This window comes from Podarcis raffonei, chromosome 6, assembly GCF_027172205.1.
Source record: "Podarcis raffonei isolate rPodRaf1 chromosome 6, rPodRaf1.pri, whole genome shotgun sequence".
Classification (NCBI taxonomy): Eukaryota; Metazoa; Chordata; class Lepidosauria; order Squamata; family Lacertidae; genus Podarcis; species Podarcis raffonei.
In genome coordinates this window covers 15,328,361-15,400,449 of record NC_070607.1, presented here as the reverse complement: position 1 = coordinate 15,400,449, position 72,089 = coordinate 15,328,361, and the positions used below count along the sequence as shown (strand labels likewise).

The window sequence follows — 72,089 nt, the reverse complement described above, 5'->3', positions numbered from 1 at the left end:
ACCTCTCTCTCTGCCTTTGAGAGGCCAGGGAACTTGGAGAAGGGCATCTTAGGATGGTAAGGAACTGTCTTAAGAAAAAACACACCTATCTAATCTGTACCAACAGAGATGGGGATTCATTATGAGAGCCATATGGAACTTCCAACTTCAGATTCATTATACCTTTAAGTCTTAGGAAACAGATACATTAGAGAACTTCTTCCCATAGGCACCTGGTTGGTCACTTTGGGAAACAGAATGTTGAGCTAGTTAGACTTTTATTCTGACCTAGCTTGGCTCTTCCTTCATTAAATTCTTCTGCTCTTGGTATGCAGTCCTTTCAAATACCACAGACAAATGGATGACTGATTTCGTGCATTATACACTTGCATATTTCACATTCGAACAGAATTGCTCAGGAGCCTGAATTTCAAAGTAAAAGGTCCAATTCAGAGCAAGCCTCGAGAATATTTGTGCATTGTGGAAAAATCCAAGCTGGTGTATCTCCAAAGTGATCTCACATCTGCTCAAACCAGGCATAACTACTGAATGAATGAGAGAATGAATGAAAATAATGTCTGTGATAGGACGGGTCAAAGCAGGCCACTTTCTAAGCATTGGTAGTTCTTCCCCTTGCCAATAATTTGCAATTAGGCAAATGCAAGGTAAACACAATTCTAAATATAGCTTGTGTGTTCTGTATCCAAATCCTTCTATTTGGATATAGCTTGACCTCCATATTCAGAGCATTTTTTTCGCCCACCACTCCTGCTTTACATAAACCTGTTGACAAACATACAAGAAGCATATGTCAAAACAATTCAATAACCTTGCAGGCTGAAAATACGTCTTTGGGAGAAGGACAGTTTATTGATTGTGACAAGCCAACCTTGAAAGTATCAAAGGCAGAAAGACTGAAGGAGCATTCTAAACAGCTGGCAGATGTGGGTGTCTGAACGGACAAAGAAGAACCTTCCTAGTTGTAAGCCAAGGAAGCACTTGGATCCAGGTTGATTTATAACCCGATGCATTGCCAAATTAAAGATTACAGCAAGAATTATATGAATGATTGCACCATTGCAGTAGCACAAACTCTGATGCTATGCCAACATTGCATGGGTGCTACTTTGGTGCATACTGTATATAATCTCTCTCTCTCTCTCTCTTCTTAAATACATATCCATTTTTTCCTCCATCATGGACCCCGAAGGGGATGTATATGTGGTTCCCAAGTAGTCAGCTATTCAGGCACCCAGGCTTGCTTAATTTCAGCATGGTGATGACCACTTGTACCTTCAGATCATGCTCTGATCTAGGTACAATTTCACAAACAAATGATAGGACAAAATAAGTGGCAATCCATGTCAATTCCAACTTAAAGTAGTGTCTGCATTAGGTCACAGGATCAACTGGAAGCTGCTGCTTGCATGGCAGCCGGATACCAGGTATGCAGGAATTCCATTTGGGAAAACTTCTGCCTTCACAAAGGAATTTGCATGATTGGTGGCGAGCTTCCGACCTGAATCTCAAGATGAAAATGTTCATGCTTTAGTCCTGGGGTTTCCCATGTGGCATTCATGGGCACCATGGTGCCCTAAGACATTCTCCCTTGGTGCCCAATTATTTACTTTTTTTTAAATTTGTTGGTTCAGATGAGGGGGTTGACAACTTCTTTTTGTCTTTATCTTTGTTTTGGAATATGTGTAGCAGTTTCGCCGGTTTGGAATTTTGGGGGGAGGGGGCTGTGTGTCTGAGAAACTCCTTTTTTCTATACAGTCATACCTCATGTTATGTTTGCTTCATGTTATGTTCTTTCAGGTTGCGTCCCGCGGCGACCCGGAAGTACCAGAAAGGGTTACTTCCAGGTTTCGCCACTCGCGCATACGCAGAAGCGCTAAATTGCGCTTCATGCATGCACACAAGCACCAAATCTAGAATTCTTCTACCTAATGAACAAGTTGTCAGGGCCAGGCCTGCCATTAGGCACAGTGAGGCACCTGCTTCCAGCAGCAGCTGCTGGGGTGTGTTGGGCAGTGGCTTCAGTCCTTCTGATTATTCCTTTTGAGTCCCACTAAGCCTTGCCTTACCTTTTGGAGATCAGAGCTCTGCATGTCAATTTGCCAGATCTGTGTTGCCTGGGCTACCCTGCTTCCCTTAATTGTGGTGAAGAATGCCATCCCAAATGCCAACCCAGTGGAACTGAGGTGAGCATCTTATTGTCTTTTGCCTCAGTCAGCAAAATGTTTTGGGTCTGCCTTGGTAGCTCCCCCTACCCCAACTTTATAGCTGGAGCTTGTGACAATTTATCTGAACTTGATGCACCTTTGGGACCATATATGTGTTGGGGGAGATGATCAGTAGCACAGCACACACACACCCCTCATAATTTTGGAACAGTATCAGAAAAGAATATTTTTCAGTTATTTCAATTTTCATTTCCTTTTTTGGGGTGACCCTGTTCTGAATTAAGAGAGCGGGGACTTCCGCAATGCTACTTTTACTGGCTGAGGGAGGTGTACTAGGAGAAGGTTTGAAAATCTCTACCTTAAAGCAACTCATTTTCATTGATAATCTCTTTGCAAACCACATGAGCCATTTGGGTAATTTGCTAATTCCAGCACAGAGTGTATACATTATGTGGTTCAAATGTTAATGGTGAATATTCATTAGGAGTTCTCCCTCCCCCTTCCGTTGCTGCAGAATTTTCAGCCCAGCAATAGGCACTTTTTGATTGTAAATGAGATTCTCTCTCCTTTGTCTAGCCTAACCCCTAAAATGAACAAGTGAGGCTGGCTGACTTAGCTCAGTGAACTGGTGCCCTCAGTGCGTCAGAAATTTTACGCCGCAAGAATTTTCAATGGCCCTTCAGACACTATAGCGCATCATCTTGAAAAGTACATAAAGATGACATCCCACCAATTGCTAACCTTTGGTCTTGTAATTAACAGTTATTGTGTTGGCAGCTTCAGACATGGGAAAAGTAATTTGTACAGAATGTCTGGTAATTGCCTCGGATCTTAGGAATCCAATTTGTATACAGTTATTTATTTCTTATGGTTCCAGCCCACTCTTTCCTTGAGGAGTTCTGAGTGCAACATTAGCTTCTCAGAAAGAACACTCTTGATTAAAAATAAATAAACAAAAGACTTTTCAGGCAGTTATTCAGTAACTGTGCTGGAGGTGTGGGTCTGCACTCATTTCTACCACACACCTCATGACAAAAGTGACGTGGACGCTGAGCAGAGGACTAGTTGTCAAACTCTTTCCTTTTCAAAAATGGACGTGTTGCCCCAGGGTGGTACACAATGACTCCTGTTCTTGTTGGACACAAAGTTCTGTTTTCCCAAATCCCTGCTCTGATATTATCTGGCAGATTGCCATCAAGCCAACCGACTACCACTAAAAGCCAGAGGATGCCAGTGATTTTCCCCCAGCCAGAACTTGCCAGAACTCAGTTCTGGCACTTCTCAAGTGGACGCCCCTGCCCCTTGGGAGGCATCCATGGTGGGCTCCAGTACCTCTTTTTTCAAAAAAAAATAGCACTGGTTAAGGCATTTTCATGAGGCACGATTCATGGAGAATGGAGGGGAACAGATTGTTCCTTTCATTTGATACTTCTGAGGGACCATTTTACATAAAAGCTGGGCTAAAACAAACAAGATGAATTTTAACAGGAAGAAATGTAAAGTATTGCACTTGGGCAAAAAAAAAAATGAGAGGCACAAATACAAGATGGGTGACACCTGGCTTGAGAGCAGTACACGTGAAAAGGATCTAGGAGTCTTGGTTGACCACAAACTTGACATGAGCCAACAGTGTGACGCGGCAGCTAAAAAAGCCAATGCAATTCTGGGCTGCATCAATAGGAGTATAGCATCTAGATCAAGGGAAGTAATAGTGCCACTGTATTCTGCTCTGGTCAGACCTCACCTGGAGTACTGTGTCCAGTTCTGGGCACCACAGTTCAAGAAGGACACTGACAAACTGGAACGTGTCCAGAGGACGGCAACCAAAATGGTCAAAGGCCTGGAAACGATGCCTTATGAGGAACGGCTAAGGGAGCTGGGCATGTTTAGCCTGGAGAAAAGGAGGTTAAGGGGTGATATGATAGCCATGTTCAAATATATAAAAGGATGTCACATAGAGGAGGGAGAAAGGTTGTTTTCTGCTGCTCCAGAGAAGCGGACACGGAGCAATGGATCCAAACTACAAGAAAGAAGATTCCACCTAAACATTAGGAAGAACTTCCTGACAGTAAGAGCTGTTCGACAGTGGAATTTGCTGCCAAGGAGTGTGGTGGAGTCTCCTTCTTTGGAGGTCTTTAAGCAGAGGCTTGACAACCATATGTCAGGAGTGCTCTGATGGTGTTTCTTGCTTGGCAGGGGGTTGGACTCGATGGCCCTTGTGGTCTCTTCCAACTCTATGATTCTATGATTCTATGATTCTAGGATCTTTGCTGTTCTTTTAAAGATGTGAGGAGCTGACATGGGTTCTCAAGAGGAACCTTATAAACGGGCCAATGGGTCTTTGCCCCCCAATAAAATATTTGATGGGGCCGCCCCCCCGAGTTGATTGGCACTGCCATTCAAATGGTGTGCATGTGCCATATCATGTGATCAGTTATGTGGGGTGCATCTTACGTGGGTCCTCCCAATATTTTATTCAAGTTGGCATTGCTCATGGCAGATAATTTCCCATTCACCTTGTACCAGTGGCAATTGTTTCCTTTTATTTATATATATATATATATATATATATATATATATATATATATATATATATAAATAAAAATGTTCTGGGTGGAGAGGGATGGTTTAGAATGGCTAGTTTATATCACTCCTGTTTCATTCCCTGAAGCTGGTTGGTTTATTTAAGTCAATAGCTTTTACTGCCACTCTCTAACATTGCATGAATCTGGATTTTATTTTTTAAATGCAGTACAAGAATTAAGATTTGCATGAGAATGTACCTCCAAGGTTTGAGCAATGCACTGCATTGTGTTGCGACATGCCAACGTGGTTCAGAAAGATGTAACTCCAGAGAGTCCTTTGAGGAAAGTAGCCACACAAACCGCTTCTACATTAGGCAAATCCACTATCGATATCAAAGCAGCTGTGCCTCTGGAGTAGCTAGGAAGCAGTCCATCTGTAGAAGGGCTGACTTAAAGAATTTGAATGCTTATTCTTGGGCTTGCTTAAAAGGACGAGGCTATCAATTGCTGCTAGTCGTACTGGCTATATCAAAGGCAGCATGACTCTGAATGCCAGTTTGTGGGGAACGATAGCAGGAGAGGGCTATTGCCCTCATGTGCTGCCTATGGGCTTCCCTTAGGGATGCGGGTGGAGCTGTGGTCTAAACCACTGAGCCTCTTGGGCTTGCTGATCAGAAGGTCGGTGGTTCGAATCCCCATGATGGGGTGGGCTCCCATTGCTCTGTCCCTGCTCCTGCCAACCTATCAGTTCAAAAGCATGCAAGTGCGAGTAGATAAATAGGTACCGCTGTGGCAGGAAGGTAAACAGCATTTCCATGCACTCTGGTTTCTGTCATGGCGTTCTGTTGCACCAGAAATGGTTTAGTCATGCTGGCCACATGACCCAGAAAGCTTTCTGTGGACAAACACCGGCTCCCTCGCCGTGAAAGCAAGATGAGTGCCACACCTCATAGTCGCCTTTGACTGGACTTAACTGTCCAGGGGTCCTTTATCTTTTATATGGGCTTCCCAAGGCATCTGATTACAGGGTTTGCACTGTGATTCTCCCACTATTTTCATGGATTTTACCAAATGATGAAATTTGGTAGTGTTCTGGCATACAGTGCTTATTTTCTGTTTTAATGGGTGAAGCAGGTATGCGCAAGAAGGGAGGCGACATGTCAACTCTTGTGTCACACCATGCCCACTGTGTGAATGAAATTTAATGGGACATCAGAGACTTTTGCCAGTCAGAACTTGCCTGAACTCAGGTCCGGCACCTCTCAGGTGGGCACAATTGCCATTCTAAGAGAACAAGAGAGGTGTTCATGGTGTTCATGGTGAGTTCCGGCACCTGTTTTTCTAGAAAAACAGCACTGTGTGAATTGCTAGCATTATAACCAGGAAAACTAATGCAATAATCCCTGCACCTGAATGACCTCTTACTTTCTAAGCTTATCAGGTTGAAGCATGCCGTCTTCTGCAGTAATGTGGTCACTTTAATAGCAAGAGAAGCCTTACTTTTGAACAGTAGTGATATCATCAAAGAGAGGTGGGTGATAATTTAAGTGATTTCTAAGCCACCTTTGAAAACACCCAACAGGTCTTCTAGATATAGCGATTTTACACAATTATTTAAGAAAAACAGTGCTTTCATGTTTTACAATAACATCCCATTCAGCAATAAACCCATTAAACATGACTTGTGTGCTGCTTCTTAATATATTTTAATCTTATTCATGATTTCTAATACTGTGTCTCTACTTAGGTTAATCTAGGTATACCCAATCAAGTGAAACAATAAATATAATTATGGATTCAAAATTAAAATGAGTGGGAATTAATTATATTCATGTATTCCTACCCGCCACCATATGACAAGCAATTAACAACACATTACCATACACCGTGAGCTTGAGGAAGGCAAAAAGGAGTAGCACAGAGTTCAGCATGCATATTCAAGGCAGGGATGTGACTTGGGTTTTTCCTCTTCCCAAAGTCAGAAGCAGTAGGAAGAACTTTGACAACCAGACCCAAATCTCTGGATCACGATGGTGGTTTGCCAGAAAAGGAACTCTTTGGCCTGTTTACTAGGATTGGTGCTACCAAGGGTAGCTGGCTAGAAGAATGTACTGCAGCTTGACAATGTTTTCTTTATCTGAGTTTATTTCAGCCAGGAAGGAACACCCAAGGAAGGGCGCAAAGCAAGGCCAGTGAGAGAAGTGGCCTGGGGGGATAGCATGTGTGGCCTGGGCACAGTCATGAGAGTCAGATAGAGCGTCTTTGGTGGCTGTATTCATCTCCTTGGCCTGAAGTTCCCTACCCCTAAATTCCACTCAATATTGATCCAGAGCAGATTCCAATGTATAGCAGAGTAACAGCTTAAACACATTGCAGGATTTCCCCAAAATAGATCAGAGGCAATTAATATTTCATTCAGCAGAGCTATGTTGTTGTTGTTTACTCGTTTAGTCGTGTCCGACTCTTCGTGACCCCATGGACCAGAGCATGCCAGGCACTCCTGTCTTCCACTGCCTCTTGCAGTTTGGTCAGACTCATGTTTGTAGCTTCGAGAACACTGTCCAACCATCTCATCCTCTGTCATCCCCTTCTCCTTGTGCCCTCAATCTTTCCCAACATCAGGGTCTTTTCCAGGGAGTCTTCTCTTGTCATGAGGTGGCCAAAGTACTGGAGCCTCAGCTTCACGATCTGTCCTTCCAGTGAGCACTCAGGGCTAATTTCCTTAAGAATGGATGCGTTTGATCTTCTTGCAGTCCATGGGACTCTCAAGCGTCTCCTCCAGCATCATAATTCAAAAGTATCAATTCTTTGGCGATCAGCCTTCTTTATGGTCCAGCTCTCAGCAGAGCTATACTGAAGGCAAATAATGGTCACAAATCCAATACATTCAGGATTGGCACCGTCCATAAGAAATCCAGTTGCAGTAGACTTAACTTAAACTTACAGTAACTTATAATAAGTCTAAACCTTAACACTAAGCATACTATGTACAGAACACCACACCAGAAGGAAAAGAGATAGAAAGAGAAAGAGAAACCCAGGCTCCTTCTGGCCTTACTTTTATAGTCAGCATGACCTTGACAGAAAGAGATAACAGAGCCAGTTTAAACCAGCTGTTCTCAGCTTCTCTGAAGGAATAACCCAAACATCATGAACCTTCTGCTTGCTTCTTTCACATAGAGAAGCTTCCAGAAGCCTCTTGAATTAAGTAGAATAGCAAAGATCTCTACACATCAGATCAATACTTTCTGCACTAAGAAATGCAAACTGACAATCTTGAGAGCCTTGTGTGATCCCTCAACAAACACACAAGTGTTTCATTTTGGCCTTTAGTGCACTTGAAGGTTCCATTGTCACAAGTTGATCAAACTCATGCTCACAGACGTCCAAGTGTCGCTTTTCCAGGAACAGCCCCAGATTTATAGAAGCAACCCTAGTTTTTGATTTGATCTTGGAATGTCCCACTTTTCCTTAGGTAAAGGTGAGCCCTGACCATTAGGTCCAGTCGTGACCGACTCTGGGGTTGCGGCGCTCATCTCGCTTTATTGGCCGAGAGAGCCAGCGTACAGCTTCCGGGTCATGTGGCCAGCATGACTAAGCTGCTTCTGGTGAACCAGAGCAGCGCACGGAAACGCCGTTTACCTTCCTGCCGGAGTAGTACCTACTTATCTACTTGCACTTTGATGTGCTTTCAAACTGCTAGGTTGGCAGGAACAGGGACCGAGCAATGGGAGCTCACCCCGTTGCGGTGATTTGAACCACCGACCTTGTGATTGGCAAGTCCTAGGCTCTGTGGTTTAACCGCCCACGTCCCCACTTTTCCTTAGGATGCCCCTATTTTCATTGGAGAAATGGTGAAGGATATGGTAGGACATCCCTATTTTCATCGGAGAAATGTTGGAGAGTCTGTGCTCAACAGTTTGGCTATGAAGGGGTGGTTGGATGGTATACTTTAATCAGTAAATACTGGGCACAGGGAATGGATGTGAAACCCGCCCCCCGCCTCCATCTCTACTCCCGCTGATCCACAACTTTTATTCACCACTCAAGCGTGACTCATACTGGTGAGCTGGCAAGGGAGAAAACTTCAAAGCAGTGAGCATGGCAAGGTAAGGTGGACAGGGGAGCAGATTTCATTTTTACCCTTCCCCACACACTCCATTTAATAATAAAAAAGTAGCCCACTCCACTTTATAGTGAAACACTTAACTGCATGATTAGCAGATATGAACATCTGGCTTGCCTACCTCTTTTATCTCTCTGTTCTACCATGAAGTGCTTACTTGATTTCATGAATTTATTTAGAAAATGTATCAGTCTCCTTTCTGGCAATGGGTTCACTCAGGATTGTATTACGAAATGATAAAAATAGAAAACCAGCAAAGAAAAAACCAATTGTGTATTTAAATTAGTGTTCTTCTAAATATATATATATATCCATAATGCTTTTCAGCAGTCTGAATTCAGAGTGGCTCATCATTATCATTATCCTATTTTAAATTACAAACCTAACCGAAAAATACTAGGCCAAAACGGGAGGAAGAAATTAGGGAACTGACACTTGTCTATGTGCTTAAGACCAAGACGCAGACAATGAACAGTTTTATTTCTCTACTTATTTAGAATAAGGATGGCACTGGGACTGATTGGCAAACAAACGGAAATACTGTGAACTGAAGGCTAAACAGAAGACAAGCTGGACAAATCCTTCAGTTGGTCTGAATCGATTTAGTTTCAGTTTGATTCAGAGCTGTTTTGATTCAATTAGGATTTGGTCTGAATTGGCCCAATTTGGTTTGGGATTTGGCCAAATCAGTTGCTCAGCCCCGCTGACATGTACTAAATAAATACATTAATGGGCCATCAATAGTTACCCCTAACACCTTGAACCAATCCCAGAAGCATGAAGGTATCCATTGCAAAGAAACCCCCAGTGATTCAGAGACTCCATTCTCCGCCTCTCAACTTAAAGCAATGCAGTAATCAATAATGATTAGATACTGAATGAACAAACACCAGTTGTCACATGGGGTAGATTTAGAGAGATCATTGCCACAAGCTTAGGATTTCTCTTAGTCAGAAACTGAATGAACTTTTCGGTTGCTTTTTTGACAGCATCCACTACTCCATATCGTAATTGTAAGAGATGGATCATTTTTCTGACTTTTGTGTGACAGTATTCATGCATCTAACTATTAATAACACGTCTGTGCTGGCTTTGTTTAGTAATGTTGTGCTTGTTTCCTGTCCCCCATTATCTTTCCCGTGGTTTACTTCTTTAAATCTTGTTTTCTCTCACTAGCAGTCATACATTTTACATGATAGATCTCACAACACTCATGGAGGAATTCAGTCAGCAGCATAGCTTCCACAGTCCAAAAAATTATTCTAACTTCACCTTTACATCATATCTCTCACCTGAGTTTCTCTTAACTCTAGTTATTCATTCAGCAGTTTTTGCAAGCAAGAGCCAGATGGTTACAAATAGTTGGCCTTCCATGTTTTGATATTGGGGCATATTGTTTTTGTAAAAATGAAAAAAGGTCCTGCCACAAATCATGCTTTTCAATACATTGATTTCAACAGGATGAAGTATATTTAATTTGGAGGCTATGGCCCTTTAGTGAAAATAATTGTGATTCTAATGTCTTTGAAATAACTGTAGTTCTAATGCATGTTTAATTGCACTAAGCATACAAAAAGAAGAGGATGGGAAGAAGGCAAAAAATAGAGATTTTAAAAAAAACCCAGTCCATATATCTACTGTATTTGCAATTGTTTTTACATATGCAATTGTTATGTGTGTGCATAATATAGTTTTGTAAAATTGCTTTGAGATGCTTCATAGTAAGCAATTCAATATTAAGAATATGGATATGAATATGAACTATCGGAAAATCAAATTTGACTCTTAATATTTTTTACCTGAAGTGTTGGTGGCGGGAACATTGTTTTTCTTTTGTTTCTTTGTGAAATAATTTTTGGATAGCTGAAGTAAAAAGAGAAGAAGCCCCTAATTACACTAGTCATGCTGGCCACATGACTCGGAAGCTGTACGCCGGCTCCCTCGGCCAATAAAGCGAGATGAGCGCCGCAACCCCAGAGTTGGTCACGACTGGACCTAATGGTCAGGGCTCACCTTTAGTAAAGTGAGTGGTGCTGTGGTCTAAACCACTGAGCCTAGGGCTTGCCAATCGGAAGGTCGGCGGTTTGAATCCCTGTGGCGGGGTGAGCTCCTGTTGCTCAGTCCCAGCTCCTGCCAACCTAGCAGTTTGAAAGCACGTCAAAGTGCAAGTAGATAAATACGTACTGCTCCAGCAGGAAGGTAAACGGCGTTTCCGTGAGCTGCTCTAGTTTCACCAGAAGTGGCTTAGTCATGCTGGCCACATGACCCGGAAAAACTGTCTGTGGAAAAATGTTGGTTCTCTCGGCCAGTAAAGCAAGATAAGTGCCGCAACCCCAGAGTCATTCGTGACTGGACTTAACTGTCCTTTACCTTTAGTAAAATAAAGGGTTTGAGTGACTATAGTATCGATCTGGAGCCCCTACGCCAGAGGCGTAGTTGTAAACACACACTCTTAGATTTGACTTTCAGCCAACCACCTTTTCATGCTGATCTGGTGAAAATTATTAGCAAATTGCTACCTGTTCATAACACTTTATCTGCAACAGCAGAAGACATCAATTTAGATTGCTTACCTGCGTTAGCCAGTATGGGCTATTTCACTTTTGGAGTGGAAAGCGACAGCTGCTAGAAGCATTGCTACTAATGAAGGTGTGGTGAGCACCCATGTGTTCGTTTCTTTGTTTTGCAAATGTTTAGTTTCAGATGGGTTAAGACAGTTGGATTTAGGCACTGTAAAATGTAAATGAATATAATGAGATAAAATACGTTTGAAAATCTCTGGGACTTGCTAATACAAGAGGCCATCACTATGTCAAGAAACCACAGACTAAACCTAACTTCCTTATGTATTATTATTAGAATCACAGTGTTGTGGAGCTGGGAGGGACCCTGGGGTCATCTAGTCCAACCCGTTGCAATGCAGGAATCTCAACTAAAGCATCCATGACAGATGGCCACCCAACCTCTGCTTATAATCCTCCAAGGAAGGAGAGTCCGCCCCCTTCCAAGGGAGTCCATTCCACTGTTGAACAGCTCTTACTGGCAGAAAGTTATTCTTATTGTTTCTTATTGTTATTTAAAGGTACCCCTGCCCGTACGGGCCAGTCTTGACAGACTCTAGGGTTGTGCGCTCATCTCACTCTAGAGACCGGGAGCCAGCGCTGTCCGCAGACACATCTGGGTCATGTGGCCAGCATGACGAAGCTGCTCTGGCGAACCAGCACCAGAGCAGCACACGGAAACGCCGTTTACCTTCCCGCTAGAAAGCGGTACCTATTTATCTACTTGCACTTAAGGGTGCTTTCGAACTGCTAGGTGGACAGGAGCTGGGACCGAACGACGGGAGCTCACCCCGCTGCAGGGATTCGAACCGCCAACCATGCGATCGGCAAGTCCTAGGCGCTGAGGTTTTACCCACAGCGCCACCCGCGTCCTGTTATTTACTGTATTTTATTTACTGTATTTTATTTACTGTATTTATTGTTATTTACTGTATTTTAAAACTACTCTTCAGCTGAAGTTCTCAGGGCAAAATACAAAGAACACAGTAAAATACAAAACATGGCTCTGCCACACTTCTGATTGTTCCACCACTTGTTCCCTGGGAAAACCCGCTCTTTATTGCTGTATTGGAGCAAATGTTGTTGTGTTTTCTGTGGATTGATGTTTGATCTGATTCAGCAGTAAAGAGCAGCTGTAGAGATAAGAAAAGAAGAGTCGTTCCGCTGTCTGGAGAGGTCACTTCCTGATTTGCATGGATAAGTCATTTTCAATAGAGCCCAGTGGCGGAATCATGCGGCTGAACTGAACTGGGTGCTGAAATTTTTTGCCCCATAACAATTTTGTGTGCGGGGCAACCACCCCTGTGCTCCCTTGTCATGCCACTGGTTATGTCTCAGGCCTCATGGAAAAACTCATGGAAAGGGGAGTTAAGGGGAGTGAGAGAGATGCTACCATGTAAATGTGGTTCTTTTCCAAATCCTATGCTATTTGTGCAATATCTTGGACTATCTCATTATGGATCAGGGTTTTTTTTTTTTTGTATTTATTGCTAGCAACATCTCCAAGTATTTCTGGTACATGATACCACCCTTTTCACATACTGGATGCAGACAACCAGTATCTATCTAGGTTTTAATCCAGCATGGAGATGAATGCCTCCTTAAACTGAAAGTTAAAACAGAATCTACTGTCATCATCAGCAGTCAAATGCACCTTGGGGTGGTTTACTCACAGCCAAAGAAGTGAATTGTCTTGCTGTTTTCATATTGAGTGGAGTTTGATGTTTCTGTCTGGAGAGAGTTTGAGTGATTGGGTGGCCTCTAGTTAAAGAGAGATTAGATAATAGAACACTCTATTTAAAGGAAGAGTGGAACTGCCTCTTTTATTCAATGAACTTTATTGTTCTGTATCTGAACACCTATGCACTGGCTAAAATTTACAGTAGCCCACCAGAAGGCTATTTCAGACCCTCCAGGTTTCCATATTTTCCAGGGACAGTCCTGGATTTACAGAAGCCATCTTGGTTTCTGATTTGATCCTAGATTGTCCCACTTCTCCCTTAGGATGTCCCTGTTTGCCTCAGAGAAATGTTGAAGGGTATTGAGTTATCTGATCTCTGGGTCATCTGAAGGCAGCTCTGTATAAGGTAGGATTTCTTTTGATGTTAATTTTTTTAAATGATTTTATATATGTTGGAAGCAACCAAGAGTGACTGGGGCAACTCAGTCGGATGGGTGAGGTATAAATTGTAAAATTATTGTTGTTATTGAATAGGATGTCCTTATTTTCATTGGAGAAATGTTGGAGGGTATGTTATTTCAGTTTGAAATATTAGGATTTTGTGAACATTAGGATTTTGTAGGTGGCTATCCATGATTGCATCTGGAAAGGTGGGAGACGCTGAAGTAGCTATGCTGTGCCAAAATAATGGAGGTGGAAAGGCAAACCAGATACAGCCATAACTCGAGTTGAATGTGCTTCAGCTTGAGCACTTTTGGGTTGTGCTCCGCGGGAACCCGGAAGTAACGGAGCACGTTACTTCTGGGTTTCGCCACTCGCACATGCGCAGATGCTGAAAATGTCATCACGCGCATGCGCGGAAGCGGCAAAACGTGACCCACGCATGTGCAGAAGCGCAGTCGCATCTTACGTTCCATTCAGGATGTGAACGGTGCTCTGGAACGGATCCCGTTCACATCCCAAGGTACCACTGTATGCTGCTCTTTTTGGCAATAGCTGTGCCTTTATTGAAATATTGAGTTTGGCCCAGGGTGTTACCATATTCAGGGCAGGGGTGCCAACTCACCCTCTGGATTGTGGGTGCCCACCGCCACAATGCAACATCACACACCTGCACGTAGTGCGTGTGATGTCACAAGCACTACTTGTAGGTGTGTGTCTGTGTGACGTCACACAACCACATTGCGGTGGCTGGTGGCAGTGGCTCCTCTTCCTCCTCCACTCAAGGCACCCCTTTCTGTGGGGAGGGACTCAGAGGCAGAGAGACACTGCCTCTGTGTCTGAGACACCCCCCCCTCATTTTTTTGCCTCATTTGCTGGCTGCGGTGGGCAGAGCTGAGCTGCTTTTCTCTTTGAGGCAGAAACCGCTGTCCCTGCCAGCTTTTCTCATTGACTTTGTGGGTCCCCAAGTACTCATGGCCCCCTGGAGTTGGCTCCTATGGTTCAGGGTACAGAATACTTGTTATGTACTGAGCTTGGATCCCAGAACAATAGGCAGGTAGGATTCTAGAAGGCAGCAAGCTGATTGGTCTGCAAGAGCCGCCCAATCAAGCTCCAGGAGGAAGTGAATCAGCAACCTGATTGGCCTGCAGGAACAGTCCAATCAGGCTCCAGGAGGAGAATTGAATCAGCCAATCACATGGGACCCATTGTGTAAATAATGTATATATAGCCAGAGGTTTTGGGGGAAAGCACTCACTCACTGTTTACCATGAGCTGAAAGAAAGAGCATGAAATCAACACTCAACTCTGAGTATATTTCAATACCCATGCGCTGTAAAAAAACACACCCCAAAACTGAGAATATAACACCCCCCTGGCTTCTCAGCAAATTTTATTTTGTGTGTGGATGTAATAGTACTGTGAGTCTTCTGGGCACTGCAACCATTTTATAAGCTGAATCGATAATGTACACAAATTATCATTCCTGTGAATGGTTTCTTTTCACTTCAATTGCTTTTATAAAGGGGGGGGGGAATGCAATTTCTGTGCAGTACTGTTGATTATACCACTCATGCTTATTATTAAATCCTGTCATTGCTGAATTATTGAATAAAAACCCATGTTTAATATTTTAAGAATTGCCTTGCGCTACAAGATATCCCTACCAGACTCCCTGCAGCAAAAGGCTGAGTAATTGACACATGTTGACTCTGGGACTGGAGGCATGACTTGAATGGTAAATATTTGAAGATGGGGAGCTCTCCCTCCCTGCTGCCAATTCTCTGTAGACAGCATATTCAGCAAACAGCTTAATTTGAAAACTAGAATGACAGCTTTCTCATGGTCTCGGTGCTTAATTCTCCCTTTCAGTTTTAGCATTTCCCCTTTATTTTCCAACAGCGCAGCATAACTATATCATCAGGCCTCTGATCAACAATAGACCATCCACTTGATTCAGTTACATCGAATGAATGGAAAGTCATTTCCTGCCATTCTGGTAACATACATTTCTTTTAATACTCCTAGTTACTGACGAGTTCCTTTTTAAAAACACACTCACTCGCGCACAAATGAGAAAAGGAATGAGATGAGAACTAGTTGCCTTCAAGGACATATCAGCTGCTGGAATATTTTCTGTTTAAAAAGGAAGAGAAATAGATGGCCATATTTGGTTATGTATATGGAAAGAAGGGATGAGAATCGCTCAGTGTATTAAGGTGGGACAACCTATCAATTTCTGTTTCTGATCTTAAATGGTCTGCCCAATTTCTGAATCGGTTTGTACATTTTGTAAAATTCTGCACAAAAATTCATATGTGTTTCAATTGCTTTTGTGTGTCTGCAGTCTTGCATAATAGACACATTTTTGAATGCAGTTGCTGCAATATGATGTATGTGCATATTATTTTAACCAAGATGTGCATTTTTGTGCTCACTTTCCTCTAATATATGCTTTTTTGGTTGGAATATTGCATCATAGGATTCAGGGGCGTGTGAATTTTGAAGAATAACTGTGTTTGGTGTGTGTATTGGTTTGGGAAGTGTGAATTAAGGTACGTTTGAATTAAATTATAACATCTCCCCCCCAAAAAATCTGTTGGATCCAGTAATTGTTATTTTGAGATGCTGTATTTTAATTAAATGTTTAGGGGTCACAAATATATTGAAAATTAGAGCACAAAGATTTAAGCTTGCTGGGAATACAAATATAGCTGATACGACAACTCACGTGAAAGCAGCCTACTTTCATCATGACTGACTCTGCCAAAGTTATCCTTATATTGCTCTGGAAATGTCTTCTGAGGGAAAATAAAACAAAACATTTTTTGTGCAATATAAGCCAAGGAGTCTCTATCCTCCCTCCAGATTTATTTACCTTCCCAAAAGTACAATCTATACATTCTTCAACTCAGAAGAAAATACTGCTGTCTTCAATAGGACTTACCCCAACTCTCTAGCAGCGCAGCCAAAATGTGGCCGCTCCCTTTACCCATTCCTTACGTAGCTAGTCAATCAAATCCACTCCACTTCCCAGTGGGGAGAAGTTGCAGTGGATCACGTGGCAATCCACTCCCCTCTGGGATGGGGGACAAAGTCCCACGTCACCCAGAGGTTCCCAGCCATGTCATTCGCCAGTCAGCCTATCCGCTGGCTGGGGGTGCGCGTTGAGGGGCCAGGTAGGATTTTTTTCACTTGGCAAATTGGCATGGGCCATTTGGTTTCCACCTACCACATAGCAATCGTCACAACTTTGTAAGGTTTGGCGGTTAGGCATTGGTTGATCTTATGATGGGGGAGGGGAGGTGTGGCCATCACCTGCCCCTCCATGCTTAAGGGTATTCTGTTAAAGGAATCCAGGGCTGTGGATCTTGTCCAAAGCCCAGGGCGGGGCTAGGGCCATACCATGATCCCGTTGGGAACCCAGGGGGAGCACTAGTTGGTTTGCATCAATGGGGCTCCCACTATCGGTTGTTGACCCTTACTGGACACCCTGCGTGACGGGCAGGAGTCAGATATAGTCGGGTCAATTCCAATGCCTAAGCTAATGCCGCTCACATTCTGTAACCAATACAGTTGTGGCCTAAATTTGCCCAATAACATTAACCTAATATCTGTGTCCTTGTGTCTTATTCATCAATGAGGAGGTGGTCTCAGGCTCTCAACACCCAATCAATCAATCTCCTTTATTGGCATAGAAATGTAGCTAGTCAAAGAACTTAGAGTAGAAAATGACTCTGCATTTGTCCCATGTGGGCCAATTCATTGGGACATATGCTAATGTCCAGGCTGTGTATAAAACCCAATCAATCAATCCTTTCAATAGGCTACTACCTCAGTGATAGACTGACGAGCATCTCTTGCTTTATATGAGAAGTTGTCCCCCCAAAGTAGTGATTTTTTTCCTTCCAGAAGAGTGAAAGCTAGAAATTCAGTTGTGTGGAAGAAAGGATCTCCAGGACAGCTGCTTACAGACACAGGGTCATCATGGCTGTAGCTTTTGTATTGTTGTGCTCATCACATGTCTTTGGACATTGAGGAATTCTAGGGGTACAGTGATTACCTAGATTTGGTTCCCTTTTGAAGAAGGTCACTGGAGGTTTATTGGTGCTTGGAAATACTGCATTTATTTACAAATACACAAGTTGAGTGTAGGTGGACATGTAGCTTAAACACTCCAACAGACAGCCTAAGTCTACTGTTCTCACATCAGATTTCCAGCGATACAGTGAGCATCTTAAGTTGCTTGCAAAGCCTGAACTCAGTCTCTTCCTCCGAGTTAAGCTGCAGTCTCACACACAAACATCTGGATTATCTCAACCTTAGCTGGAAAGAAAGTCTTCCCTTTTCTCTGTTTTTCACATTTTCAGAACCATCCCCAAATGATCCTGTATCGAGAAGCAATTGTGTAAATATTTAGTCCCATGGCAACATTTCACTTATGCTGAAACATCCTCTTCTCTGCATTAAAAAAATAAGGTTGAGCATGAATATTTTTACATCTAGCACATCTCAAAAATATTTGGTGCCTCTCCAAATAAATGAGGGCCATCTGGCACCTCTCAGGCAGGTCTGTTTTGCCCCTATAAAAATGCGTTTACATTGTAAGAAATAGAGATTTCCTTACTTTAATTTGACATCTCTTGTTGCATGTGAGATGCAAATATACATATTTGTATCTAAACCATTATGCTGCGTGCATGCGCTCTAAAATCTTGAGGCCCTTATTATGAAATTGTGCTCTGTGTATTAGTAGCATCTGACTTCAGAGTGAACCCAAGTCAGTTACAAAGCTGCTCCCCATTCATGCATTGGTTGAAGCTAAGCACTGAAGACTTCACAATGTGATCATCAGCAGGTTAACTTGGACACCATTCCACAGGAATGGTGAAGTTCCACTCATGTAAGCCATTTGAGGCGATGTCCCTCTGCTCCCGCCAAGATGTTCTCAAACAGATGGAAGTCCAAGGGAGAATATTTATTTAAAGCCAGATGGCAAAATCTGGCTGGGCATCTTTGAACTCATTGAAGGTAAAAGATCGCGATCGCCTTCTAAGAGCAGAACAGCCATGAGGTCTGCCATGGAGTAAGTCTAAGTAAAGGTTGGATCTCAGGAAGCGAGGGTAACAGTCTTGCTCCATCAGGGCATAGATTTTGGTCTGCGCAGCATCAAATGTGTTGCGTGTCGGGTGACTCATGCTCTGACTGGTGCATGTTTTGGTGTTAAAGTCAAGGTTGACCTAGAAAGAAAGAAAAAAGAAAGGGGAAAAAACACATCACATGGCAAAGCAAATATTATTGATGGCGTTTCTCAAGCTTCTCTCTTAATGAGTACATGGCTTAGCCTACAAGTTCACATTCAAGTCCTATGCATACAGGAATCATGTACAAGCTGACGTGATTTTCCACACATGACCAAGGAACAGATGTTGTTGAACTCCAACTCCCATAGTCTGTGACCGCTGGTGTTGCTGGCTGGGGCTGATGGGAATTTAACAACATTTGAAGGGCCACAGGTTCTCTATCCCTGCAACAGATGCTTGACTACACATAGGCTTGTGAAATTGTTTCTTTTGGATCAAGGATACACATGTTCTAGACCCTTTTAGACCATGAAGTTCATTAGGCGACTAAGGGAAAAATCTTGTACTCTGCTTCAAGACCTTAAGATTGTATGGAAGTGGGGAGGGAAGAAAAAATAATGGTAACAAGTGAGTCACATGGTTTTGTGGCATTTTATCCGTAATGTAGGGGGATTCACCATATCTGCACTGTTGCATAAAGTTATTTATCCACTCTGGTTTTTAAAGTGTGCTGAGAAGATAAATTCTAATATTTGCAATTTTGTTTTAAATGGCAAAGTGTCTTTGAACTACAGAGGAAGTCAGCTATCTGATTTATGTGAGATTTGGGGGGAAGTTGTGTGTCGCTACTGCTGGGGGAAAAACCTCAGTTTCTGCTGAGTTTCAGCCTTAACAGTAGGCTTCTACGCCATAGTTTAATTTTTAAAGCACTCTTATACAATTTAACGGGACACGGGTGGTGCTGTGGGTTAAACCACAGAGCCTAGGACTTGCCAATCAGAAGGTTGGCGGTTCGAATCCCCATGGCGGGGTGAGCTCCTGTTGCTCAGTCCCAGCTCCTGCCAACCTAGCAGTTTGAAAGCACGTCAAGTGCAAGTAGAGAAATAGGTACCGCTCCAGCGGGAAGGTAAATGGTGTTTCCGTGCACTGCTCTGGTTCGCCAGAAGCGGCTTAGTCATGCTGGCCCCATGACCCAGAAGCTATATGCCGGCTCCCTTGGCCAATAAAGCGAGATGAGCGCCGCAACCCCAGAGTCGGTCACGACTGGACCTAATGGTCAGGGGTCCCTTTACCCTTTATACAATTTAACAGTCATGCCCCCACTGCCAAAGAGTTTTGGGAACTGTTTGACAGGGGTGCTGAGAGTATCTGGAGACACCTCACAGAGCTACAGTGCTTAGTACCCTTCACAAACAATTCACAGGATTCTTTGGGGGTGAGGATGTGATCTAAAAACCAGTTAGATCCCGTTGCAACAGCATGGTAAAAGCACATCTTAAGGAGTTTGGGACATTCTAAAGGCAGTCACACGTTCATGTTTTATTAATGAAAATGATAAAAATTATATTGAAAGAAGCAAAAAATAAAAATAAAGGCAGTCACACAACCCCATCAACATGCAGGTGACATTTTCTTGACCGTAGTCACAGGCTGTTCGAGTCCCACTAAGGTCAGGTCATCACATTGTTGTAAGGAGAGCACACAAACCACAGACAGATGTTTATCAAATCTTCAAAGAAACATGATTTATACTTCTGTAGAGAAGCTCTGCTGGATCCAATGAAAGGCCCATCTATTCCAGCTTCCTGCTTCCCCCCCATAGCCCAAAGGATACCTCCTAGAAACCCACAAGCAGGACATGTGTGTTGTAGCCTTCCTCCATTGTTGTTACTCCAGCAGCTGCTATTCAGGTCAGGACCATCCCACAAACTGAGATTTCAGGGCTCAAACCTGATACCTAGGGATGGCCCCCTGGTGATGTCACTGTGGGCAGATCCTGGCGATGTCATGGTGTGATTCTTCCTCTGTGCTCCCTCCTGCCACTGAACCCTGGAGACGGAGGTTAATTGGGAGAGGGGAAGAGGGAAAATACCCCCCCAACACCTATGCAATAATTATACTACCTTTGGAACTGGATGCGGCATATATGACTAGTCGCCACTGATATCTTTTCCCCCCCATGAACTTGGGCTATAAAATTAGGGGAAGCGACATTGGCTCCCATGAGCTGCATGAGGCTACAAATTTGAGGTGCAGTTAAAAGGAAGCACAGTCTGTCTCAAACTGAGATGCACAGGGGCAGGGGCACTATTTTTATTTTCTCCCACAGAAACTGAATGCCTAGCACTGACTCCTACCAGGAAAAAGCATTTGCTCCTGGTACCAGTATGCTGTTTCCCAGCCAAAGAGCCTGAAGCGGATTTCAGTAATAAGCAAAACATACTGCTACATGTGGGGATAATGCTGCCACTGGGCTTGGGATCATATCTTAACAGTGTACCCAACAGGCTGTCCTGTTAGCAACACAGATCACATGAGTTGGGGGAGCATTGCAATATGTCTCAGTGCAAAATATTTGTCCAAGTCCAAGTTTTATTGGACTTCTAACAAGCCAAGGGCTTGAGCAGGAAAAAAATGTGTAAATTATTTCATTCTACCAGGGCCGTCTTAAGCATATCCAGTGCCGTGGTGCAAAGATCCCTCTGGCGCCCACCTGGCAACTCCAAAACAAGGGAGGGGTGGTGGAAAATGTCCTCTGCCTCCCCCACTGCCCCGATCCCCGGTGTGGTGGCAGTGATCAAGCAGGAAAACGTGCTGGCGGACATGCTGTTTGCCGTTGGGGCACCCAAGAAGGCAGCTCAGGAAGGCTGCACACCGACTTTTGCCAGGAAGCAAGAGGAGCACAACAATAATAATATTATAATTTATTATTTGTACCCCGCCCTTCTGGCTGGGTTTCCCCAGCCACTCTGGGCAGCTTCCAACAAAGACCCAAAAATACACTAAAATGTCACACATTAAAAACTTCCCTGAACAGGGCTGCCTTCAGATGTCTTCTGAATGTCAGGTAGTTGTTTATCTCTTTGACATCTGATGGGAGGGCATTCCACAGGGCGGGTGCCACTACCGAGAAGGCACTCTGCCTGGTTCCCTGTAGCTTTGCTTCTCGCAATGAGGGAACCGCCAGAAGGCCCTTGGCGCTGGACCTCAGTTTCCGGGCAGAACGATGGGGGTGGAGACGCTCCTTCAGGTATACTGGGCCGAGGCCGTTTAGGGCTTTAAAGGTCAACACCAACACTTTGAATTGTGCTCGGAAACGTACTGGGAGCCAATGTAGGTCTTTCAAGACTGGTGTTATGTGGTCTTAGCGGCCGCCCCCAGTCACCAGTCTGCTGCATTCTGGATTAGTTGTAGTTTCTGGGTCACCTTCAAAGGTAGCCCCACGTAGAGCGCATTGCAGTAGTCCAGGTGGGAGATAACTAGAACATGCACCACTCTGGCAAGACAGTCTGTGGGCAGGTAGGGTCTCAGCCTGCATACCAGGTGGAGCTGGTAGATAGCTGCCCTGGACACAGAATTGACCTGTGCCTCCATGGACAGCTGTGAGTCCAAAATGACTCCCAGGCTGCGTACCTGGTCCTTCAGGGGCACAGTTACCCCATTCAGGATCAGAGAGTCCTCCACACCAGCCTGTCCCCCAAGAACAGTATTTCTTTCTTGTCAGGATTCAACCTGAAACTCGGAGCAGGGCCATCTTTTGCAGATGCAGAGGTTTGGGAGGGAAACTGCACGTCCGCCAGCCATATAGTTGGTGGAGCACAGCTGGCAGGCATGCAGGGAAAGGGGAGGCTGCCGGCAAAGCCGCGCAGCTCCCCCACTCACTAGGACGCCCCTGAGGGACCGGCGCCCTGGCGCAACGCACCACTAAGACCAATGGGAGAGACGGCTCTGCATTCTACTGTAGACTGTCAAAAGCGTATTGGAAACAAGATGTCGTACATCACTTCTGGAAGATGACCAGGCTTGGGTTTCAGTGAGCCTTCATGAGAAGAAGATGTCAATGGGGTTGAAGATCTCTTTTCCCCAATCCAGCTGGGCCAAGAGACTTCCTGCTTTATTGTACCAGTCATGGTAGTACACATGGATGGAGGTTATCTCCTATAATAAGATATGCTAATATGCAGGTCTTCCCTACTTGACATGATGGGCACTTGGCTAGTAAGATACAATTAAGAACCTGGACTGAAACATCAACTGTGTGCATATTTGTTTACATGTGATATGTCACTAATACACCATCATTAGTACCGCCTTTTGGAATAAATCTGTAATCAATCTTTTTAGACTATGATTATTACTTCAATGCTGTGTTTAAGCTGGTGATTTGTTTTATTCATTTGGCTTATTATCTGAAATCTTGGCAATGTAATAGGAATGCTTTGTATGTAATACTAATTACATCTATAATTATGGGTTTAGCAGACAGATGAAAAGTAATTCTAATGTATTAGCATCAAATATAGGCAGATACATTATGGGCACATAAACTAATATTTGTACTTCAAATTGATGTTGTTGTGGTAGCATGTGCTATAATTTTCCCGACATGTTTTCAAACTGTGGCCTCAATGCAGACAAGGTTAAGCGCTGTTCAGCACAAGGCCATGTATTTTTACTCAGAAATAGGTTCTACTGTGTTCAATGGGGCTGACATCCTAGCAAGTTGGTCTGGGGTTTTATCTAGGTCAGTCTATTTGTCCATCTTGCCTGCTATTGTTTTCTCTTACAGACAGAGGTTTTTCCTGCCACCTGTTGCCTGAATATTTTTAAACTTATGCAAGACAGATTGTGCCAAAAGGATTGTTTTCGCTATACCTCTTTCGGAGCTTCTTTTTCTATGAAGGTCTCATAAATGGTCTTTGCTTTGAGTGAAAGTTGGGAAGCTTCTGTGTTCTTCTTGTAATCTTCACATGCCATCCAAAATTCAATGTTCTCTTCACTAAACTCACTTTTCAGGAACCTTGTGAATGCATCTAATCCACCTATGAAAGAAAAGAGATTCAAAGCAAGGCATATTAAGTAATAAAACATAATTACATTTCTTCAATCACAGTTTAAACAGAAACACCTTTTTCAGTATTATTATTATTATTATTATTATTATTATTATTATTATTATTTATTACTTATACCTCACCTATCTGGCCAGGCCTCCACAGCCACTCTGGGCGGCTTCCAACAGAACATTAAAAACACAATAAAACAACAAACATTAAAAACTTCCCTAAACAGATGTCTTCAGATGTCTTCTAAAGGTCAGATAGTTGTTTATTTCCTTGACATCTGGTAGGAGGGCGTTCCACATAGCAAGAGAGGTCAAAGGCCAGGCTAGTTATCTCCCTGATAACTAGGTTTTCTAGAATTTTGTTTTCTTTTGAAAAATGCCCAGTTACAAAATCAATTGTCTGTTGTGATTTAGCTCAGACACATATTCAGAACCTCAGTGAAAACATGCCTAATCGCTAGAGATGATAAGACCTAAATGGGGGTATGGGAATAAACGTTTAGAAAATAGAAGGCCCCATATCCCTTTTCTATGTTCAATGTGACAAAAATGTTATAGGGTGTGTGTGGAAAACACCTCCCCTTTCTTTCCCCGTCTTGCCAAATGATCAGTGAAATTATATTGCTTCTATTATAGGGATATTGACACCTGAGTTTTTCTTATTTCTGCATGACCATATCTGCACCATACATATAAGTACTATAATACCACTTTAACAGTCATGGGTTCCGCCAAAGACCGCTGGGAACTGTAGTTTGTTAAGGATGCTTAGAGTGGTAAGGAGATTGCTATTCCCCTTACAAAGCTAGAATTCTCATAATTGTTTGACAATCAAACCCTATTCCCTGGAAACTCAGGGACAGGAATAGGTGTTTCCCAACAACTCTCAGCCCCCTTAATCAATGGCAGTTCCTGGGATTCTTAGTCGGAAGCCATGACTGTTAAAGTGATAGCATTGTGCTTTAAATGTGTGGTGTAGAAGTGAGCAATGTTGAAATTTACATGCTGACTCTTGTCCAACTTTGTAGAGTGGTACCTTGGTTCTCAAACGCCTTAGTACTCAAACAACTTGGAACTTAAACACTGCAAACACGAAAGTAAGTGTTCCGGTTTGTGAACTGTTTTTGGAAGCCGAACGTGCTCTGTTTTGAGTATTATGCTTCCAATTTGAGTGCCACACTTCCATTTTGGGTGTTACACTGAGGTCTATCTGTTTTTGCTATTTATTTTGTGTTTTTGTTTTTGTGGCTCTCTTTTGTGACTGTGTGGAACCCAGTTCAGCTACTGACTGATTGATTGTGTGACTGCAGTACATTGTTTATTGCTTTCATTTTATGGATCAATGGCCTCGTTAGATAGTAAAATTCATGTTAAATTGCTGTTTTAGGGGTTGTTTTTAAACGTCTGGAACAGATTAATCCATTTTGCATTACCTTCTAGGGGAAAGCGCACCTTGTTTTTGGAACGCTTTGGTTTTGGAACGGACTTCCAGAACGGATTAAGTTTGAGAACCAAGGTACCACTGTACATGCACAGCAATAGGTATCTGTTGTCTGATCAATCAAATTCAGCATTAGTTGATAAACAGATTGTGCTAAGCTGATTTGCATCCCTACTTTTAAATGTTACATTTTACGACCAGCAAAAAAGTTTTAGGACAGCATGAGTGGACCCATTGAAAACAATGAATTTAAGTTGGTCATGTCCATGGATTTAAACAGTTTACTCTGAGTATGGGGGGAAAACCCATGTGCAAATGCAAAACCACCATAGATCACAATGTATTTGGCTTTTAACCTTACAATGATCAAGCCTTTTCCTTACTGTAATTCCTAATGGTGTATGACATTTGAAGAGTCTTTTTGATATGAAAGATCTCTACTTTCAACAAATAACGATTTACAATTCTCTGTAAATATATAATGTACAAGTAACTTAACCCTCAACTGTCTACGAGGTTTCCTCACATCACCTTTGAGGAATATGACCCGCTGAATAATTGTCTCCTCTGGAGAAGCTCTGCCACTTCTAAGTTTCCTCAGGTCTGTTTTCTGATCAAAATTCAAGGCCACGCTCCACAGGAATCCATTTGTTGTTGGAAGTCGGATTTAATAGACTTCCTCTGTTTACACATGGCTAGTCCTCCACCACAGAAGAATAATCACAAATGAGACATTTCAGCAGGAAATATAGTTTTGAGCCTACTTTCAAAATGAAAGAAAGTGTGTGTGTGGGGGGACCTTTTATGCAGCATAATTCCAGCTGAAAACCCTAACACAAACCTTTCTGAGAAATCAGTTCGTCAAAAGATTCGCCCCACTTCTTCACAGTTTCAGGGGTTTCACTGCGAGAGACCAAAAAAAGAGAGAGTGGGGTAAGGAAAAATAGTTATGCATTTTGAGTAATTTGGAGGATTTCCTCCACAACACATTATCTCCTATTGCTGTCAGTTTGCCATATTTTACACAGCGTTGAATCAGATTACTTTGCAAAGGGGAACTCTTTCCCTCAAGCCTTCAAAAACTGTTTCTCTAATTTTGCTGACATTTCTCCCACTATTGAATTGTGCAGATTCCCGCCCCCCCATCTTCAAAGTGTTGAGGGGGGGGGGAAGTACCATACTTTTCCGTGTATAAGACTAGGCTTTCCCCCTTAAAAATCATGCTGAAAAGTGGGGGTCGTCCTATACGTCGGTAGTGAATAGGGCGGATGTTTGATTCGCTGCTGCCACAGCTCTCACCGGCTATTGTGCACGTTATTGGTTGCTGCGTCAATGGGTGGTGTCGATTGGCTGACGCTGCAGCAATTGGGCGGGTGATTGGCAGCTTCCGCCAGCGAGGGGACAGATGGGAGGCGGATTTTGTGACGCATGCGGGTGAGTGATATTCAGCATTGCCCCCTAAAAAAAGCTCAACAACCTTTTGCCATCTCCGATATGATAATCTTTATTGTCCTTATCCCATACAGAACAATGAAATTGAAAAAAAATCTACATCAGACATTCAAAAGCCAACAAGCCTGCTACCCCAGCTATCCCAGCCTGGTTAGCCCCCTAAAACTCTGATACCCCATAATTAAATACAATATAAATAATTCGTCCCAACAAAGACTCCTCTCCAGTGAGCTCTCAGCCGCAGCGTCTGCAAGTGCTGCGATCTTTAGAATTATTCTCCCTCCATTTTCTGACATTTCAGTCCCCCTAAAATAGTAAAGGTAAAGGGACCCCTGACCATTAGGTCCAGTCGTGACCGACTCTGCGGTTGCGGCGCTCATCTCACTTTATTGGCCGAGAGAGCCGGCATACAGCTTCCGGGTCATGTGGCCAGCATGACAAAGCCGCCTCTGGCAAACCAGAGCAGCACACGGAAACGCTGTTTACCTTCCCGCTGGAGCGGTACCTATTTATCTACCTATTTATCTATTTATCTACTCGCACTTTGACGTGCTTTCAAACTGCTAGGTTGGCAGGAGCAGGGACCGAGCAATGGGAGCTCACCCCGTCATGGGGATTCGAACCACCGACCTTCTGATCGGCAAGTCCTAGGCTCTGTGGTTTAACCCACAGCGCCACCCACATCCCTAAATAGGGGGCGTCTTATCCATGGGGGCGTCTTATAGACGGAAAAGTATGGTACTTTCCCACAGATATTATTTTGTTGTGTCCCTGGTCTTTAAATAAATAATAAAAAGCCCAACCATTCTCTATGGTAAAGATCATAAGACAATGGGGTCAGCTGTCTTTTCGAAATGGTGAGGAGAAAAGCGCAAAAGCTAAAATGAACCGCTTTCACTGAGATGGGGTTTCAAATGCAGCCTGTCTAAGAATCTGTGACCACAGGCTATTTTTAACAGTTCACAGGAAGCTCTATGGTACATACGCAGTGGCCCCGTAACAATTTTAACACACGAAGCCTGTCGTTTTTTCAACAGCAAAATAACATTTTTCAAATGTCATGCTATTTCTGAAGCACCAGATTTTATTTTATTTTATTCTGGTGGCAGGGAACGGGCAAGGACAGTGTATTTTTTTTTCAAAAAATCAAATATGGCAGACTGTGAATTTTGTTTATTGATCTCTGGTTCTGTTGTTCACAGAAAGGTAAGTAGAGATCTCATTCGTTCTCCCTGTGAAAAGGTTTGGGGAATGACCTTTCGTAATATTTGCTTGGCTGCCCTTTGGGGCTGTAGGACTTATGATTAAGGTAAATTATTACACAGTACTTCATAGAGTAATGTAAGCTGAAAGAAAGGCTGCAGTTCCCAAAGAGGTTACAATATAAATTTTAGATAGCTTGGGGAGGGATAGACAACAGAGAGAGGGGGAAGCAGGGCAGGCAGGCAAATTCAATGACAGCAAAACGAGGAAAAACGAGAGAAAGAGAATGAGAGAGATCAGGAGGGGATAGGTGAGTTATTAAGAGGCTCAGACAACTATGTGATTTTAGTACAGTCAGGGGGTGAAGCTCACAGAAAATTTATAGGAAATATATTGTTGTTGTATGTTCTTATTTATTTATTTATTAAACTTATTAGTCATTTGTAACCTGAAGGTTTGTAATTGACTTACAGCAAAGAAATATATATACACATACATAATACCATGGTGGGGGCGGGGGGGGGAGAGATCTTATATTCCATTGATATTTTGTATAACATAAAAAAACACACACACAACCGCTGTGCAAATATTAGCAAACAAAACTCCACCTTTCTTTTCTCCCAACCTTATACTCTATCTGACATTAAAGTTTCACAATGAATATAACTGATCTGTAGCAAGGACTTTATGATCTGAAAAAAATTAGACCACGCATGTACTTTTGTAACCCAGGAAAATCTTTAATAAAAACAAATAATAATAATAATAATAATAATAATAATAATAATAATAATAATTAAAAAAAATGTTGGCTGCTGAACCAATGCAATTAAAGAATTTAAAGTGGATTGGCTACATTTGCCTTCAAAATTATAAATGCAAAATGCTTTGTATGTCAGCATCGCAAAAGAAATAGCAAAACTCACATAATAAACAAAGCAATATCCACACCCACCAATTAGCATATAAGTAAAACCTCAAACCCCCCGCCTTACGTTCATATTGTTTCATTATTGACTGCACCCCTCCCCCTCGTTTCCTGTCATCCTTCCTTCCTAACAGAAGTGATGGAATCAGACTGGACATTGCTGAGGTTACACTATCTACATCATATGGCCCCCATTCTGAGTGTATTCATATTTCCACACATCTTGAATCTCCTCACACAGCAGGCAGAGTTGGGAGCTTTCTCCAAGTTGGTGAACTTTAAAAGCAAGTCCCCATTTTGGCTGAGCTCTGTGTCCCGCAGCAACATTGACTAGGCCAATCGAGGCCAGTTTAGAATATCACACGCTCCTTTGGCTTAATGGGAAGTTGAGTATGGGTAGCAAGGCAATTTTGAAAGAGTCCAAAACAGAAAAGGAGAAACAGTTTGAATTATAGTGCCTGCTTGCTGCTACTTTTGGGGAACTGAAGCTTGCTGAGGATTAATCAGTTTGTTTGTGCATGTCCTCAGTTCTCAGCTGCTCAACCTGTACTCTTGCAAGTAAGTAGTTATTCCAAAATTACCACGCAATTCTCGTAATCTTTGCTCACAAGGAAACGGACTCCATTAAGGTCCTGATCACTTGGAGAGGTGAAGAGTGTTAAACTACGTATATAGATAAAAGGCACAGGTCTCATGCTGGAGAGCTTCTGGATTTGGACAGGGCTACTGCCTGGTATAGGGACGCGGTTGGCACTGTGGGTTAAACCACAGAGCCTAGGACTTGCTGATCAGAAGGTCAGTGGTTCGAATCCCCGCAATGGGGTGAGCTCCTGTTGTTCAGTCCCAGCTCCTGCCAACCTAGCAGTTCAAAAGCATGTCAAAGTGCAAGTAGATAAATAGGTACCACTCCAGCGGGAAGGTAAATGGCGTTTCCGTGCGCTGCTCTGGTTCGCCAGAAGTGGCTTAGTCATGCTCACCACATGACCCGGAAGCTGTACGCCGGCTCCCTCGGCCAGTAAAGCGAGATGAGGGCCGCAACCCCAGAGTCGGCCATGACTGGACCTAATGGTCAGGGGTCCCTTTACCTTTACCTTACTGCCTGGTATTATTGCCCCCCCAACACTCACCTTGAAGCCATTGCCAGTTTCTCAAATTTGTGAAGTTGCGCATCTGGGTGCAATTCAGACTTCTGCAACAGGAGACTCAACCGGTTATTCTTTTCCCGATTCCTACAAGAGAATTTGAGCCACTACATATCACCACTGCAAGAGATTTTCAAAGGCTTCCCCTTTGCTAATGCACAACGTTTCTGAAAAGCTGATCATTTCCCTCTCACATGCCATTGCACTAATGTTGATGTTATTTCTCCCATGTTTGCTATAGAGAATAACAAATTTCTCACTTACACCTTTGCATACATTTACATGTTGAATCGCCTGCAAAGGGTAAATGAAAGTCTTTTCATCTTAACACTCAGATTTAGCTTGTAGGTGGGGAAGGGATGTGGATTTAATTGTAGCGAGCAAAGAGAGAGGGTCAAGGTCTTCTGGTGCTATTAAAAAAGCCTACTAAAACAGGGAAATGTAGCACAAATTGCAGCATTAAAACTGTTAACTACAAATTAGGTAAGAATTGTGGCGCTGTGGGTAAAACCTCAGTGCCTAGGACTTGCCGATTGTATGGTCGGCGGTTCGAATCCCCGCGGCGGGGTGAGCTCCCGTCATTCTGTCCCAGCTCCTGCCCACCTAGCAGTTCGAAAGCACCCCTAAGTGCAAGTAGATAAATAGGTACCGCTTTATAGCGGGAAGGTAAACGGCGTTTCCATGTGCTGCGCTGGTGCTGGCTCGCCAGAGCAGCTTCGTCATGCTGGCCACGTGACTCGGAAGTGTCTCCGGACAGCGCTGGCCCCCGGCCTCTTAAGCGAGATGGGGGCGCAACCTCAGAGTCGGTCACGACTGGCCCGTACGGGCAGGGGTACCTTTACCTTTACAGCAGACGTCTGTCTTTTACCAAAAAGAGCTACCCAAATTTCTTCTCTCCCCTCATAATATGTAGTATTACACAGGAATAGATAGATAGATTTTATTTGTGGTTCATACCATTTTTATATGTATCCATTCATAAGTCTGTTCCATAACATTCTTGCATTAATGTGTGATTTGGCAATTTTTGTATTTAAGAATATTTTATTACAAGTTAGGTTTTTAAATATGAGTGAAATCCAATTAAGTCATCAAGTAGAGCCACTGAAATCAAGAGACTTTAGTCCAATGAATTCAATGGGTCTCCAATGAGTCTGTCAAGCATTGGATGACACCCTATGTGTTTTATCTCACTGTATGCATTCCTAAGCATATTGAATCCCAAAATATGAAATGTGCTACAATGTTCTGCACAATGTCTTTGCAATGTCTTTGCAACTGTATTGCAAAATTCAGAGATGTGCAAAATCCAAAGGATAATTAACACTCCAGTTCATGCATTAATTTGGGAGGTGCAAATTAGGTCAGTTCACTTAAAAATGTGGATAGAACTACATTCTCATTCATCCCTCCTAAGAAAAATAAATTTGTTATGCGGTGCCATCACACTTTGAGCTCCCCTGTCCCACTCCAATTCATCGATTGCCATTTGTTGAGGTAAGGAAACTCAGAGTGTAATAGCATCATATCAGATGTTATTAGGAAGAGAGAGATTTGTGGGGCTGGAGTTTTCGACAACAGCCAGAACATCTAGTTCCAACCTTAGCTGAGACATTAGCAAAGGCCTGTTTTAATTACCAGGTTTATTATTTGAAAACAATCAATGTAATGCAATTAAGTCTCTGTACATAATTCTCACCCTGGCAGTTCCTAATTTACAAACTCCACTAAAAATGACCCTGGAAAGTTGGAACTAAGACCTTGCCATACTCTTAGGGAGCCTTGCATGCTTGGAAAATGCCCAGTTGTCACGCATTGTTTCTAACTGGGTTGGCAAATAATAAGTAACATAACATAATAGCAGCAGCAAATTATATGTACACCAGTTAAAAATTGTTGTAATTAAGAAGTATATAAATCAAACGTTGACAAAAGGAAAGCAACAACCCAAGCTCCCTATAACCTGAGAACTAGCTTTTTTAAGTAAACAGAAACAATATATCTATTCTTTTTCCCCCTTGGGATGCTATATGGCTTACCATTAAAGCAAAAGAGTTTAGGTATTTGTTAGCAAATTGATACGTCAGCACTTGAAACTTCACAAGGGAGTGTTTTTCACCCTATTGTCAGTGTAAGTCTTGCTTTATAATTCAGGGTATTATTTTTGGAGGTATTGAAGGGCTTGTGCACCATGTCTTCTGTGGTCCCTTTTCCTATGTGAGTCCTCCTCCTCTTCTCCATTGTCACCACTACAGCTTCACCTGCCCTCTTCCTCTGGGCCTAATCCATATAACGAGAGGGAGAGAGAGAGAGAGAGAAGTGATGGCTGTCACCCCTGTCACTGTCCTTGACTCTGTCACCTCCCAGATTTGGGTGCAGTTAAGCTCTACTGATTCCAGTGTCATGCAAGTCCACCCAACTGTGGACTACCAACCTTATGGCTCCTTTGAAATTTTTTTTTAGAGCAGCACATAAAGTTTCCAGACTGCACTGTGCTTCTGACACTGTAGGCTCCAGTCAATGGAAGCTTATGTCGCAATACATCTGCTAACCTTTCAGATACTAGCGGAGACTGTCGTTTTTGCTGTTGCACAGCTTTGGGAATGTTCCGAGTTGTTGAGTAAAGCTTGTACCGGAATATCAAGGTCATGGTCATGGTCCCTTTTCCTTGGAGCTGCAGCCACATGCAGGAGAATACTGGAATATTTTTCCCTCCCTCCCTAGAGGGCTGTTGTCCATGCCTTGCAACAGAAGGCAATCACCAGCCACTCCCTTGTGCAGACAACAAAACATCCATCCTACAAAGGCAAACACCACAGCCTCTTACCTGCTTTTTGTGTCTGGCTTTGACCCCTCTTTATGCATGGATTTCATTACTTTATACAGCGATTTCACTCTTGAAGTAGGATTTAGCTGAGGAGATAAAAGCAATGGATTCTCCATTTTTCTCTTGCCAGCTTCCTCTGAATATACTTCACTCTTCTCTTTTTCAGTTTTCATGTGACACCTTCTCAGTGTTGGTTTCCTATAAGCAGTTTCTCATGCGGTCTCCGTCTTGATTTGGTATTGGTTAAAGGCCCATAGAGTTTGTGGGAGGAAGCTCCCCCCTCCCAATCAACCTAGCTCGAACATCGAGTACATCAGATCTTTCAGTGCTCTCTTCTTCAGCTGCTGTTTCTCTTTTTCAGGCCTGATTACTAACGGCCCAACATTTTGCAAGTCATAAAGATAAACAAAGGCTTTCCCTCGGATGTAGCTTGCGGTTAGTGTATGTGGAACATGATCGACTGTCAGACACATTTGGCATAATGTGTATTGAAACCAAACAGAGTCAAGGATTTTGACGAGAGAGAGAAATGTATTTCCAAGTTATTTGTGTGCCATTCTTCATTTACAAAATTCATACTGCCTTATGTGGATTGTCAGCAGTAACGAGAGTCACCTTACACAACACTATCAAACCGATAGTTACGTAAATTCATCTTTTGCGAGTACTGCTTCTTGAAGTTGTTACGTTTGACACTGGTATTTGCTAAGACATACGTGGAACACAAAAAGCTTTTATTTGGACATTATGTTTAAAAAAACTGATTCATTTGTACATACTTGGAACACAAAAGCTTCTATTTGGACATTACGTATATAAGAACTGATCTATTTGTATTTCCTGTTCTAAATGTTGGTCCTTAATTGCTTCTACTCAACTAGATAATGTGAAAAGAGTTATGTTTATATGATGTATAAAGAATTTATATAGTTAAACACAGCCAGTTACGTTGTGGATATATTTGTAACGAGAGTCACAGCAATGCTCTAACATCATATGCTTCCAAACCATTCATGTTATTTGTATATAGAACTTCATAGAATCATAGAAACTTAGAGTTGGAAGGGACCCCAAGGGTTTTTCAGTCCAACCCAACAATGCAGGAATCTCAGATAAAGCATCTATGACAGGTGACCATCCAACTTCTGCTTAAAATCCTCCATGGGAGGAGAGAGTCCACAACCTCCTGAGGGAGACCGTTCTACCTTCCTCCTAAACAATGAAGGCTGGTGTGGAGAAATGTTGAGTCTGTCCATTTATGCTTTGAATAAGGTTTGTGTGACCTATTGGATGTCAGGGGGCAAAGATCAGAGATGGAGACCTTATGCTACTGCTTTGTAGTAACTTAAGGTTACCAGTTTTTCCCCCAAAGAATCTGGGGACCCTTTTTATTTTTTGAAAAGTGAATATTTTTTAAAAAAATATTTTATTTTATTTTTAAAAAGAAGTAATATCTTCTCTTCTGTGGTCTCCTCTGTCACACAGCCTTCCTCTGGGCCTCAGCCTGCTCTCTTGGAGTGCTTGCTGCCATGGAATAGGCTCGGGCCGGGCCTGAGCTGAGCTCAGTGTGGTGTAGTGGTTAAGAGCTGTAGACTCGTAATCTGGTGAACCGGGTTCGCGTCTCCGCTCCTCCACATGCAGCTGCTGGGTGACCTTGGGCTAGTCACACTTCTCTGAAGTCTCTCAGCCCCACTCACCTCACAGAGTGTTTGTTGTGGGGGAGGAAGAGAAAGGAGAATGTTAGCCGCTTTGAGACTCCTTCAGGTAGTGTGATAAAGCGGGATATCAAATCCAAACTCTTCTTCTTCTTCTTCTCAGCCACATGTCCTTGCCCTCCCAGTGCTCTCCTACCTCTCCTCCTTGGTGGCAGGAGCGTGGCAAGGTCAGGGCTCGCCTCTTTTTTTCTCCTTCCTCTTTCTCTCTCTTCCTTCTCCTCCTCCTCTCCTCCTCACTGTGTCAGCTCTGGGGTTTTTACTGGCCCTGGAGCATTGCTGGGCCATTGGCTGGGTAGCCAGGCGCTCGATTTGGGTTGCGGGAGGGGGGGTCAGCAGTTCCCCCAGTTGACGTGCCGGGCATCCCCGGTTCCCCCTCAGCAGTGGCAGGGGCAGCGCAGTTGGCTCTGGCTGGGTTCAGGAGCTGCTCACTGCCATGACACCCACCATTTTGCCTCATCGGAAGCCCCCATATGATGTGTCTTGTGCCAATCATGCAACATTCATTCCCTACTAATAAATCTACAGCACTTCAAATATAAATCCAGCGACATTAAATGAAATCCGGGGACATTCCAGGGACTTTTGTCCGGGGATAGAGTTGTAAATCCAGGGACTGTCCCCAGGAAACAGGGACGTCTGGCAACCATATAGTAACTGCTTGGTGATAGGCTCTGAAACGGGAGGGGGGAGGGTAGCCTTTAATATTTGTGACTGGTGCCTGGACCAGGTTGCAGGTTCTGGTTAGTGAAGAATGGGTACTTAACCTTCAGTTGACGAGGGATGTGTGAGGCAAAGACTAAGAGAAAGAAGAGGAGGAAGACAGTCACTGAGGCGTGAATATTCACCGCCAGTGTGTCAACAATATAACTTTGGTGAAGATGAAAAGGGAACTGGTGGCCATGTTAAACAATGAGGCTGCCCTGGGTAAAAGCTCTTACCAGAAAAAGGTCACACAAACAGGCTTTTAAAATTAGCTAATTTGTCCATGTAACCAGAAGTTAACAAATGGGCGGAGTTTAGCTGTAGGCAATTTAGGCTGAGGTGAAAGCGACATCATCTTGCGAGTCCTTACAAACTGTCATCAGGCACATGCAAGACCCCCAAGTAAATATAGATGAGTGTTTCCTTAATATGAAATAAAAGAAATTTCATTCCTGAAATGAAATATCCCCTTAATAAATATTCTTAACAAATTATCCTGTCTCCAGCGCTGGTGTCAAAGTCACTCCAAAGCCAAGTATGCTAAGCTACTTGGAAGTTTTTAAAGCATGCTAAGGGAATAGCTGGCAGCAGAAAAGGGCAATGGTGAGGAACTCCAGATTGCAGTGGCAGGGATTCCCTAGACCCTGAAATATAAATATTGATGATGCAGAAATACTTAGACTTGTATTTATAAAAAGTGGTCCTGAGGGAACCATTTTCTTCATGACTGGATTATGCCATTTTCTACATATAGGAACCCTGTGATGTTAATTAGGCTGAGGGAGCACACAGTAAAGGTAAAGGGTAAAGGGACCCCTGACCATTAGGTCTAGTCGTGACCGACTCTGGGGTTGCGGCGCTCATCTCGCTTTACTGGCCGAGGGAGACAGCGTACAGCTTCTGGGTCATGTGGCCAGCATGACTAAGCCACTTCTGGCGAACCAGAGCAGCACACGGAAACATCGTTTACCTTCCCGCCGGTACCTATTTATCTACTTGCACTTTGACGTGCTTTCAAACTGCTAGGTTGGCAGGAACAGGGACCGAACAACGGGAGCTCACCCCATCGCAGGGATTCGAACCGCTGACCTTCTGATCGGCAAGTCCTAGGCTCTGTGGTTTAACCCACAGCGCCACCCGCAGAGGGAGCACACAACTGGCCCTCTATTGATGAGCTTCATGTCTGATAGTGGATTGAACCTATATCCCCAGTAAAAGCCCAGCACTCCTCCCTACTCCCAACTGACATTTCCTTTTAAGACTCTGCTGCAAAGCAGGGACATCCATCAACTTGACACTCACTGCACAAGCTCCCATGTATGCCAGAGTTGCGTACGCAATCCAGAACAGTGGGCTTCAGAAGCAATCCCCTTGTATAATTAGCATCTACAGTTGTTTACGATAATTGAATAATGAGATGGGCTCGAAACTATCCAGTATACGTGCATATGTGTGAAATAGCTCTGTAAGTTCACTCTTGGTTTTCAGTCTTGGTCTCTGCATCTGTTTCACATCCTGAAACTTGAGTCTAACCACAAACACATTTAGTAATAACTTCTGCATTTTAAAGAAAAAAAGACAGCTTCCTTTTCTTCCTGGATCCCCCCCTCTTCGTTGCATGTTGTCGCTTGCTGCCTGGGTATGATCTCTTTCAAACATTTCACATGAATTACTTCTTAATAAAGATAAAATGGTACTTCTTAATAAAGATAAAATTAACACAGTAGAGCTTATGTGCTCCTGAATGCTTGGTTCTGAACTCCTTCCCCTTTCTTTTCTTTTCTTAGCATTTTTTGTTTTTTAAAATATGCCTGTCCAACATTCTCTGAGCTTCATTTCAGAATGCAAGGTTAGGATTTCTTTTCAATTGGCATATGTGACAATCAGGGTTAAAAGTCAGGGCCAGGCAGTGGCTATTACTAATTAATTGCCTGAATATCATCACCCTACAAAGCACTTTACAAAAGTAACATAAGCAATGCCTAGATCGTTGCCCCAAGTGCAGTGCCGGATTTACGTAGAAGCTAAACAAGCTATAAAAATCATTTTAAGTTAGAGCTTAATAATTATTTCACTATTAATATGTTGTTGTTGTTGTTTAGTCGTGTCCGACTCTTCGTGACCCCATGGACCAGAGCACGCCAGGCACTCCTGTCTTCCACTACCTCCCGCAGTTTGGTCAAACTCATGCTGGTAGCTTCGAGAACACTATCCAACCATCTTGTCCTCTGTCGTCCCCTTCTCCTTGTGCCCTCCATCTTTCCCAACATCAGGGTCTTTTCCAGGGAGTCTTCTCTTCTCATGAGGTGGCCAAAGTAATGGAGTCTCAGCTTCAGGATCTGTCCTTCCAGTGAGCACTCAGGGCTGATTTCCTTCAGAATGGATAGGTTTGTTCTTCTTGCAGTCCATGGGACTCCCAAGAGTCTCCTCCAGCACCATAATTCAAAAGCATCAATTCTTCGACAATCAGCCTTCTTTATGGTCCAGGTCTCACTTCCATACATCACTATTTCTTCTTAATTGTATTTCATTATTAATTTACTTCTTCTTAATTGTATTTCAGTACAACAATTACTTTGATGAAATACATATTTTGTTATGTGCAAATGGCTTTAGATACCTATTAGGTCCATAAATTACCATATAGCATATATTCAACACAAAAAACAGTGACAATTTGTTGTTGACAGCAGACAGCTGGACATATAAAGGGCCCCATTATCTTCAGTAGCTGAGGGCCTCATCAAACCTAAATCCGGCCCTGCCTAAGTGTATTAGTCTTTGGCTGTGTTCAATTGGTAAAACCGGAGACTCTTAATCTCAGGGTTGTGGATTCGAATCCCACACTGGGCAAAAGTTCCCTGCATTGCAAGGGGTTGGACTAGATTGCCTTCATGATACCTTCCAATTCTACGATTCTATGTTTCTGTACTCTGCAAGCAGTGTCCTCCCACTGCTGGTTTGGGAAGTGGTGTTTACACAAGTCAGCCACATTATGTATCTACCATTTTTCTCCGTTCCCCCCTGAAGTACTGCATTTTGTTGTGCAAACCAGCATTGATCCAAACTGAGGAAAAAGAACAACCTAGCTATGTTTTAAGATGGTATTGTGCACAGCCTATATGCAGGCAGTAGTGAGGGTTGCCAGAGAGACAGGAGTGGAAGAAGGAAGTATACAGACAAATCATATATGAGAAATAGCATGGTATGTTTCACCCAAGGAAGGGAGAGGCAAGGATGACTAAATAGCAGAGGAAGCCCCCAAATATAGGGAAAGAGATAGGTAAAAATGATCAAATCCCAGGGTATGGTCTGAATGTTTATGAGGCTACTGCCTTGCTGAAATTTATGAGATCTGAATCTTATCAGATCTGACCAGTGGCTGCCCAGGAACCCACCTTAACCACATGTAGAAGTTCTTGGGTTCAATTCCATGTCAGGAATATAAATATATATAATATACAAATATTTATAATAGCACTATACCACCCTTCTCCTGAAGATCACAGGGCAGTTTACAATATAAAAACACAAAGATACATACCATAATAACAAAAACAATACCACCACCCTGTTTAAAAGGCCATAGTTTGTTTAATTAGCCAAAGGACTGGTTGAAGAGGAATGTTTTCGCCTGGCACCTAAAGGTGTATAATTAAGGTACCAGGTGAACCTCCCTGTGGAGAACATTCCAGAAACAGGGGGCCACTGCAGAAAAGGCCCACTCTCATGTTGCCACCCTCTGGTCCTCTCATGGAGGAGGCACATGAAAAAGGACCTCAGATGATGCTCGCAGGGTCCAGGTCAGTTCATATAGTGAAATGTAAGAAAATGAAACAAACAAATACAGTTGCACAGCATTTCTCTAGAGAATAGATCCACTTTGCCCTAATTTAGGGTAAATTTGCCACACCACTTTCTGTTAACTCTCCTGCACCTCTGAAGATGGCTTTGTACTGTCTGCCCTTCCCGTTAGCATCATTATTTTGTATGCTGCAGTGTGTGTTCTCCTTTCTCAGCCTCTAATTTCCTCTGAATGAAGCTAACCTAATTTCAATAACCTTTTCTGACTGTCACCCTTGAATTGTGCTATCAGCTTCCCTCTTCTGATATCCTCTTATGTTATTTCTAGACTTAGTTCAATCCTAAACATGTCTACTCAGACCTAATGAATTCAGCAGGGCTTACCCTGCTAGGATTGCAGCCTAAGATGCCTTTGTGCCATCTTGCTTAAATAAAGCAATGCTAGAACTAAAAATGAAGAAAGTGTTAATTCATTCCTGAACATGCAGCACTAATAATACTTGATAGATCCAGGCAGCTTGCCTGCTTGCCTTGTTTCCTATTACTTTCTGGTTTTGAATGAGAGAAAACTTAGATTAGAAGGGCATGTTTTGTTTTGTTTTGTTTTGTTTTGTACACACACACACACACACACACAATGTTGTTTAGGTGGTAATAGCATCTCACATGCTCATTTCTCTCAGTTGAGGAGGGAATCTTACTGAGATATGATCCATAGCTAAAAATAAATAAATAAGTCACCTGTGCTTTCCCACACATGCAGAATCAATTATCAGATTTGAGATTGATTTCTTGTCAGCATTTTGGGAGTTAAGTGAGAAGTAAGTGGTGCCTCTTTAGCACTGGTACACAGGGAGAGTATATTGTAAAACGCGTCTTATCTTCGAACCAGCCTCGCTCCCTGACAAAGGCGATACACAATCAGCAAGCTGGGAGATGGGAGAAAATTTGGAGATGGGTCTTGTTGTAATTACACCCACAAAGGAAAAGGCAAGCTGTTTCAACTGAAGCAGTTAAACTGGCCCTACACATAACCTTTTGAGAATAATCTGGCCGCGACTGTCAGAGGGATGGCCCCATAGGATACTAAATCTTGTTGGATAGTAATATCCCAAACAAAACAAAAATCACTCAGAACCAGTACTTACATTTTGAAAGATATGATTTCCTCTTGGACTGCAGTTCCCTGGAGATATAGTATGACCACGTAGCTACCACTATGACCTCTAACTAATAAAATGGGTCCTCAACTAATAAGATTTCTCTCTCTAACACACTTGCTACTTCTCTCTCTCTCCTCCTCACTACCTCTCTCTCTTTCTTCTTACTCCACTCAAAGACTCACACTTTGACAAGTCCTCCGTTAAGTTATCCAGTGATGAAATGTATTACAATGGAGGGTATGATGACACCACTACTTTAGCAACCTTGCTAAACAATTTCCATTGTTCCTCTTAATACAGTGGAACCTCGGTTGTCAAACACCTCGGTAGTCAAACATGTCTGCTTTCGAACTTTGAAAACCTGGAAGTAACTGCTCCAGTTTTCGAACAATTTTTGGAAACCAAACGTGCAACGTGGCTTCCGTTTTGACTTTCCCTATTGTATTGAGCCTTCCGTATGGAGTTTTCTGTTTCTGAACAAGTCAAACAGTTTTCCGGAATGGATTACGTTCGAAAACCAAGGTTCCACTGTATTATCTTTTATAGCTTCCAATGGGTTAAACATTTTTTATTAGAAGTTTTTTAGATCACCCTTCATTGGATGGATGCCAGAGCAGTATGCAATCATAAGAATACACTGTAATACAGGCGTCAGCAAACTTTTTCAGCAGGGGGCCGGTCCACTGTCCCTCAGACTTTGTGGGGGGGCCAGACTATATTTTGAAAAAAATAATGAACGAATTCCTATGCCCAAATAACTCAGAGATGCATTTTAAATAAAAGCACACATTCTACTCATGTAAAAACACCAGGCAGGCCCCACAAATAACCTAGCGATGAATTTTAAATAAAAGGACACATTCTACTCATGTAGAAACATGCTGATTCATGGACCGTCTGAGGGCCGAATTGAGAAGAAGAAGAAGAAGAGTTTGGATTTGATATCCTGCTTTATCACTACCCAAAGGAGTCTCAAAGCGGCTAACATGCTCCTTTCCCTTCCTCCTCCACAACAAACACTCTGTGAGGTGAGTGGGGCTGAGAGACTTCAAAGAAGTGTGACTAGCCCAAGGTCACCCAGCAGCTGCATGTGGAGGAGCGGAGACGCGAACCCGGTTCCCCAGATTACGAGACTACGAGACTACCACTCTTAACCACTACACCACACTGGCTCTCAGTGGCGATTGGGCCAGATCTTGTCCCGGGGCCTTAGTTTGCTGTAATAGAACAATATGGTATCTTTCTATGGACAACAACAACAAAAGAGTGAGAAGCAACAAAAATACAAAACTATTGAATCATGCGGGGAAACTGGCTGGAGACTTGGCTTCTTGGAGGCAAGGTTTTCAGGTTCCTTCCAGCTAAGCGATTAATCATCCCTCAGCCTTTCTCTGAAAGGAAGGAGGTGGGTGGAGAACACTTCACAAATGCTGAGATTATCATTGTCCACATCTGCAGTTTAAGCGTTGGGGGGCTAGCTGCTTTCTTTTCACCCTCACCAGAAGAGAGCATCACAACTCTCCATAGCCTTTCCTTGCACGGACAAAATGTCTCATGGGTGAAGTTACTTCATGATGCCTTTTTCTGGGTGTGGGCATGCACGTGGGAAGACAGTAAAGAGCACACTATTGGCGGAATGATTTGTGGAATGCAAGAAAGGATGCTCACAAACACTTCTAAAAGGCCTCGGTCCAGTATACCTGAAGGAGTGTCTCCACCTCCATTGTTCTGCCCGGACACTGAGGTCCAGCGCCGAGGGCCTTCTGGCAGTTCCCTCATTGCAAGAAGTGAGGTTACAGGGAACCAGACAGAGGGCCTTCTCAGAAGTGGCACCCACCCTGTGGAACGCCCTCCCACCAGATGTCAAAGAGAAAAATAACTACCAAACTTTTAGAAGACATCTAAAGGCAGCCCTGCTTAGGGAAGCTTTTGATGTTTAATAGGTTATTGTATTTTAGTGTTTTGTTGGAAGGTGCCCAGAGTGGCTGGGGAAACCCAGCCAGATGGGCGGGGTATAAATAATATATTATTATTATTATTATTATTATTATTATTATTATTATTATTATTATTATTTATTGTTCTCTGCCACCTCAGAAGTAAGGTAAATGCAACAAACTCTCTGCACTCCTCTCAAACACATAAATTTTCTCTCTGGTACTTTTGAAACACAGCATCTTGTCTTGTGAATCGATTGAAAATGGTAAAAAAAAAAGGGGGGGAGAATGCAGGATAAGCTTTTGCCATAACAACTTGCAAGCAAATGTCACAGCAGATAAATGCACATTTCCCCTCCCTTTATTCACATGCCTGCCCTACTTAGCACCATATTTATGAGCAGCAGAAATGTGCAGATATTTTTATTCACATCTGAGTATGCCAGCTACTTCCCTTTACGCTGGGTGTTGGCAACCTGCAGCCCATGGGCCAGAAGTGGCCCGCGGAGGCCATTTAACCAGCCATGAGACCACTCCAGAACCGAGCTGCCCACTCGGCGAGCCCCCGCACTGCACCGCGCCGCTAACCGGCACAGCGCATGGACTCGCTTCCGTGGCATCCAAAATTGTGTCTGCACATGTGCAGACGCGGGTGGTGCTGTGGGTTAAACCACAGAGCCTAGGACTTGCTGATCAGAAGGTCGCGGTTCGAATCCCCGCGATGGGGTGAGCTCCCGTTGCTCAGTCCCTGCTCCTGCCAACCTAGCAGTTCGAAAGCATGTCAAAGTGCAAGTAGATAAATAGGTACCACTCCAGCGGGAAGGTAAACGGCGTTTCCGTGCGCTGCTCTGGTTCACCAGAAGCGGCTTAGACATGCTGGCCACATGACCCGGAAGCTGTATACCAGCTCCCTCGGCCAATAAAGCGAGAAGAGTGCCGGAACCCCAGAGTCGGCCACAACTGGACCTAATGGTCAGGGGTCCCTTTACCTTTACCTATGTGCAGGATGTTACGAAAAAGGAGCAATGCAGCAGCGAGCTCCAGGTGGCTGGAAAGCCAAACAGGATGTTGATGTTTGGGACTGTTCCGTGGGAACAAAGGAACAGTCTATTCACACCACTGAGCACCGGATGTTAGCTCAGAGTGTCATCTGACCTGTACTGGAAGTACAGGGGAGGAGTTTCTCTCTCTCTGCTGTTGGGGTTAAGAGAGTGCAGACACGTTTCTCTGTACTGCTGGAAAGACAGAAATAAAGGCATGTAAATACATTTCTGTCTGTCTCTTTCCCCTCCCTGGGGTTGGCAGGGAAGAGGCGAGGAGTGGTGTGTTCTTCTCACGTTAGAGGAGGATCGCCGATTGAGATCTCGCCTGATCTTGCCGGGAGACGCAGACGGGGAGGTCAACAAGGAACTCAAGCCGGGTGCCTGGAGAGTGGCAAATTCCTCTGACTAGGCTTGATTCCTACACAGACTCACGCAGACACCGGAAATCGCATGTGCGTGTGCTCATGTGTGCTCGCTATCCAGCCCACAGAGGGGGGGGGTCCACGGGACTGATCTGGCCCAGATGAGGTAAACCTTGCTGACCCCTGCTTTATGCCTTTTTTCTGAGGGAAAGCAAAATTTACTTTATGTCAAGATGCGGAGAATCTCCTGTGCTTGCAGCATTGTGCAGGATGACAATAGCTAGGGTAGAATGAATTTTGTATTATGGAGAACAGCTTCCCAGTGTGTTTGCTGTTCACCTCAGCATTCCATGTGACCATATCCTGAAGTTATTGCGGAATGCGGGTAGCACTGTGGGTTAAACCACAGAGCCTAGGGCTTGCCAATCAGAAGGTCTGTGATTCGAATCCCCGTGATGGGGTGAGCTCCCGTTGCTCGGTCCCTGCTCCTGCCAACCTAGCAGTTCAAAAGCACCTCAAAGTGCAAGTAGATAAATAGGTACCGCTCCAGCGGGAAGGTAAACGGTGTTTCCGTGCGCTGCTCTGGTTTGCCAGAAGTGGCTTAGTCATGCTGGCCACATGAACTGGAAGCTGTACGCCCTCAGCCAATAAAGCGAGATGAGTGCCGCAACCTCAGAGTCGGTCACGACTGGACCTAAAGGTCAGGGGTCCCTTTACCTTATGCCTTCAAACTGAGGGCTTATCCATGCTTACATTTCCTCTGCTTTTCCCAAGCAGTCTGTATTTTAAAGCTCCATGTCTGAACACCCTTCCCCCCACCCTTTGCTCCAGAGTTTCCCCAGAAAACTTATTCTTTGAAGCTGAATTGTAGCAAACGTCAATCTGCAAAGAACCCAAAGTGACATTTGCTGCAGTTCAGCTTTAAAGAGGAAGTTTCATGGGGAAAGTTTGGGGCAAAAAACCCAAAACAGATGCTTGGGCACAGAGGGTCGAAGCACAGACCTCTGTCTGGAAAGAGCAGGGCAAAAAGACAAGTGGGGATAAGCCCTGACTTTACGCCGAGACTCCATTTCTGAAGCTTTCCAAAGGTTACTCTGAAGTGCCTGAATTCTCTTTCAATCCTATTACAGTTATTGTGTGAAGATTACTAAATCACTCTTAGCAAAGGAGTTCAGAGTCACTGCATAAAGCTGATTTCAATGAATACAAATTATGCATTCGGTCATTGCACAGTCAAATCCATTTAAAACAACACATGCTGTTTGGAGGAGAGAGAAAAAACCCTAAGACAGAAGAGAAAACTCATCTGTATTTCCCCTGCTCTTGATAATGGTATCATGAATTTGTTTCTGAGAGGGAGTGCTGAAGGCTCTTGGGGAATGAGTCCATTCCTTGTACTTCAAGGGATGTAACAGTACCGCTCTATTCTGCCTTGGTCAGACCACACCTGCAGTATAGTGTCCAGTTCTGGGTGCTACAATTTAAGAAGGATATTGACAAGCTGGAACGTGTGTAGAGGATGGCAACCAAGATGATCAAGGGTCTGGAAACTGAGCCTTATGAGGACCACTTGAGGGAGTTGGGTATTTTTATCTTGGAAAAGAGGAGACCGAGACTGGATCTAGACACATCAAAGAAGCATTTCAGTTCAAACAGCCTCATTTCTGTATACCTGTATACCTGAGGGAGCGTCTCCACCCCCATTGTTCAGCCCAGACACTGAGCACCGAGGGCCTTCTGGCAGTTCCCTCACTGCGAGAAGTGAGGTTACAGGGAACCAGGCAGAGGGCCTTCTCGGTAGTGGCACCTGCCCTGTGGAACACCCTCCCATCAGATGTCAAGGCAATAAACAACTATTTTACTTTTAAAAGACAACTGAAGGTGGCCCTGTTTAGGGAAGTTTTTAATGTCTGACGCTGTATTGTGTTTTAATAATTGGTTGGACACTACCAAGAGTGGCTGGGGAAACTCAGCCAGATGGGCTGGGTGTGTGTGTGTGTGTGTGTGTGTGTGTGTGTGTGTGTGTGGTGCACTGTAAGTCTAAACAGGGAAAACAGGTAGAGAAAAACAGGACTCCACATTGCCATCTGGTGGCACAATGTTATATCGCACATACAACGTGCATTAATCACTTTTTCTTTACTAGCCTATTTGAGTCCTGGGAGGAGATATTATAGCCATCTTCCAATATCTAAAGGGCTCTCATATGGAAGATGGAACAAGCTTGTTTTCTCCTGCTCTGGAGGGTAGGACCCAAACCAATGGATTCAAGTTAAAAGAAAGGAGATTCCAGCTAAACATCAGGAAGAACTTTCTGACATTAAGAGCTGTTAGACAGTGGAGCAGACTGCCTCAGAAGGTGGTGGACTCTCCTTCCTTGGAGATTTTTCAGCAGAGGTTGGATGGAAGCTTTCGTTGAAATAGCAGGGGGTTGGATTAAATGAACCTCAGTGTCCTTTCCAGCTCTACAATTCTGTAATTCTATTTGTATGCCTTTAGCAAACAGGTTTTGAATAAATGTGAATGTTTCTAAAACCTCAAAAGCCTATGTGACCAGAGATGACAGTAGCAAAAAAAGGAATGGGTGTGCTCACCAATGGGAAGTGATGCTTTTCTCAAACTTATTTTAAAGCATTCCATCTCTCTCCCTCCCTCCCTCCCTCCCTCCCTCTCTCTTGCACATAGGGATGTCACAAATGTGTGAGCCAGGGTGCCTGGCAAGGCATAGCTGTCAAGTGTCCCTTATTTGAAGGGACAATCCCTTATTCTAGCGCCATGTTCCACTGCTGTCCCTTATTGATGGATGTCCCTTAAATGTCCCTTAAATGATGTCCCTTAAATTTCAAAGGAAGCAGCTCCTCTCCCTCCCTCCCTGCCGGCCAGGGAGGAGGGAGGCTCCAACTGTGTTGCTTGGCTGCGTTGCTCACCCAATAAGAAGTCTAAGAACAACTGGGGGGTGGAGCTTGCATGCCTTGTGTGTGGCTAGTTAATGCAAGCTGAGGGGTTTTTTGAATGCTGGACGCCATTTTGTTGCATGTGCTACTGCAAACTTTGCAGTGCAAAGCCAGGCCGGGGAGCCATCTTAAGTTGAGGCAGCATAGGCCTTGTGGTGCATGTGATTTAGATTCTATTCAGTTGAACCTCTGGTTACAAAGTTGGTTGGACAATGTTCTCGAAGCTACCCAGCATGAGTTTGACCAGACTGCAGGAGGACAGGAAGACTGGAGTGCCTGGAACAGGTGAGGCTGCAGGTCCCTTATTTTGGCTGCTGGTCCCTTATTGTCAAGGCTGCTGGTCCCTTATTTTCAAATCTGTAAGTTGACAGCTATGCTGGCAAGGCCAACATCCTCACACTGTTAACGTGTAAGTTGAACTTCCGCACACCCTCCCTTCTGTTACTCAGTGCTGAAGCATAGAATGGCTGAAATGAGAAATGAACAACAATTGAATGCTTTATTCCCTGAAAACAAAATGAGTACAATTCTTCCTCCAACCTTTGTACATAACTAATGACAATCTTCCACTGACGTACCAGGCTTATGATGATTGGCCACTACACCAGTGTGGTGTGGTGGTTAAGAGCAGTGGACTTGTAATCTGGTGAACCAGGTTAACTTCCCTGCTCCTCCACATGCACCTGCTGGGTGACCTTGGGCTAGTCACACTTCTCTGAAATCTCTCAGCCCCACTCACCTCACAGAGTGTTTGTGGTGGGGGAGGAAGGGAAAGGAGAATGTTAGCCACTTTGAGACTCATTTGGGTAGTGATAAAATGGGATATCAAATCCAAACTCCTCCTCCTCCTCCTCCTCCTCCTCCTCCTCCTCCTCTTCTTCTTCTTCTTCTTCTTCTTCTTCTCCTCCTCCTCCTCCTCCTTCACTGTGAGGGCTAGTGCTAGAGAAGATACTCTCGCTTTGTTAGTAATCTAGCATTTTATCCATTAATCAAGCCTTTGATCCCCATGTTAATCTCTTTGTCACTCTGCAGACTTGTGACGTCAACCTCATCTATGGTTCTGCATTAATTCCATTGGTTATCAGTGAAGTTAACTTGCCAGTTATATTGGTTCTGATGAGTAGCTATTAAGTTGCAAGCATTGAGGTTTTTTTGCATTTCAGCCACTCTAGAGACACAGGCTCAAAATGCCAGCATTTCATGCTTATCATTTCACAAACACAGCATACAATAATGCTTCAGTCCTGAACGGAAATGCACTGTGGGGTTTCCCATAAGCACAGGAGCTTGTCTTTATCAATATATTTGCAGGATTGGAGTGCAGTCATACCAACAGTGCCTTGAGATGATTGCTTGTGATTACTAAATCAACGATGATGCTAGTAATAATAAGCATTTGATTCTAAGAAGTATGCTAAAATACAAGAAGTGCGGTAAAGGGACACACAATCTTAATTTTTATCCTGTTCCTCTCCATGTTTATTTAGAGCAGCCATGCCCAATTTGGTGCGCTCTACCTGTTTTGAACTACAGTTCCCTTTAGGCCCAGCATGCACAGTCAATTGTCAAGAGTGATGGTATTTTAAGTCCAAACATCTGGAGAACACAAGCCTAGGGATGGTTAACATGGAGCTACTGATTTTAGTGGGGTAGATTTCCAGGTTATTTCTCCTTACACGTTACTCATGTGAAGAAGTAAAGCATGCAGGAAGAAACTGCTGATCTGCATGTTTGGCCCCACTCCTGATGACAAATGGCTCCTTTCAGAACCATCTGTTTCTGCACTTCAGCATAGACATCTCAGTTGGGGGAATGCTTCAAGCCTTCCTCACATCTTAGAACACAACCTGGGCTTCATCTGCACTATAAATTCCAAGCAGTGTCACGCCACTTTAAACAGTACCCAGGGTAATTTGGGAGAAGCCATAGAAGCAATGTGGCTTCCATGGCTGATGCAGTTGATGCAGTTCCCTCCTCCAGAGAGGGAAGAGTGAAAATTCACAAGCTGATTCCCCACTAGGAACCCCTCAAGTTCAATAAATATTGTGGTCTTGAGTTCCAACACAGTAGAGGAGTGGTCAGTCCGTATCATTCAGAAACAAATGTGCTTTCCTTGGCTCCCTGACCAGAATTTGTCCAGATGTATCACGTGCAGGCTGTTGGCGAAAGTTTGAATAAATATATGCAGCTACTCACAGCTACTATTTTAAAAAAGATATCTGCAATGCACAGTTAACAAAATGTGATGTAATATTTGAGATCCACACACCCCACCCAAAGCAAATGTTCCAAATACATTTCATTAAATTTTGAGTTGCCTTGGCGAGGACACAGACCTCTCATCAACTCATCAAGCAACTTCATTTAGGGATGTTATGAAGGAGGAGATTCAAGATTTCTTTCCTTTCTTTCTTTTTGCCCCCTTCTCCTTCTTACTGCAGTGGGAGTTGAAGAGTTGGAAATTAAAACTGCATATTTTGAATGCATTTGCATGTGAAAATTAATTTGGCGGCTCGCAAGAAACATTTCCACAATTTATCAAAATCAGATGAATATTTATGATGAGTTTGCTCACTCCTGGAAGGAACTGTAATTGGACCAACCATTTTGTAATGATACGATAAGCAATGAACTGCCGACATATGGCTGTTTTATTTAATCTTCAGAGTAAACCCATTTCTACTTCACAGAGTGATGCCTGTTTGAAAAGGAATACATATATATATATATATTGGTATAGCCAAATGAGAGCAAGTCCATTTGGATCAAATTGCTTAGTCAATTTTTTGTGTTAAACTTCTGGGCTACTTGTTAATATTATCCACTCCATCTTCTCTCTCTCTCCCTCTCCCCACCCCTGGCGTGTGTGTGTGTGTGTGTGTGTGTGTGTTTAGCTGTACCCTTTGGAGGAATAGGTAGGCTTTATGCTGTTAGGGCATCCACCAAAAATAGGGTGGCCATCTATTCTACTTTACAAAGGATTGTCCTCTATTTGAAAAATTCTCAAATGTCAGTCTTCTGTTGGAACAAGGTCTCTATTTACTGGGCTGCCTGGCTTAGTTTATAGAACCAAAAGAATGGAAAGAAAGGGTCTTGAAGTTGCCCATAAACTGTGAGCACTTGGAGAATAGATTGAGCAGACACCATCTGCCGTAGTCTTCACCCCCTAACCCCAAAGACTCCTTCCCAAGCCCTAGATACAGACCAGATTTATTTTATTATAAGAACTGGTAGCTTTAATTTGGCTTCCTTTAGCAGTGCCCTTGGGAGCTTCACAATGTCTAACCCTATAATGTGGAGTTCCTTTTGAAGCTTTCAAGGCCCAAAATCCATCAGAGTGTACAAGCATTGTTCACATTATTACAGATAAACAAAACGGCAGTGTTTTTGATAGCTATCATTTTAAACAAAGTCATTATGGATGACTGATGTGAAAGCCGCGGTTATGTTTTGGTATATAGTTAAATATAGCTTTCATTGGCAGTAAGCAGCCTTTTATTGGAGAATTTCACAGTCAGTGCACTGTTGCTATGTGGCCCATCAGTGTTTCTACATGTAAGCCGGGCTGATTAGAGCAGTCAACTCAAAATTCCCAAGTCCCTTCTTCTTTGAAGAAAAAGTCCTGCAAAACATTTGAAAATATATTTACAGAATATTGGTCACTTGTTCAGATGCTACAGAAGTATAGTCCGGTCTAGAATATTGAAAGTAATTCCATTTCTACTTCATTTTGAAAGTAATTCCTCCAGTGGTGTATTGGAGCAGGAATGCAGGGAAGGGGGCAGGAGTGCAGCTCCAAAATGTTCGTCATGGCATCATCATCATCATCATCATCACCACCATCATCCCACCCTTTCCCAAGAGCAGGAAGGTAGGAATGATGTTGGAATGATGCTTAATGGACCCGCCTCACTCTAGCAAGTGAATAGGCGATAAAGATTTTTTCTGCAGATCAAAGATGTCCTGCTCAGAGCAGGACAGTTGGCTAGTATGCTGTCAGTTACAGATCAATGCGTTGTTGAACCTGTGCAGTCAAAAATTAGCAGCCCCACTCAATTCAACAGAGTTTTCTGCCAGGAATCCACCCATAGATTAGGGTTACCAGATGTCTCCGGTTCCCGGGGACAGTACCCAGATTTGCCAATCTGTCCCCGGACAAATTCCGTCCCCGGAATGTCCCCATATTTGCAAATCTGTCCCCGGGAAACGTGGCAGCGGCAGCCTCAGCAGCCTGGAGCCAGCCAGGTAGCACAGCTGGCTCTGGCTGGCTTCAGGAGCTGCTTCCAGCCATGGCACCCACCATTTTTCCTCACCGGAAGTCCCCATATGATGTGTCTTGAGCGCATATGATGTGTCTTGTGCGATCTCCTGCCCCCTTCCCCCTTTGTTTTGACTGATCAGGGGAGGCTCGGGAATTGCGGCCGGCCAGCCATTGCCCAGTTTTTTAAAAAAACTATGTGCATTTATGTTTCACAGGGTGCAAAAGAAGGGCTTTGCACCTTTATACAATATGCATGTATGCTTGGGCCCAGGGTCTTTTGCCTCATCATCCCCGTTACTGACACCCTGCTGTTATTCAGCTTAAAAAAAAAAAAGGGTCCCCAAATTCATTGGGGGAAAAAATCTGGTACCCATACCATAGATCCTTCCGTAGGGTTGCACTCACACCAGATCAGGCGCACGGGTCCAGACAGATTCCAACATGCTCACTGCTATATCACCCTTTTGTCAGCAGATCACAATGAATGCAGACCCGGTTCTTCCTGTTCAATTTGGCACCAGGGATTTGCCTTTCTGTCACCTGATGTGCTTGGGACAAAACATGCCATGGGCCAGATATGGAGGCCTGGTGGGCCCAAATAGTCCTTGGGCTGGATGTTCCTGACAGCTCAGCCAGGTAGCGTCTTTGTGTGCGTTCAAACCAAGCTGTGATCATTCATGCAAAGCACCACTTGTGAACCAGCTCTGAGATCCAAAAGAATGTGAAAATCTCACTCCGGATCTTTGTTTTTCAGTTCACTTTGCTTCAGTGCAGGCATGAAATACAGATTACGTTTGCAGGGATGCATATGAATGTTTATATCAAGCCATCCTAAGCTTGGATTGAAAGGCTATAAGCAGATTTGTGGATTTTTATTAGAACTGAGTCAAATATTTGCAGTGAAGCTCATAGCCTTCTAATATAATATCACATTGTATTGTCCTCAATCCTTCTGGGAAAATCCTTTTTTTCTCTTTTACATGCGTTGTAAGCACAATTCTCCTGGGTCTCTATTGAAAGTCAGCCAAACATACTAGATAACATGATCAATTGGCCAGATGAAATAACTAACTTACACCTGACAGAGAACAATTTCTGATTGGTTGATAAAATCAAGTGCTCCAACCATGTGATGCACTATGACATTTTGCCAGTAAACACATAAGGGAATTGGTTTATAAAGCACTCAAAATGCCTTAGCAAGGCAGAATGTGAGCCTACGGATTTAATGGAAATGTTTTAAAAAGTCAGAAAATAAGATCTATCATCTATCTAATTTATCAACAGATACAACTCCTATTTGGCTAAGAAAATTGTGATAAATATGTTGAATACAAGTGTAGATTGGCTTAATTGGTAGATTAGGCAACCCAAACTTTATCTGATTAATCAAGGGATGCCAATTTTAATCAGTGAAATAAATATTTTAATTTGTGATCTGTAAACTAAATACACATTTCTTTCAGAGATTATTTTGATTGTCTTGCTATAAGGAAAGCTAATATCAACAGTCTTATTTTTTAACATGCATTTGCTCTAAAAATCAAATCAGCAACTTTAGATGATGAAATATCTTGATTATCTTGATTATGATAGTCATCAATATCTTTTGAAAAATGAAAGGTGCTATCATCTATTGATCCCAAAGCACACAACATATTGCATGGTATCAAGCCTAAACAGCACTGGCTTCCTCAAAATGAAATGTTAATAAAATATACTGTAAAATATCAAATATTGACATGAAACATCATAGGATATAACTGATTTGAAATATTCAGAGAAACAATGAATATTTGACATCAGATTGCACAGAGGAGAATTTTACAATCTGTCAGAGCAAGATCTCTTCTTTAGAGAGCTCCAAAATTCAATTCTAGGATGAATTAAGCAAACATGAATGAATTAAGCAAACATGAATTCTAGGATGAATTAAGCAAACATGCAACTGGGAGATCCTTCTTCTTGTTGTTATTGATTAAATTTCTATACCGCTCTTCATCTGAAGATCACAGGATGGTTTACAATATAAAAATACATATCATAGTAACAAAATGTAAAACAGTACCCACCCCCCACAGTCATACACACAAACTGCACTGCTGTTTAGATTGATGTAGTATTATGACTTGCAATAATCAAGCCACAGACTTCATAGGCATTCCATAGAGTAGATCTGGATAAGCAACTGGTGTTTTCTTTTCCTGTATTATAAATTTATCTTTTCCAATGAAAGCAGAACTTGGTTGATATATCCCAGTAAAGCCAGGGGTCTTTAAAAAAAAAAAACATACCCAAACTCTTTGTTCTTGCAGAAACATTTTAAGGTTGCACTGATTCACTGCACTCACAAATTACTGCCTACAGAATTCAATTGAAAATTAACCTTTTCTATTGCCCCAGGAAGCAGTATTGTATTGTGCTTAATTTATTCAGTTTTCTGTAGGTGAGGGTCACAAATAATAATAAAGGGTGCAGCTTCTGTATGCATGCTTGTGGGTTTTGTTTTGCTTTTGTTTTTTTTAAAACAGTCTGACAAAACAGAGACATGATTAAAATGATTTAAGCTGTGTGATTCGCAGCTTCTACATCCACTAGTAAGGCTCAGCTGTGGATTTCAAAGTAGGCACTGACAATCAAGGCAGCAGTTCTGGAAATGTTGAGCATAGAGAGACTTCTCAGGAAAATGAAACCTGCCATGTAAAAACTATTAAGAGTGCATGATATACTGTACGTGGTAAAAATGAAATAAAACATGGACAAAAATGTCACTACTTCCAAAGTTAAGACCATGCAGTGTCAGAGCAGCCTCATTATTACAGCAATGGCTAAAAGGATCAAAACTAAGGGGGCAAAATGAAAGAATTAGCACAACTCCATTATATTGTCTAGCTCATTATCCTTAAGGTCATTTGTGTAAATTAAAAGGAAAAGCATTTTTTGGAAATAAGATCGACACACCTGCCATATTCACAGAAGTCACATTATTATGTGTACATAGCTGAAGTCCTCCTTCATGGATCACTGTCTTGTCGTGGCAAAGGAGCTTGAATAACTCAGATAAGCTATGAGCTATGCCGTGCAGGGCCACCCAAGACGGACAGGTCATAGTGGAGAGTTTTGACTAAACGTGATCCACTTGGAGCAGGAACCGGCAAGCCACTCCAGTATCCCTGCCAAGAAAACTCCATGGGCAAAGAGAACAGGCATATAAAAGTTATGACGCTGGAAGATGAGCCCCTCAGGTCGGAAGGTGTCCAACATGCTACTGAGGAAGAGCGGAGGACAAGTACAAGTAGATTCAGAGCTGATGAAGCGGCTGGGCCAAAGCCGAAAGGTCGCTCAGTTGTGGATATGCCTGGAAGCGAAAGAAAAGTCCAATGTTGTAAAGAAAAAAATTGCATAGGAACCTGGAATGTAAGAACCATGAACCTGGGTAAGTTGGATGTGGTCAAAAATGAGACGACAAGAATAAATATTGACATCCTGGGCATCAGTGAACTAAAATGGACAGGAATGGACGAATTCAGTTTGGATGATCATCATATCTACTACTGTGGGCAAGAATGCTGTAAAAGAAATGGAGTGGCCCTCATAGTCAACAAAAGAGTGGCGAAAGCTGTACTGGGATGCAATCTCAAAAATGATAGAATGATCTCGATACGAATCCAAGGCAGACCTTTTAACATCACAATAATCCAAGTTTATGCACCAACTACCGGTGCTGAAGAAACTGAAATTGACAAGTTCTATGAAGACTTACAATACCTTCTAGAAATGAAACAAAAGAAGGATGTTCTTCTCATTATAGGGGATTAGAATGCTAAAGTAGGGAGTTAAGAGATAAAAGGAACAACTGGCAAGTTTGGCCTTGGAGATCAGATTCTTCTGTAGCCTACAGAGCTAAAAATGTTATCTGATCCAGTGCTCAAGCTATGTTTATGTGAAGAAATAAAGTGAGAGGCTCATATCTAAGAGCAGAGATGCAAAGTCCTGGAGGCCAAGCCCTTTAGCTTTGGAGGGGACAATGTCCAAAAATTCAGCTCTCAGATGAGCTAGTTCCATTCATCTGATCCACTCAAGCTACAGGAGACCTGCACAGCATGCAAGGGGAACTTTCACTGTTCCACATGCCAGACCAGCTGTATTTTCTTATAGTTTTCTCTCCCTTTATGCATATGACCAGTTAGAACTGACCCTCCGCTCTTTCTTTTAGTGTACAAGGCTACATCAAATCTCAGACAAAATTGGCTGCCCACAGAATTAATGGGCAATGTTTAATGAAGAGACTAAAATTTTGTTACTTAATGAGAAAAGAGGTTATCTATACAGTTGCAAATGGGGAAAAAAGGGATCTGAATTTCATTTCACCTAATTAAGGCAAGGCAAGACAATTAAAATAGAACCCGCCAGATGTAACATCGGTGTTGGAATAGATTTTACGCTGCTCCACTTATAGCTAACTGTATAGATTCCTAGATCTTGAGAATTAGATATGTATGATTGTGGTCTACAGTGATTTACAATTGGTAGTAAAAGTCTCTTGTAGGACTAGATTCTTCACCTCCACTATTAAGACCAGCACCAATACTCTTGTATCCTTAAAAACCTTGAAGACCTTGTAGAAGAGGAGCCCAGCTGCTAGTTTGCTGCAGCTTTTGTTTAATAGAACTGGATGGACAATGGAAGGTCATAGCAGAGATTGATACAACGTGGTTCAGGGAAGGGATTGGGTACTGGATATGCAACTATAATAAACTTATATACAGCAGTACCACATAATAAGGGGAAGAAAAGGACATGGGGAGAGATGGGGATGGCTGTCTGGCCAGTGGATGAGAAGGCTAGCACTGCCTGCTGTATTAATTCAGTATGCATTTTCATGTGAACCTACCAAATTTGCACTTCCCAGTCCACACTAATACATGAATTGAAAGACAGTTGCCCAAAATTCGCACTTCTCAGAATTTTCAGGATGCAGTTGTCCAACCAACAAAATTGCATGTACAGTGGTACCTTGGTTGTCAAACACCTTGGTTTCCAAACACCGAAAACCTGGAAGTAAGTGTTCCAGTTTTCGAATGTTTTTCAAGAGCCAAACGTCTGATCCGGCCATTGGTTATTGTTTCCGGGGCGCCTGCACCAATCAGAAGCTGAGCTTTGGTTTCTGAACATTTTGGAAGTCAAACGGACTTCCGGAATGGATTAAGTTTGGCACTTTTGCTTTTGCTATTTATTTTGCGTTTTGTTTTTGAGGCTTTTTCAGTTAATTTGTTTTTGTGATTGTGTGGAATCCAGTTCAGCTACTGATTGATTGATTGGTTGATGGATCAATTTTGGAACGGATTAATCCATTTTGCATTACTTTCTATGGGAAAGCGCCCCTTGGTTTTGGAATGCTTTGGTTTTGGAACGGACTTCTGAAACGGAATAAGTTTGAGAAAAAAGGTACCACTGTATTAGAGAAAATAATGTACAAAATGCATATATTAGTGAAAATAATTAACAAAAATGCTTTCTATTGAGTGAAAATTGCTTGCAAAAATGATGTATATACTAGGAAAAATTAAGACCACATCTTGTTTTCACTACTGGTTTTCTATTCCACTATTACTCTTTCACGTTGAGGGAAATGCACTTTCATCTGACCAACATTTAAGGCTTTATTAACGTCACCTTCCATACAAGATACCTTATATAGACTTTAAGCAAGCATTTGAAAAAGAAGTATGCTTGTGATCCCTGAAAGGGTTACGCCAAAATAGTCACATTGGCTTTATCAGTTTGACACAACTGCAGCCCCAAATCTCACTTCTGAGCATAGGAAAATAGATTTCATTGACTTTCATGGACTTAACGTTTCTGAACACTAACCATACTGGAAAATGGGGCTTTCAATCAATTTCTTCCAGAATCCCCGCTGGAATGGCTACACGAAGCATTAGCTTGAGCCACTTTGGGAAATTTTAACTCTTTGAAACAGGAGTAGGCCCGAAAAGTCTCAGCAAACCCCGTCTCCTTTTTAAGCAACAGGGGCCATATCGTTACGGCTGAGACTGAGTTGTGTAGGCAATCTAAAGGCAACATTAAACTCTGCTGGAGTAGGGCTATTATGTGATACTATTATCTTTGTTTCTATAGAAACTCTCTAAAATGTCAACTATTTTTAGCTGTGTAGCTGGAGAAGGCAGCGGATTGCCTATAAGGACTTGGAAATAAAAGGTTTGCAATGTACCACATTTCAACTGTCTGATTAACGTCTCACGTATTGTGCTGCCCTCCTGAAGGTCTGTTGAGCACATGAGGGGACACGGCTGGCTTAACATCCCATCGTCCCAGACTGCCCTGATTTGCTGGGGACAGCAGCTCTTTTCTTACATGCTTTGCTGCCCAAGGACAAGACAGGTCCTCCTGCCCCCCCACCCCCTTCCACATACAGATGCTGATCAGACTGGGAGATGAATTTTGGTTCAGCACTGGTGACGGGGCGCCGTTCTCCACCTTGTGAAAGGGCAGCAGAACTGCTGATGAGTGGGGAGGCGCAGGGCAAGTTGTGTGATGCTTTGCTCCACCACTGCCTGCCCCCAGCATCTGTTGCCTGAGGTAGTTGCTTCACCTTGCCTAATGGTCAGGCTGGCCCCAAGACTGCCCTTATGCTGCTGTTTGGGGAGATACATTTAAAGAACATGGCCATTCCTATTGTGCATTGCCTTCCTCCCAGAACACTCCTCCAGCTACCCATCCAGAGAGGCAGTGTTCGCAAATATTTTTGAATCACAACCATTCTGCCTATTAAATCCAGTCATGGTGAGATTAAACAGTCAGTTGAATGCCTTCTGCAGCACCTTTTCCAACAAAGTATACCAGGACCTGGGAGTGATGAGCTCCTTATCTCAAAGGCAGTGCTCCAGAGTCACCAGCTAAGGACACACCATATACAGGATTGCCTTCAGATGTCTTCTAAAGGTTATATAGTTACTTATCTCCTTGGCTCAGGGGTCACCTAACTCCATATCCTCCAACTTTTCTCCGGTGAAAATAGGGACATCCTAAGGAAAAGCAAGGGGTGCGGGTGGCGCAGTGGGTTAAACCACAGAGCCTAGGGCTTGCCGATCGGAAGGTCGGCGGTTCAAATCCCCGCGACGGGGTGAGCTCCCGTTGTTCGGCCCCTGCTCCTGCCAATCTAGCAGTTTGAAAGCACGTCAAAGTGCAAGTAGATAAATAGGTACCGCTCCGGTGGGAAGGTAAACGGCGTTTCCGTGCACTGCTCTGGTTCACCAGAAGCAGCTTAGTCATGCTGGCCACATGACCCGGAAGCTGTACACTGGCTCCCTTGGCCAATAAAGCGAGATGAGCACTGCAACCCCAGAGTTGGCCACGACTGGACCTAATGGTCAGGGGTCCCTTTACCTTTAAGGAAAAGCAGGGCATTCTGGGATCAAATCAGAAACCAGGAAGGCTTCTGTGTATTCAAGACGGGAAAATAGGGACACTTGGAGGATCTGCCGTGACAAAGCACCTGATTTATATGCAAAATATTCCAGGTTCAGTCACCAGCATCTCCTGCAGAGGTGCAGGAAATGTAGGCCAGGCAGTTAAACCAGGGAGAGATAGGAATGGTTGGACTTCAACTCCCATGATCCCTGGCCACTAACTACATTGGCCAGGGCTGATGGGAATTGGAGTGCAGCAACATCTGGAGGGCCTAGGGAAGGCTAGATGGTATTGAGCCAAGATGGAGCATTGGCATGACTTGGCACGAGCCAGCTTGCACTGTTCATTTAATGAAATTCTAACTTTCTTTCAGCTTAATTAAGCAGTGTTGAAATAAGCCTTCTGCCTGAAATATTTATGGTTGCATAATGGAAATTAAATTGCATCAAGTAGATATTAATGGGAATAATGAAGGTCTGCTGCATGAACATGACTCTTAGGAAAAACCTGCAGAGAATTGTTAACAGCACAATCCTAATCAGAAGTAAGTCCTATTGAATTCAATGGGGCTGTGGAGTTATGGCTGCAGCCGTACCTACTTACTGTTCGTTCTTTCTTTCTTTCTTTCTTTCTTTCTTTCTTTCTTCTTCTTCCCCCCAGGTGGCTTTGCAACTTCAGGTCTCTTTATTCCTTGAGAAGAATGTGCCATTTAATGGAGCAACTGGGCTTGTTTCGTCAAAGAGATTCCACTAGGGTGAGCATGAATGGGTGTGAATCTGTAAGGTGGAGAAGCCACTTAAACAAATGTAGAGCCCAAAAGATTTCAGGTAGCTGAGAATGAAGACTATATGAATGAAGACTATATGAAGACACCAGGTTGCATTGTGTCCCAATTATGCAGAGCCCCCCTATGTGTGGGGAGGCACACATAAGTTGGCCGGCCTATAAGAAAATCTGATGCCAGGGGCAGGGCTTAGAGCACAGCCCCTATCCTGTCTGCACACCAGCATGCCATACACATGAGTAACATGTGCATAGCGATTTAGAATGTGTACACATTCTGCACTGGGCTGGACTGAGAAGCTAGGTTATTCTCCTGCAGCTCTGTTGGCCTCACGTGTCACTTCACAGCTGCAGTTTTGGCCATCTGTGTGGTGGTTCCTATTAAGCACAACAGAGAGCAGCTCCCTCTTCTGGCAAACTTCAGTAGTGGAAGAAGAGAGAGGAAAGGTGCCTGGAGGTTGTGATCAAGGTCACCACTTTGATATCTCCTAGCACCTTATACTTACTTACTCATCGGTTCAAATTCTGTTGAACTTCACTTCCAGCAATAGAAAGCCTACCCAACCCCTGAACCCCTCATGATTCCAGCTGATTGAGCTCTACTGAGCTGTTGTGATTTATGCACAAGAAGGTGCTGGTTATCATAGTGAAAGGAATCAGATATAAGTTTTGCAGCATTTTATAGCAGAGGGACTGAGGACACTAACAGTCTTTCCCTCTGTGAACTATAGGTGTGACAGATAGGAAAACAATGGGTTGTATCCATCTATGTTCTAAATGAGTGGAAGTTACTCATGTTCATTAATTGCAATGGGTCTTCTCTGAGTATGAATAACATTGGCTGCAATCCAAGACATTGTTAGTATTAGTATTAGTATTAGAATTACATACCGTGAGGGCTTGCCTTCCTGAATATATTTCCTGAAGTGACTCCTACACTTTCTGAAAGTTTATCTCCCCAAACTCCAAAGGATAAAAACAAAAATGCAAAGTTGTTGCTTTTTCTTTGATATCATTACGCAGACTGACAAGGAATCGCCACGTAATTGAATCAGGGCAACAAGTAAGATTGAGTTAGTGGGGAGATGCAATCTGTTTGGCTTGTCCTGCCACCTGCTTTGGAAGTGGAAAGGCAGATGGGGTGTGGTGGGACAAGAAAATTTCCTTGGCACTCCTCTCTGTCTTTTGTCATTGCTGCCTCCCCCTAAATTGGATTAATTCACTTTCTAAGTTTGCATCCCAAGCATTGCTGCAATCTGACAGATAGAATTTGAATGTCACCATCTGTGATGAAAGATAAACTAGAAAGCGTCGGGAGACTGGCAGAGGTACATCACGACTCCAGGAAAGAGGCAGCAAGTTGCTGCTGCTGCTACAGTATCGGCTCATGACAGGCTTCCTCACGTTCTAATTTGCTGATTCCGTCTCAGGAGAGGGAGCTGAGCATTGCAAAAATATTGACAGTTATTAGGGCACACCATTAAAAGCTGGGAGATACTAAGGGCTGCACCCAAAGCCGTGCCAGTAGAGTTCTGCTAGCGCAGCAGTAGCTCCGGGGAGAGGAGAGGATGCAAAAGCTTAATTGTGTTAGCGCAAGCAAGCCATAAGGTTGCAAGACTGTGGCCACATCAGAAAGCAAATCACATTGAACTCAGAGGGACTTCTTTCATAGTGAGCACGAGCACGAGCCAAAATCTGTATTGAGAAGATAGATGACCTGATGCCAGATATTTCTTCAGTATAATGCCTTACTTCTTCAGAAGGATGATATTGCCTCTACAAGTGCATGATGTCTGTGGCTGGTGTAGAGAGGGCTTAAAGAATGGACACAGGGGACTGGTATTGGGTTAAATTAGGCCACAACTTTATTGATTGTAAGAAAGAGTAGGTTTGGCTATGGCAATGGGCATGTAGCCAGCATCAGGCAGCCCTCCTGCTACCTGGTGGGGTTAAACTTGTGCTTGGGAATCACCCCCAACATGGATTGGGTGCCACAATCCCACACAGGCCACCATTGGAGGAGACCATCAGTCTCCCTGTGGACTCCTGGACAGAGTCACCCCTCCAGGAAGCTCAGGAAGACTCAATCTCTATTGTCCTAGAATGATTCCTCTCAAATGTGAGTGGATGCTGTTGTAAGGGTCCAGCCCAGCAGAAGGTGAGCTGTTTGCTTCCATTGAAAGAAATGGAACGTATTGGCCAGAACTTAAGCACTATTTTTGGGTTTTACTTGCTACAGGCTTTTGATGGATTTTGTCCATTAATCTTTGAGTATATGCAAATGTGTGCCAACTCATGTCATTATATAGCAAACAATCACAATCCTACATTGTTTGGTTTTCATGGGCTCAACAGTTATTCATTTGTTTAAGTTGGAACGTATAGGCCATTTCTCTCCCCGAAGGTCCCCAAAGGAGCTTACGGCCATTTAAATCATTATAATAACTGCAACAAAATAAATAAATAAATCAGTAAGCAAACAAACTCATGCCAATAGCAAAAATATGAATATGCAGTAACAGCAAAACCAGTAAAAGCAGAGTTGAAATCAAAAGATCTGAAAGGTGTTGTGAAATTTTAAAAAAGTTTTGACCTGCTACTGGAAAGACAACGGGCTCAGGGCTGGGTGGAGCTCCTTGAGAAGGTCATTCCAAACTTGGATTGCCACCTAAGAAGACCTCTTATCTGATCACTGCCCACTGGACCTCTGGCAGAAGGGAGAGCCAAGGAAGGAGCTTGGAGGCAGATTTTAAAATATGGACAACATAGCAGGGGAGAAGATGGCCTTGAATATGCCTAGGTCCAAGCTGTTTAGGCCTTTAAAGGTTAAATTCAGCACTTTGAGATGTGCTTAGAAATGGATCAGGAGCCCTTCTAGTTGTTTAAGCCTATAGTATGTGCTTTGTTTCACTTGCAAAACCTCAGTTAGGGTATTGTTGTGAGTTGAAGTCATCTTTCTGGCAGAAGAGCTTCTTTCTGTGCAGTGGGACTCCCCCTCCTCTTCTCCACCTGTGTCTGCCCCACACTCAAATCTGTTTTGCCCCCCAAAACTTTAAGGAGCAGATGGGGGCAGAAGGATGTGTTAAGAAGAGTGGCAGAGGAAGTCCTATTGTGCAAGCAGAAGTCTTAACACTAGTAGAACAACGTCATTGAATACAACCTGGTGTTTCGAACCAACTTCAGTTTCTGAGCAGTGTTCAAATGTTGCCTGGTGTACAGTATATTAGATCTGAATTTAAACTAGTTTGCATTCAGACAACCTGATTAAACTGAATATAAATTCCAGCAGATTAGTTGAATTGATAAATTCAAGAACACTCGTTGAATAAGACTAGCATGAGACATCTCATTGAAGGAGCATGGGCTGCGCTTGAGACAGGGAAGCACTAAAATTTTGAACCTGTGGCATATTTCTCCTAATATAGATCAACTCTTTTTCATAAACACATTAATCGGGGAGCCATTGTCACTTCTGTAAATTCCATTTATGATTCTCTACATCTTCGGCTGATAATCCTCAGTATGATTAAATAATAACACGGGGATCTTTTTGCTCAACAAGGTGGTTGTTGAAATGCATGTGAAATGTGTAACCACTTCAGGTGTTCTGTCAAAGCAGTAACTGTTTCTGACTGAGCTGCAACAGTAGAATTTATCAAAGTGTCAGTGGAGGCAAGAGGGTTTCCACTTGCCCAGATTCTATATAAATGTTAAACAGGAGGAACACATTTTGCATGCTAATCATGTGGCCAAATTCTGGAGGAGTTGACCTAGATGAGCTAATGTGGTATAGCGTATGCAAGCATGGGCGTTGGGCAGGAAGCCTTGAGTTCAAATTCTTTTTCAATCATTTTCTGCCACCCTAGCACATTCATGTCAGGGGGTTGTGCAACACCCGGCCACAGAACTACCAACCTTTGCTCCTTAGATAAAAGTCTGGGGTTGTTTTTTTTGGGGGGGGGTTCACAAATAAAACAGTTTTTAGTTTTAAAGTGAGAAAAGAAGAAAAGGGAGTGGACAGAACCACAATGAAAGAACAGTAAGCAAAACCCTTTAAAGATAAGAGATCTACAACATTATATTAGGAACCAAGCTGGATTAAACCTAAGACCTATCTTGTCCTGCATCCTGTCCCCCACAGTGGATAGTCAGATGAGCAGCTTAAGCCCACAAGCAGGGTATGAACACAGTCACACACTGTTCCCCAGCAAGTGGGATTCAGAGGCATTCCTCACAGTGCTTCTCAGCCCTCCCATTTCCTACTAAAATTGTCCTGCATACAACTCCATTTTGTAGCTATGATGTTCTAGCCCTGGTTTGGAAGCTAGAGCTCTCCACAAGCAAAGTACAGCTTTCCCTCCCTCTCTCTTCACCCTGGGGTTCGCTTTATATGGTGTCGTAATTAATGATTGCAACACTTTGGAGACAGTCCGTCTGGCTTTAGAGAGACAGTTTTTTAGTTACAGGTTGGCACAAATCACAACAAACCAATTTGGGTCCATTTTGCCCGCTCTGGAGTGGTTTGTAGCGGCCTTGACCTGATCTGGATTTAGTACAAATTGGTACAAATCATCCCAATTTGGTTTGTAATTGGGACAAGTTGGTAGCGTGACCCTAGATTTGTCACCTGAAAAGTAACTGAAGCTCAATAGATGGCCTACTAGTATTTTATCTTCAGTACATAGTAACCAAAGTCAGAAGAAACTTTGTCGTGAAGAAAGATTTCCCTTATTATTCCCTTTGCTGCACCCCTGCTGAAAATAGCATGTATTTCAGTGGCACCAAGATTGATAGTTTCTTCTGCAGGAAAGTCTCTTGGGCAGACAAAACAGGGAACTTCAACCAGTTTGCAGCTGTGATGACAATGATGAAGAACCACCTCTCACAGGTACTCATTTGAGTGGAGGCGAGTGAGCAAGCAAATGTCCCCGGATAGACTAAGAGTTGATCTTGTAAGCAAATATGGGCTACTCACATGGAGGTCTCACAATGTCAGAGTGCTGCTAGGCTTGCAGCCAGTTCTGTGTTTAATGTGATTTGGTCAATAAACACTGACAAGTGAGACCTGCAACAAAACATTGCAGTGTGGTGTGCTCCTATGAATATTCCTGCCAGGCTGCCATACTCTTTTTCAAGATATTCCATTCCATCACCTTGTTTTTCTTTAGCTCCCACTCTGCCAAATAGTTATCCGTATTCTTTGGCCACTGAACATACTTAGTCCCCACTGTTGTGCCCCTTACGTTCTCCTCCCAAAAGCCCCAGTTCTGCAAGCCGGCTGGTGCTGTTTTGGCTACCCAGCAACAGGCATTCACCCTTGTACTTCAGAAACTGAAGGACTGATCTAGTCATTGCGAATTTAACAGGGAAATTGCACTGCAGAAATTATAACAAGGGCCCAGGGTTTCCTGCGTATAGAGTTTTAAGTCTTATGGTTAGCTGCAAAATTTCACAATAAAATGAACAAATTGCTTTACTGCCTGATACTAAAGAGGTTTCACACCAGGAAGGGCTGAAACCATCAGATTAGGACTGCAAATTTCTTACCTATCAAGCCAAATGTAGCCTGCTTGCCATATACGGCTGCCCATCAAGGGCTCTATAAACATGTTATGCCACCCCATGCACCTCTATCTTCCTGGGAATGCAAAATCAAGTAAGCTGTCAATCATTTGGCAGATCACAATCTGTGGCTGGTGGTCTAAATTTGACTTTATGGACAGGTTCTGCAGGCACGTAGCAGACAATCTGTGATTTTGGCCAAACAACAGACTCATCCTTTGGGGTCCAATTGTAATTAGGATATCAGCTAAAGCTGGAAGAATGATCAGAGGAACCCAGAGGGATATTAGCAATGATAAGGAAAGATTGAACGGCTTAAGATGCTCAGAACAATCTCAGCTGGGCTCACAAACAAGCCACTGTCACCATCTTGAATAGTGGCACCTGCACCTGTTGAACACATTTGTTGTTTAGTTGTTTAGTCATGTCCGACTCTTCATGACCCCATGGAGCAGAGCAAGCCAGGCACTCCTGTCTTCCACTGCCTCCCGCATTTCCTGATCCTGAATTGAGTCGCCACTGTTATTTCACCTAAAGCAAAGTTAGAAGCAAAAGTGGAGATACTTTCGTAATTGAAATAGAGGAAATCTGAGAAGAGTTGTGGTAATTCCTCAGGATGGTTCCATGTTCTTTAGGTTGTCACCAGATACCAATAAAAACAGAAGCCAGAACAACCTTTGTGCATGTATTCCTATATCTATTTATATAGGGCTGTATTCAACTAATTTTTATTGGATTAAACCCATTGACTGGAACTCAACTAATAAGTCATAGAATCATAGAATCTTAGAGTTGAAAGAGAGCCCGAAGGGTCAACTAGTTCAATCCACTGCAATCCAGGATTTACAATCTCAGCTAAAGCATCCACGACAGATGGCCATCCAACCTCAGCTTAAAAACCTCCAAGGAGAGAGAGTCCACCACCTCTCGCGGGAGTTTGTTCTGCTGCTGAACAGCTCTTACTGTCAGAAAGTTCTTCGTCATCTCCTTTCTTGTAACTTGAAGCTATTGGTTCAAGTCCTACCCTCCAAAGCAGGAAGAAACAAGTTTGTTCCCTCTTCCATGTGACAGCCCTTGATGTATTTGAAGATGGCTGTCATATTCCCTCTCAGTCTCCTGTTTTCCAGGCTAAACATACCCAGCTCCTTCAACTGCTCCTCATAAGGCTTGGTATCCAGACCCTTGATCATCTTGGTTCCCCTCCTCTTGTCCTCCAGCTTGTCAACATCCTTCTTAAATTGTGGTGCCCAGAATTGGACACAGTATTCCAGGTATGGTCTGACCAAGGCAAAATAGAGTGGTGCTATTGCTTCCCTTGATCTAGAGTCCTGCTAGTAGAATCCCATGCAAGAATAAGATGAGGAGGAAAGAGGGAGGTATCGTTGAGTTCTTTCCATTGAAATTAATGGACCTAGGTTAGGCATGCTCTTCTGCATTTTGCTTTGTATATTGTATCTTCATCCACTGGCTTCAGCTGCCATGTGCCCCTAAGTTATATGTGGTAAACTCCTGCTGAAATCAAGAGAAGTAACTCAGGATGTAATGTTGCCACCCCTTGATAGCATGCCAGTAAACAGAACACGTTTAACTCATCCACAAAAGTATAGCTATTTAAAAACATTTTATAGGCTAGCAGTCATTTCTAAAACCTGTAAACAGATAAATGTTCTCTTCCCCACCCCCCTTCTAAAGTCTTATCAAATTCCCTGCATGCTAAGAGAATTTAGGCTGGATATGATCTGCACTGAAAATTGGTTTAACAAGTAACATATTTTCTGCAAATTGCTTCTTCTTTGCAGCATTTACAATAAAATTCTGTTTTTCAAACCTACTTGGATTCAATCTGTCTCCATTCAATACAGTCTATGGGGCATTATAACAGACTCATCTAACGCATAGTTACAGCCTCCTCTGAACTAGCCTTGTCAATTTCTTTTCATCAAAGCAATGACCTGAGTGGAATTTGACATCAGGCTCTATACCTCCTTCTAAATGTTGCAAAATGCAATTTCATCTAAACAGAGTAAGTATCAATCTGATCTTCAGAAACATTCCTTTTCACCCCCAGGGAAACTTGCAACGGTTCCGCAGGAAGTAACTTTGGCACTGTTTTGTAGTGTGTATCTCGTTTGGGAAATGATGAAAGGGCCGACATGGCCAGAAAGATTTCCGTTCACTCAAGCTTTTCTTGCAAGCGTGAGATGTGATTTTTGCAGAGTTTGAAAAAAGAAAGAAAGAAAGAAAAAAATAGAAAAGGGAGAGGAATGCGGATCAATAATGCAATCCTATATTGTGTACTCAGAGGTAAGTCCTGTTGAATTCAGTAGGACTTATTCCTAGAGAGCCAGTGTGATGTAGTGGTCAAGAGCGGTAGTCTCGTAATCTGGGGAACCGGGTTCACATCTCCGCTCCTCCACATGCAGCTTGGGATATCAAATCCAAACTCCTCCTCCTCCTCCTCCTCCTCCTCCTCCTCCTCCTCCTCCTCCTCCTCTTCTTCTTCTTCTTCTTCTTCTTCTTCTTCTTCTTCTTCTTCACAGGGGTAACTGTGCCCCTGAAGGACCAGGTGCGCAGCCTGGGAGTCATTTTGGACTCACAGCTGTCCATGGAGGCACAGGTCAAATCTGTGTCCAGGGCAGCTGTTTACCAGCTCCATCTGGTACGTAGGCTGAGACCCTATCTGCCTGCGGACTGTCTCGCCAGAGTGGTGCATGCTCTGGTTATCTCCCGCTTGGACTACTGCAATGCACTCTACGTGGGGCTACCTTTGAAGGTGACTCGGAAACTACAACTAATCCAGAATGCAGCAGCTAGACTGGTGACTGGGGGCGGCCGCCGAGACCATATAACACCGGTCTTGAAAGACCTACATTGGCTCCCAGTACGTTTCCGAGCACAATTCAAAGTGTTGGTGCTGACCTTTAAAGCCCTAAACGGCCTCGGTCCAGTATACCTGAAGGAGCGTCTCCACCCCCATCATTCTGCCCGGACGCTGAGGTCCAGCGCCGAGGGCCTTCTGGCGGTTCCCTCATTGCGAGAAGCAAAGCTACAGGGAACCAGGCAGAGGGCCTTCTCGGTAGTGGCGCCCGCCCTGTGGAACGCCCTTCCAGCAGATGTCAAAGCGATAAACAACTACCTGACATTCAGAAGACATCTTAAGGCAGCCCTGTTCAGGGAAGTTTTTAACGTGTGATATTTTACTGTATTTTTGGTTTTTATGGAAGCCGCCCAGAGTGGCTGGGGAGGCCCAGCCAGATGGGCGGGGTATAAATAATAAATTGTTGTTGTTGTTGTTGTTGTTGTTGTTGTTGTTGTTGTTGTTGTTCTAGGTGAAGGATTGCAGGATTACCACAACCTGTTATAAGAAAGTGAATGACGGGGTGACCCTCCAGCTGTTATTGGATCCCAATTCCCATCCCCCTCAGCCAGGATGTTCAGGTACCATCCAACATTTTGGGACAGCAGCAGCCCACCCGCCCAACACCATGCTCTTCTCCCCACCCTGCCTGATCTCTGAGCTCTTTCTTTCAGCTGCACCCAACCTTTGTGCTTTCTACCACCCCCTGCCTAATCTCCATGCACTGCGCCCTTAGGCTGTGATCCATTTATTTGGCTTAAGCTCCCTGGAATTCAACATAACTTACTTCTGAACGTACATTATTAGGCTGCAGTACAGTAGTACCTCGGGTTACAGATGCTTCAGGTTATAGACGCTTCAGGTTACAGACTCTGCTAAGCCAGAAATAGTACCTTGGGTTAAGAACTTTGCTTCAGGATGAGAACAGAAATCATGCAGCGGTGGTGCGGCGGCAGCAGGAGGCCCCATTAGCTAAAGTGGTACCTCAGGTTAAGAACAGTTTCAGGTTAAGAACGGACCTCCAGAACGAATTAAGTTCTTAACCCGAGGTACCACTGTATTAGAATAAACCCGAATGCCTTGCAAAATCCACACAGGTATGAGGAACAACCCAGGAAAAAATGGCATCAAAGCTGCTCCGATTGCATTCTGCAAAAGTATTAGGCTGCACATTAAAAACTTGCATCCTCTTTGGTAATTGACCATTAAAATGATGGAAGTGTCGAAAGTTTGCAACATTTCCTGGAGGACTTGTTGATGAGTGAAGAGTATTTAAGACAGCTGTTATTTTTATCAGTCATAAACAGCAAGTATCAAGTATTTTCCCCTCAGCCTCCTGTAATGCACTGCAGAGTGGGGCTATCTCTGTGCATTCCCTGAATTATTGTGAAATGAAATTCTCATGAGCTGTCTGAAGATTCAAACCTTACTTAGCCATAATTACATTACCGCACCTTTTTTATTATTATTATCAAGCAATTCAGGACTTGTGTTATTTTTTAATTTAAATATTGTTTAAGTCACATTCTGGCTTTCAGAATGATAAGCAGTAATTGGTTTCTTTAGATGAGCCTTGGAATCTAGTGGGGGGATAATTAGATCAGTATGTGAAAATTAAAGGTATAAAGGGCCCTCTTACAAAAATATTCCCCCTGGACTTCAAGCAATGCCATTATTTTCCCCTGTATGTTTCATGCCTTTCCTTTTTTTTTCATTTGTATTATGCCTGTAGAGCAGAAGAAAAACAAGGCCTCTCCACTGTTGGCATGCTGCAGAAAAAAGGAGAGGCAAGAAAATTCATAATGAACACCATCTGAATTTACGTACATGGGGAGGGATGTTTGACTCATCCTTCCTTTACCATACTCCCACACATATTTTGAAGATGTTGAAAATACACAATGCAGGCACCTCTCTGCAATATGATTCATCACCATTACCAGTATTATCATTAACAATTTTGTTCTGTCCACCCTTCCAAGGAACTCAGACTGGCAGACATAGCCGTCCCTCCCTTTATCCATAAAACGATTCTGTGAAGTTGGTAAAGCTGAGGGGTGGTGTCTTGCCAAAGGTCACCTAGTGAGCTCCATGAATGAGTGAGGATTTCAACCCAGGTCTCCTCAGGCTAAGTCCAATGCCCCAGCCACTTGCAATTTATAGGGGCATGCATTGGCTCCTTGTGCAGGATGGATAACAAGGCAAAAGTTTCTCTGCGTTTCTCTAGGTCTACGAGCTTTGCTGTTGAGGATGTTCCCTACAGAGCACCAAAGAGCTCTAGATTGTTTTTGTTAAAATATAACAGGATTTTTGAAAAGCTATGTTCCATTTAAGTTTCTTCCCCCAGAGCTCTTCTACAGATAACATTTTGGACAGCTCACGTGTAAAGAGGAAATAAGCACCAGAGAGGAAAATTTGATGTGAAACTGCAAAGTGTTTTAATAATGTACATAACACATTTGTAAATGTACTAAAATGTAAAAACACCTTTTGGGCACTTCTCAATCATTTTAAGGTGAAAAACAGACAAACTCCCCTCCCTCTTCATTAGGGATTATGGAAATGAATCTCTTATACTTTCCCTATAATGGCTGTTGGGCCCATTTGTGCACCTTTAAGCAGACTTAATTCACCCTGGAAGGGCTCTGGTACCTGCAAATTTCATCCACTTTGGCCAAAAGATGGGGATGTTATAGTTGTTTTTTGATTTCCCATTATAATGAATGGATAACACAGAGCTTTGTTTTTATACGGAGAAGCTCTGGAATAGAATAACAGATCAAAATGGAAAAGTGTGCAGAGTGACTCAAAATTAAACTGGAATTTTTGAAAACATGCAGATACAAATACAAGGCAAATCTTAGGGCCAGTGCATTCCCCAAGCAATTTATAAAAATTACTAGTCTCTTTGAAATGTGTTTTGTCACATTCTAGTAGGAGAACATGCTCAGGATGTGCAGGAACCACAATATTTGCCCTTTATCTGTTGCATTTGGAAGCAGCCTGGTTTGTTTCAGATTCAATCGGTGTTGTTTCAGTTTCAATTGATTATTCAAGTCCAAATTTGATATGTGAAATCCAAAGCTCTGTTTCATGCCCCTCTCAATTGAGTATAATAAGGAATCAAAACATAGTGTCATGAATGAGCCAGCTCCCGGTGAAGGAAGCAGTCAGGAAGAGAGAGGCTTGAATGCCAGACAAGAGGAGCCTCGGCTAGGGCCAACTCCCCTGCCTGTTGGAATGCCAACTGATAAGGAAACAGTTGCGCATGGGTAGGAACCCAGCCAAAGCTCTCAGGAGTTTCAAACAGGAGCAAACAGAGACATGGGTAGTTCGTCCGAAAAGGAAGAGACTGGAGCTAAGCCAATAAGTGTGGAGAACAGACGAAGGGGAGGCTTGTTAGACAGGAAGAAATACAAGAGAATTAGGGTTCAATATCTTCTGTCAGAACAGGAAGGAGTCAGAAGGGTCATCATGATTACTGAGCATGGTGGCATTGTAGAGCTGTCCAGAGGACTCTGTTATTGCAATAAATCTTCCTTTTTTTAATTAACCATGCTTGCTGTGTTATCAAGTCGGAAACTGGGACTCCTGACACATAGTGACAACTTTCCCCCCTTCACACATAAGTGGGTGAAATTTGCAGGCAATGGAGTTCTCCCAGAGTGGATTAAGCCCGCCAAATTTACAGCAGAATCACCCAGGGATTTTGTAGAGGGAATCTTTAGGCTTACTTTTTTATAAAAAGGAAATGAAATGAAATGTCTCTAACTTGTCTGCCAGGACTGGAGGCAAATTACAGGCATGGTTGTGCCTTCAGAGATGATGGAGTCACCAAATATCAGAAATGTAAGTGCAGCTGTTTCCTCATAAGGGCAGGAGTTACTATTTGGGGGTTATAAAAGATAAATCACATTTCCTGCCCTAGTTTTTAGTTTTGTGTGTGTGTGTTGGGCTGGGTGGGAGGGGAGGTGATCCATCTGAAAACTAGGGAGATGAGTTAAACTGCCATGGGTTAGAAGCTTGTCAAAGTTCAGGAGCAATCATGCTACAATTTTCTCTCTCCCTTGTGTCAGCACTTTGTGAAACAAATCTGATTTTGCTTGGACCAATTTGGAGGACTCTTGCCTCCCTATTCTGTCATCTTTACCCAACACATTCATCCCTGACTGGTTTTGTAAGTGCTGCATGTTAGTTGTGGATGTGGCCACCCTACACCCTCTCACACATTTTATTTTTTGCAAGCGCACACATAGGCAAACAGTCCCTTCCTAGTTGATTTGTGCCAATCAGTTGTTGAGGGACTTAGCACCCCACTCTGCTCATACAATTGATCTGCTGATTGGGGATGAGACTAATTGCACTACCATTAGGGCACTAGGCTCTGCCCACCCCCAGTGCTTTGAATATGCCATGTTCCCTGCCCCCACCCCGGCCTTGTCACTGCTGCTAAAATCAGTGGGGTCTTGGAGGACGTAGAACAAAGTTGTGTGGGGATAGATCAGGCTCCTGAACTGTAGGGTAGTCACACTTGCCTTAACCCCCCCAAAAAACTTATTGAGTGATGTTCATATAGCAAAACTGAAGGGGCGGTGGCTCTGTAAACTACTTTCTGAATTTCTTGTTTATTTCTGGGACCATGAGTTCTTATTTCTTCGCAACTGCTGACATCAGCACACATGGAAACCCAATTTTAAAAATGGCTGCAGATGGAAAAAAATTACTTTGGTAGCTTTCTGGGTGATGTTAACTCACATATTGATTGTTTATTAAAAAGCTTTTATCCACAGGGAAAAAAAGGTAACACTTATGAAATGAAGCTAATCATTTACAGTGCATTAATGGAAAGTGCTAATGTGTAATAATAT

The 72,089-nt window shown here is 43.2% G+C and overlaps 1 protein-coding gene across 1 annotated transcript; it reads right to left on the bottom strand.

Moving 5' to 3' along the window:
- Positions 1–17,352: 17,352 nt before the first annotated feature.
- RGS18 (regulator of G protein signaling 18) lies at positions 17,353–32,960 on the bottom strand. Its single transcript, XM_053391442.1, has 5 exons — positions 32,645–32,960; positions 29,803–29,904; positions 25,931–25,992; positions 23,459–23,625; positions 17,353–18,739 (listed from the first exon to the last, which is right to left on the bottom strand). Exons 1-5 carry the CDS (start codon positions 32,815–32,817, stop codon positions 18,482–18,484), a joined length of 762 nt encoding a protein of 253 aa, XP_053247417.1. The 5' UTR covers positions 32,818–32,960; the 3' UTR covers positions 17,353–18,481.
- Positions 32,961–72,089: the final 39,129 nt, after the last annotated feature.

Coding starts and splice junctions, on each gene's coding strand:
- RGS18 (XM_053391442.1), bottom strand. CDS start 32,817: ATGAAAACTGAAAAAGAGAAGAGTGAAGTATATTCAGAGGAAGCTGGC. Junction 29,905..32,644: donor AAGCCAGACACAAAAAGCAG/GTAAGAGGCTGT, acceptor ATTCTCTTGTAG/GAATCGGGAAAAGAATAACC. Junction 25,993..29,802: donor AAACTGGCAATGGCTTCAAG/GTGAGTGTTGGG, acceptor GGTCTCTCGCAG/TGAAACCCCTGAAACTGTGA.